Genomic DNA, 72089 nt, shown 5'->3' on the forward strand with positions numbered 1-72089 from the left:
AAGAAAACACATTATATTGAAAAGAACACTGAACCAGGGTTGGCATTATGGCAGGTAAAGCCATTGCCTGCAACATTAATATTACTTATGGCTGCCAGTTCAAATCCCAGCTGCTCTACTTCCAATCCAACACTCTGCTAAAGTGCCTACGAAAGTAGCAGGAGATGGCCCAAGTCCTTGGATCCTCGAATTCATGTTGGAAACCTGGAAAATCTTGGCTTCTGGCTTTACACTGGCCCAGTTCGCACTGTTCTGGCCATTTAGGAAGGAGATCAGCAGATGGAAGGTCTCTTGTCTCTACCTCTCTTTGTTTGTGAATTGTACTTCTCTAAATAAATAAATATATAAGCAAATCTCTAAAACAACAACAACAACAACAAAAAAAACCTGAACTGAGAGCTAAAAACAAAATCTATAATCTGGATCTTGATTACTAACATTTATTTGAAGTTATTCAGTCTCTCAAAGTCTGTGAACAACAACAGCTGCTGAATTGAAAAAAGATTTCTTTAAAGTGTATTTAAGTCTTCCTTAAACTTATACAACTTCATGTAAACACTATTTTGTGCTGCAAGTGCTAAGCCAATCAACTCATCTCCCTGGTCACCATAGTATCACTTCGTTTGCTTCAAGGACAGTGGTTACACCAATTTTCTTGGACATGAAAACAGTGCCCAGCATGTTCCACATAATTAGAGCTCCCACCCAGCCATTTTTCACTTTGACAGAGGAAAAAAAGGGAAGGGCTATGTTCCGCGTTTAGTCTGTCCTTTGATTGCGATGTGAAATGAAAGCTTTGGGTCTGAGGTGATGGGTCAGTGTTGACTCGGGAAATGAACTGTTTTGTTGCTGTGAGCCTGAAATTGTGCATATCTCAGGGTGTATCAGCAGACAGTGACCATCTGTATTCCATAGAGTAAGGTTTAGAGTGCTGCCACCTGTTCAAGGGAGAAAGCTTTCAAAGTTTTCAAATGTTGAATGGTGGAAAAGCAGATTTTTTGTTTAATATCTATGGTCTGCTCCAATCCTGAAGCTCAATCGGTTTGTGACTCAGCAAACTGCAAAAACAATTAAGAAAACACAGTCTCCTTGACTTCTCTGTCCCCTCTTTCACCATTCTGAGTCACCTCAGAAAATAACCTATATTTTCCACTTACCAGAATTTGTCAGTCTTTCTTAGCCACTTTAAGGCATCCTTGTAATTCTCTGCTCTTTACAGCTCTTTCTCGTTGTACGCTTATTGATGTCTGTGCTTGTATCATTGTCTGATATTCCATCAGCATATGTCCCAATGGCCAGACTGCCAAGTCTTTTACTGCAGGTACACGGTTTCTGGCATTCCATGTCACTTTCTAATATTAATTCTCTGATATTCACATTTGTTCCAGACCCATCTTTTAACATTATTGTTTTCATTTCACTCGTCTTGGAACATTGCTCCCCATGACTGGCAGATACCCCATGTCTTCTTGATGTTTTTTGTTTTATTTTTCTCTTCCTCCTTACTCTACTTTGCATTTCCAGAAACCTAAATAACATTCACTGATTGCATTCACACATGACCAATGGAGAACAAGCCTTGAGACACTATCCATGGTGGGTTATGTACTAAAGGAAGACTAGACATTGCTCCTTGGCCTTTGGCTAAGTGTAGACTAGAAATATTCTCATAGCAGGGAAAAAAAATTTTGCAGTAATCAGAGAATGGTTAAAAAGGAAATATATTAAAATAGATGTGAATAGAGAGGAAGAAAAGAGAAACATTTTTCAATTAAAAAACTGACTATAATGTGCAATTTATTATTTCAGTAGTGGAGTAAGAAAACAAAACACAGAACTTCTAGGAGCTTGAATTTTATCTTTGTCCACACCAATGTCTATGTTCACTCTATCTTTTCAGAGTAAGCAAGATCCCCTGTATTAAAAAAAAAAAAATTAGTAATAGAAGACAGTGTGAAAAAAATGATGCATAGTACAGAAGATAACTTGATGAATTCTGACCCACTCCAAACTGTCGGTTTACCTTCTTTTCCAAACACACTAGAAAATGTTTCTGAAATACTATAAGAAACCAATAATTTCCACTCCTTCAATGAAACATGCTGGATTATTTGCTCAGCTTTGTGTACAATTTACTGAATAAACAATGTTGGTACTCAGGGCTAAAGATTAAATCAGGATGAGCTTATGGCAGACTGATAGTAGTAAATATTTTTTTGTTTTTTGTTAAATTTTTATTTTGAATTTTTGAATTTTAGGTACAATTTTGTAGAAACTAGGATACCCCCTATCCAACTCTTACCCCTCAACAGGTTTTCGCCATGTAGTAGCAAATTTCATCACTCTCTGTATCAATACCTTGGTAATATGCCTTTACAGATCTTCCCTTAACTAGACAACATTTATTTTTCCACCTCTCGAATCTGGGCTGGCTTTGTGACTTATTCGTGCTATAGAATGGTGTAGAAGTGGTGGCATAGCAATCAAGAGGACTTTCATGCTGGAAGTCCTTGGAACTCATCTAGCACAGAACGCCTTCTTCCACATCACACAAACTTCCAAACCATGTTGGGGAGACCAACCTAGATGATACTGTCCTTCAAAACTCAGCAGCAAAACTAAAATGCTTCAGTGAACTCAGCAGAAATCAGTAGAAAACAATTAAACAGGACTGCCTAGGAAGCTCACCAACAAATAAAACAATGATAAATATAGCAAGAAAGAACTGATATAGTCATTAAGTCAAATCACATTATTTATTACCTGAGACACATAAATAAATCTGAGCCAGCACTTTTCAGAGTTCATATATTTAACTGGATTGTTTGGAATCTACAGTGAGTTATAACGAAAATAAATTCAAAGTTCCAGAGTATATTATAACAATAATCTTAGCAACTGATATATATGAAATGCATGGTGCAAGACCACCATCTCATCTAATTTCCACAAACAAGAATTATTCTGGCTTTATAGATGAAAAACTGAGAATAAGAGAAGTTAGGAGGGCCCGGCGCGGTGGCCTAGCAGCCTAAGTCCTAGCCTTGAACGCACCAGGATCCCATTTGGGTCCCAGTTCTAATCCCGGCTGCCCCACTTCCCATCCAGCTTCCTGCTTGTGGCCTGGGAAACCAGTCAAGGATGGCCCAAAGCCTGGGGACCCTGCACCCGCGTGGGAAACCTGGAAGAATTTCCTGGCTTTGGATCGGCGCAGCACCAGCCGTTGCACTCACTTGGGGAGTGAATCATCAGACAGAAGATCTTCCTCTCGGTCTCTCCTCCTCTCTGTATATCTGACTTTCCAATAAAAATAAAATAAATCTTTAAAAAAGAGAGAGAGAGAGAGAGAAGTTAGGAAAGGGGCCCAGCACGCTAGCACAGTGGTTAAAGTCCTCGCCTTGAACGGGCCGCAATCCCATATGGGCACCAGTTCTAATCCCGGCAGCCCCGCTTCCCATTCAGCTTCCTGCTTGTGGCTGGGAAAGCAGTCGAGGATGACCCAAAGCCTTGGGACCCTGCACCCACATGGAAGACCCGGTAGAGGCTCCTGGCTCCCTGCTTTGAATTGGCTCAGCTCCAGCCTTTGCGGGTGCTTGGGCACTAAACCATTGGACTGAAGATCTTCATCTCTAGGTTTCCTCCTCTCTGTATATCTAACCCTGCAGGAAAAAAGAAAATAAATCCTTAAAAAAAAAAAAAGGTAGGTAGGTATCAAGAGTTGAGATAGAAACCTTGATTGAGTCTGATGCCAAAGACCAGGTAATAACATCAAACAAGAGAGTCTCACTGGAGATATGTCAAACAATGGCCAGCTTTGGAGGGAATTTCTTTCCAGAGTATAAATACTGTTTGGGGGCTGGAATTGTCTAGATTTATTCCAAGGAACTGGAGATAAGAGGGCAGCTGCAGAGGAGGTACCTGTACAACACCTGTCACATGTTATTGCAGCAATAAACAAACCCAACAAGTCCTGCTTCCCTTCTGAGACCATTTGTCTCCATGGTGAAACAATACAAAGCCGGGCAGGAGTCAGTCATCACCTGGAAAGAGGAAGGCTTGGCAGATTTCTCTCTGCTCTCTGCCCGCTCTGATTCATCAATCCCAGAGGAGTTAAGCACTTACTTGTTAATAGGCTCTCCTGGTCATCTTCACAGGTAACGAGAGAGGGAGACAAAGCTTTCAGGCAGGAAGCTCAAATCATTGTAAAGACTTCAGATTTTCTGTCTGAAATTCAGTCTCCCATGTGAATGTGGCAGAATAATTTTATTCTCACGCGGATAGTTAATGTACACAATTCTCATGAAAATGATCACGTTGAGTGTTCAAAAACATTGTTTTGAAGAATCAAGTTAAACATATATCTTTGTATAAAATAATAAAAACCGACAATTTTCACAGCAAGTGTACAATAGAGAATTAGGAATTTGGGGGCCATGATCATGGCATAGCAAACTAATCCTCTACCCATGGTGCTAGCATCCCATAATGACACCAATTTGTATCCGAGCTGCTCCACTTCAAGTTTCCCGCTTATGAACTGGAAAAGCAATGGAGGATGGCCCAAGTCCTTGGGACCCTGCACAAATGTGGGTGACCTACAAGAAGATCTTGCTTTCAGCTTTATATCAGTTCAGCTCTGGATATTGTGGCCATTTGGATAGTGAACTAGAAGAGATGGAAAATTTCTCCTTAGCCCTCCTTCCTTCTCTGTAAAATCTGCCTTTCAAATAAAAATACAAAAATATGTTTAAAAAGAAATTATGAATCCCATTTTATAGATGAAGTTGAAGTTTGGAGAGGGGATTAACAACTTTCAAAATCCAGAAAGCTGGATCTCAATCAACAATAGGTTGACAGTCACCAGAATCAAACTTTTAGTAAGTCAGTGCTGTTTATTTCTACTAGTACAATGATAGATCTTTTTACCCCCCTCAGGGGTGTGCTTTATTTTTTAAAATATATTCTTTTAGTTTTGATAATCCTACATATTTGATTAGGGCACAAAGGATCAAGGGTTACAGGAAATTGAGTAAGACCATTGTTTCTACACTAATATCATTTTTTTTTCTGCATCTGGGGTAAGGGGAGAAACAAAGGGAGAAGCCCTACCAAGCCTCCCACCCATCCCAGGCCCCCTATCTGGGGCTTGCTCCAAGGGTCCTGCTCAAGCAGTATTGATAGTTCAGCAGTTCTGAATTGCTGTCAATCTCACTGTTCCAAGCACGATGAAGTCTATTCAGAATCAATGGCTGACACACTCTTCATGGTTGGGGTTCTGAGATCAGCAGTTCAGTTGAAGGAATCTCCAAAGAAACTTAGTCTGAGGTGATCCCAGATCTGATTCTTGCATGTGCTTGCCATTACAGGGTCCGGCACAGTCTGTCACCCCAAGCAACTTATGCACATGCTGGTTGTTGCAATTGCTGTGTAGGTTCTATTTCCAGCCCTATCTTCCATTGCGAATCAATGGTTGTTGCAGTCCAGCCCAATCCTGCCCACTTCATACTCTGCCCTCATACAAACCAGTGGGAGCTGCAGCCTAGTAGGGGCGACTCCCCATAACCTCCACCAGGCCTGCTCCCTACCCTGGTTCTCATGCTTACCACTATGTACCGCAGATTTGTTCAGTCTGTCCCACATCCCATTTAGCTCTCATACATGCCAATGGGCATTGAAGCCTAGTGTCCCTAATGTTTTAATCAACCTCTACTAGAAGTTTAAATTATATTAGAACCAACTAACCTACTTTTGTTGGAGACACTGAAAGGGCACATTCCAGGGCAGGGATTGGATTCTAAAACTGGAGGATACAGAGAACAGAACTGAATGAGAAATGCAGTATGCTCTACAGATAATTATTTAACATTGTTATGTTATGGTGGGATTTTTGTATCAGATCCCTGAATGACAGAAGAATATGAATGCCAGATCTCTACAAAATGCTGTTTCTTCTCTTCCCCTTTATTCCTTTACACAGAGTGTTTTTAAGTTCAACTTTCTAGCCACCAAGAGTCTTCATGCATATGATCACAGCATAGCAGAATAAAAAACTAACATGATGTGGCTTCCAATCTTCTCCCAGAGATGGAATAGTCTAACACACTTTTTACTGGGGGTACAAAACCCTGTTCAAATATTTCCAATGACACTCAGCACATGAGTTATTTAATTATATCAACAGCTCAATTTACCTTATACAGTGTTCATGATTCCAGATCTTTCAAACTGTAACATTGCGTACAGCTTCATGTGCATCCTAATGGCTTTCCTCACACTCTACCCAAAGTCAATAGTCTTTCTAAAATCAGAAGCTAAATATTTAAATAAACACTTAATGATGCTGGAAGCTTAGACTTTCCAATTCTATGATTGCCAACTCAGATTAAAGCCAAAATTGCAATTTTAGATTTGTATCTTGGAAAGGTATGAGCCCCATGAAATCCTACTAGGAGGAACATAATTTGAAGTCCTATCAACTAAATACACCTTCCTGACATAAGTTGTAAGCTCTTTCCTTTCCTTGAAAGAAAATAGAATTGTTTCCAGCCAAATAGGAAAGAAAGCTCACTAGAGCTGAAAAAATTTTGTATCTTAATTGATTCAGTAACAATGTTTACTTTGACAAAGGATACGAGAAGAATGTGCTAGTGATGGGCAATTACTTTTCCATTATTTCTACCAGACCCTTTCTACATCATAAAACTTGATTTGCTTCTGTGATAACCAATTTTCAACTATCTTCTTCACTTTATCCTGTTTTAATTCTATAAGATTTAGTGTTATTTTGCAACCAACTGTTATTCCCACCTTTTCTTACACCATCAGTTCCTTCATGAGATTCTTTTGTGCCTCCACCAGAATTGAAAGCTTACAGATCATATATTATGTACCTTCTGCTCTGATTTCCTGGGTTCACAGCTATGCTGTCCTTTTCCAAAATCCACCGAGTTATCTTTTGCCCATCAAATTAATTATTCTCTTCTCCTCATGTGCTTCCTAACCTGTGTGATTTACCTCTATTCATTTTGTTAAAACCTTTATCACAAGAATTCCACCAAATCCTTCCCGTTCTTCTTCGAGACTATTCCCTTATTTCAGTTCTTTCTGTTGACTCCAAATGGCTTGTTTCTTGGCACCTGACTCTTTCCCGTTTAATCTATCTTCTTTACTGCTTCCATAATTGCACCCTAAAATAAATGAGTAAACATGTAAGCAAACAAGATCAACAAAACAATAATATTTTTAGTCATAATCATTTTGCCTAAACCTATGCACAATTACTCCGATTCCCTCCCACACATACCAACTCTAATCCAGCCACCATGATCTCATTTGATCTTTTCCTGTCTCTGAATGTGCTGAGTTATTTTTTTGTATACTTGTTCCCTTTTCAATGTGGCAAACTCGTATTTGTCCTTCAAAATCCATTCCAAATTATCTCTTTAGGAAGACATCATCTGACTCATCCACAGAGTTATAAATATATTCCTATGCATTGAAGAATTGTCCAAAATATTATTTGCATTAGATACCAGACAACTATAGGTAGTGCTTACAATTTAGGTAATTCAACTGAAGAAAAGTCCATATATTAAATTTTAATTAATTTAAAGAGCCTGCTGGTGTAGTTCTTGCTGTTGAGAAGGTCTTCTCTGAGATAGTGAGAGGTGTACTTACAACCGAAGGCTAAATACATGTAAACAGCAGGTAGAAAGATGGAACTCATTAAGGTATCATATCATGCCAAGTCCAAATTCACAAATTAATTTTCTTCTGTTATCACTATACCTGCTGGAGCTCTGTGAACCTAACATGTAGGATATAGCAAGTGCTCAATTCATATTCAGAACTACTATATTTTTTAATTTATACACCTCACAAGTTTTATTAAGCCATTTATAAATGTTAATGTACATTTATTTGCCATTGATTTCATAAACATTGGAGCTGCCACATTCTTTTCTGTTCTGAGAAGTATCTCAAGGAGTGCTTTACAGGCCAATCTCCCTCTGAAACATTCTACATTTTAAGGAAATTACAAATCAGTGAGTACATAAGCAGCCAAGTGATGATCATCCCAGCACATGGTTCTGTATGTTACAAATCCCAAGGTCACAGCATAGAGCTAATCTAATTTATTCTGAGAATTCTCAGTTTACTCCCTAATATAAGTCATATGCGTTACTTCTTTAATTTTGGATTCATCTACAGTCACTTTTCAGGAGGATTTTGTCAGTTCGATGAAGCATAATCCGACTTGAAATCAAGGTTCACAATGCCACGATGAAAATGTATTCCCACTATTTTTAAGTCATATAGTTTTATCTTCTTGCATTATGCTTTTATGTACCACATGGGGAAAGTTGGAGTTGGGGTGAAGGAAATTCTATTTTGGCATGAATGTTTGTCAACGTGTAGCAGGTGTGCAAAAAAGACTGCATGAAGCTGTTTTAAAATGCCATTGTAAATCCCTGAGAGCATCTGGCAGATCTGACAGTGCAGGTGGCTTGGCAATCTGAGAAGCTAACTTCACAACCTTACTTAAAGATCCAACAAGATATTTGTATAAAGTATGAAGAACTATGTATACATGGGAAGAAACTGGATGCATAGAAATGAGAAACAACTGACAGTTAATTGAAAGTTCACCACCACGACCATCCAACCAAAAGCAAAGAAACTAACAAGAACAAAGAAAATTCTTTCTCACTGTCAAATGGATTCTGCCAAGTCACAGTCAATAAAAAACTTTCTTTCCAGATTCTATCCAGCACTCAGAGCTTAGTTCAAATTCTACTTCATCCTTAGGGCTGTGATGACTTGTTACTGCTGGAATAAAATTTGTCTTTAATTTGCAGACTGGCACATGATTCTAACATCATATGTTGTTCATTAATATTTCATGTACTCAAATGTTATCTCTCCAACCGGGATGAAGCAGCTGTCTTACAACTGCCCTGAATTCCCAGGGTCCTAGCACAGACCTAGGGTAATTCTCAGAACCCTTAACCAATATCCTCTGATTTATTCCACAATGTGCCAAAGGACAAACTCCTGCCAAGTAGCAAGATGATGAGAAACAAGGGAAAGAGAATAGCAGGATGCAGGTCTATGCCCCAATGAAAGCAGATCTATTTCCTACAGTGACTCATACAATAGCAACACCAGCAGCAGAAGAGGAATCCAATGTCTTGTACACTTTAACGCTAATGTTCTTCTATTATTAGCTCACTATGAATTACATCCTCCTCTGTGACTGTATAGGACAAAAGAAATATTTTATGTTAAGAAAAAGTCCACATAAAAGGGTTTCCCATTCCGGAGACCAGAGAAAGTTACTAATCAAATTATTTACCTGACTTGTTGTCTCAGAATATCAGAAATGGAATCTGAGGCGGGTCCCCCAAAAAACTGAGGCATTTGGCCTACTGGTTAAGACCACACATTAGGTATGTACATCTCATATCAGTGTGTCTAATTTCAAATCTTGGCTCTGCTTCTGTCAGTTACACTCTGAGGAACAGCAGAGAATGGTCCAAGCTTTTGCATCCCTGCCATCCACTTGCAAGTCAGACCTTGGGGTTCTGGGATTTGAGTTTCTAACTTGTCCATTCCTGGTTATGGTGTGCATTCGTGGACTGAACCAATAAGTGGGAAATCTGTAAATCTCTGGCTTTTAAATACAGTAAATTATAAGTAACCCTTAAAGTGGGGTTCTCTTTCCCTCACCCTCCACACTGAGCAACATTTGTTTTGCTTACTCTGGGTTAATGCTATCTCCAAATTCTTTGTAGATGTTCTTAACCTTCAGCCCTTCCTCCACTTCACATGACTCATTCCCTTGCATTGCTTCATCTGAAAATAAATTCTTTAGTGTAAATTTCATCAACCTTCTATTCAATCTGCTAAATTATACTCCCTTCCACTGAAGCTTGCTTCCTGCCATCCTTTTTTTCCTGTTGGTCTTAGCAAGCCCTTTTTTGTTCTACAACCAATTCTTCCCTTTTTACACTTGGCTTCTCTTCATCACAATGTGGATTCACATATTTCCATACAGCTCCCACAAACTGCCATTCTCTTCATAAACAGACTTCTTTTATGGAGGCTAAATTATTATGTTTCCTTGTTTCCCATTTTCCCCACAGCAGACTATAAAACAATTGTTCCAGCTCTCACACCTTGAAATCACTGAGAAAAAGTCACTTAAGACATCTTAATATACAATGATATTTTTGCATAAAATGCATTTTGTATTTTTTAAATGCATTTATTATGCAATATGCATAGTGGTTATGGTACTGCTTGGGATGCCCACATGCTATATTGGAGTGATTGTACATGTAATCATATATGCACTTATATTATCAGTGTAATCATTTTAACTGAGCGTGTCTGTGGAATAAAATGCTGTCACAACGTTGTGCATCATCACCACTCTCCTTTGCCAGAACTTTTCTATCATCACAAGCAGAAACTGTAGTCGTATTGGATAATGACTCTCCAATCACATCTCCATTCAGCCACTAGTAACCTCTATTCCATTTTCTGCCCCAAATCTTACTACTGTAGGTCTCCTATGTAAGTGAAGATAAACAACATTTAGCCTTTTGTGTATGTCTTACTTTACTTAGAATAATACTATCTTTCATCTTCAATGTTTATTTACCTATTTTGCTTATTTGTGAAGAAAAGAAACAAACAGGGCTTCTATCTACTGCTACCAACAATTGTTGGGATCAGAATGAGTTAAAACAGGAATCAGAAACTCATTCCAGGACTCCCACTTGGTAGCAGGGTGGCCATTGTTGTCTTTCAGGATCTTCATTGGTAGGAAGCAAGACTTGAACTCGGGCATTCCAATACAGGGTTTCAAGTGGTGTCTTAACTCTGTACTAAATGCACACTCCATAATGACATTGTCAGTGTACCTTTCAAAAGACACAAACATGCACTTCTCAAAAGATGAAATCCAAATGGGTAACAGACTATGAAAAATGCTCAGATTCTCTAGCTACCAGTGAAGTTCAGATAAAAACTGCAATGAGGTTCCATCTAACTCCAATTACAGCAACCACATAGCAGCTAGGATATGGATCTAACCCAGATGTTTAGTGACTGATGACTTAATAAAGAAAATGTGAAAACAAATGCACTATGGAATACTACTGAGCCGTAAAAAAGAATGGAATCTTACCATTTACAACAAAATGGACACAGCTAGGTGCCATTGTGTTTGAAGAAATAAGTCAGTTCCCCAAAAACAAATATGTTTCTTACCTGATCCATTACAACTAATACACAAATCAGCATAAACATAATCTCAATGAGTGAGATTAGCATACTGGGAATTAACTGCTGTGTGTGGCAAGATTGCCATTTTCATTTTAATTTACTTTTTCTTTTCTGCCCTCTTATTTTTTTCTCTTATTCTTCTACTTGCTATGTCATGATACGTTTGAATATTGGAAACTTAAGTTGTTGCTCTAAAGTGGATGAATATGCTTTTATAATAATTTGGGGAAAATAACAAGGGGAAAGCAGGGAATGAAGAAGGGAGGGGGAAAGAGTGGAACCCTATGCTTCCAAATCCATATCGTGAAAAAGGTGAAATCTGCTCATTTTGTGTAAGTTAAAAATAATAATAAAATATTTTTAAATGCACACTTATACTGTAGCATCTATTGAGAAATCATTACTTTTAAAGACTAAAAAATAATTCATTATATGTATTCAATGTATTCTGTTCATCTAGCCAATTATTGATGGAATGTTAGGTCATTTTTATGTTTTGGCTTTTGTTGTTAGTGCTGCTGTGAACACCAGTGCACAAGTATCTGTTTGAATCTCTCTTTTGACACAGATATGATAATTCTATATGTAATGCCATAAGAATACCATACGTCTTTCACATCAGCTGTTGCATTTTAAATTCTGACTAGAAAGCACATGAATTCTAATTTTTCCAATGTGAATTACTTTCTACTTTGGGGATAATACTTATTTATGGGTGTAAATAATATTACCTTTTAGTTTTGAGTTGTATTTCATTAATGACTAGTGATGCTGAGTGTTTTATATGCTTATTGTGCATTTGTATGTCTTCTTTGAAAAAAAATCTACTCAGTAGCTTTCCCAATTTTGAAAGCTAGGCAGAGAGACTCCCCTTTGTGCTGATTCTCTCCTGAAATGACCACAAGAGCAGATGGTAGGTATGCTGAGGTCAGGAACTGGACACCCAATCCAGGTTTCCCATGTGTATAACAGAGACCCAAATATTTGAGCCATCATTTACTGTCCCACCAGGATGTGCAAAGTAGATCTAGGATTCCGATCCAGGCACTCTGATATGGAAAACAAACAGCCCAAACAGCATCTTAACCACTGCACCAAGGGCCTATTACTTCTATGAATTTTGTATGTGTTCTCTCCATCTGATTTTAAAAACACATATTATGGCAATATTATAAAATATTAGAAAAGTCTCAGGCCTGGGACTCATGCCAGGGGCTAACAGTGAGCTAGGGAATCCCACATACACTTGGGTCCTGGGCAGGTGGGTGGGAGAGCACAGGGTGCATCAGGCCCCAGGCTGGCATGCTGGTGTGATGTGCTGGTGGACTTAGGGACTCATGTACATGCTTGGGTCCTGTGTGGGCAGAAGGGTAGGGGGCCCAGGCCAGCATGTGTGCAGAGGATAAGGTGTGGGGACCCAAACATGAACTTGGGCCCTGGGTGAGTGGACTAGGCTCCAGGCCAGCACAACAGATGAAGGGACACCAGCCTGGGAAATCCATGCACTTGTGGGCACAGAGGCTATGGGTTGCTCAGGGAAGAGGTTGAGGAATGTGTGGTAACAGGTACTGTTGAGAGCATCTACCTGGCAGGGCTAAACCATAGTATCTACCAATGCATGTTGGAACAGGGGAAAGGTAATGTTAGGCTGGGCCCTGACACTAACCAACACATGAAAGAGCTGGATCTGGGGGCAGATTCTGTGAGGGATATGTGGGTATTATCCCTGTGGAACTGTAATATCTAATAGTCTGCTCTTCTGGGTAGGATTACACCACCTGTTGGCCTGCAGGTGAGCTGAGCTGCAGGAGAGCAAGACTGGGCTAAGTGACAACATCCAGTGGTGAATGCATGAGCCAGAGTAAATGCAGACTGATTGGGCTTTGCTTCAGTGTTAGCTGGAAAAAGCTGGGACTGGGACAGGACTTGTCCGGCTAGACCACAGTACAAACTGGAAGGTTTAAGACCCAGGGCCAGGAGTGAGTGTGGTAGGGAATCTATGGCTACTACTCTGATAGGCTGTAACTCCCACTGGTAAGCATAAGAACCAGAGATAGGGATGGACCTGACTGCACAAGCAGTAGCACCTGCCAGCATGAGTGTGGGCTGGATAAAGAGGTTGGTCTGGCTGAATAGACTACAGTACCCACTGATGTGTGTGACAGCCAAATGGGATGTGGGATGGATTGAATCAGTCTGCTGCACATACCAGCATGCTCAGGAACCAGGGCTGGAGGTTCCTGTCCAGGGTTATTGGGAGTCTACCTAACTGGGCTGTAGTTCCCGGTGGTATACAGGAGGGCCAAGTGTGTGGTGATCAGGGTTGGGCTAAGCCATAGCATCCATTGGTTCACATATGAGATAGGACTGGGGACAGAACAGACCCAGTAATGGCAACCATCACTGTGTGTGTGGGCTGATGTAGGTTGACGGATGGAACTGGATCCCACATTTGTTGGCACACACAGGAGTCAGTTCTTTGACAAACCCCCAACTGGACCACTGAAATAAAAAAAACTCCCAACTATTGGGAAAATTACAGGATCTTTGGTCTGACTGTGGAGTGCATGTGTCTGAACCTCACTTGCTGAAGGTGGTGCAGTGATGCACTTGGGAGGCCTGTCAGATCATTGAGGCCTGCAGAGCATGTCTAGTACCATGGAGGGCAGAACGAATTAGACAGCTCTCCCAGCCAAGCATTGACAGCAAGTGGAGACTCTAAGGTGGACTATGTCAGCCAATGGATCTTGGAACAACTTCTTAACCTTGTGTCAACCATTCAACAGTATCTCAGAACTATCAAGACCATTTAAGCAATACCCTCCAAACATGTTCAACATTGGGAGCCCTAGGATGACATCAAGTCATCAAGTGACTGTCCCCCATCCCTGGGTACTGGTGTGGTTAGGCTGCCGGGGACACCACCCTCCCCTTTCCTCTCCCTCTCTCCCTTCAGATACAGGAAGAAAAAAGATAGAAGCGATTGTCTCATTCACTTTCCCCCATTCCTTGATCCCTCCCACCCTAATTGGTGATCCATATGGGCACACATCCTTCTCAACTATGTAAACATCATCAAAAACAAAATAAATTTATTATAGCAAAAATTGAAGACATAGGTCTATGGTGCCTGATGTTTCTTGGACTACATCTATAATTTATCATGATTCTGATAACAACAGTATAGGAAGGAGATCAAAAAACCTATAATGGTTAGAAACTGCCTAAATGGGAAATAAAAGTTGAAAGAGAAGGTTTCATCATTTAGATTATTTAAGAAATCCAAGGGGAAAAAAGCAAGATTATTCTCTGTTAATGGCTAAGTAGCAAATTCATCTTCAAAGAGTTCTTTATAAATAAAATACTCTGCTTTACAACATGATAAGACCTCTGATATTGAAAATAGAATTAGATTAGCATACCTTAACATATTTGTTTGAGTGTTTCCTTAACAGTTTAATACACTCACACGATTCAGTCTCATAAATTTGAATTGTTTATGAACAAAGCAGCAATATATCTATATGAATGAAGTAAGTTTGTCACAGGAATTAGAGATTGTGTGACTGACTACCTGAAGGCATTGGTGCATACTGCTTGTGAAACTGTGATAGTCAAATAGAATAAACCTGAAAACAGGATTTTATACATGGACATCGTCCATTGTTTTTCCCAGGCCATTAGTAGGGAGTTGGATGGGAACTGAATCAGCCAGGACTCAAATTTGCATGCATTTGGTATATCGGAATTGGAGGCTTAGGCATTACCTGCTATATCACAACCCCAGCCCTTCTATTGGGTCTTAATTCTTCAATTTTCACATTTTTCAGTAAGCAAAAACTAGGCCTAGCTTATAGTTTCCAGAATCTGGCAAGAAAAAGAAAATCTAAGTCTAATGCCTGTTATAGGTGCCTCAATAGTTCAGAAACCTATTTTGAATTTTATTTCCCAGTTCACTTAAATTTTAAATTTTATCTTTTAAACAACTAAGTCCTAGGTTTTTGATAATAAATTATTTTGCCTAATATGGTATTGTGGAGTCCCACAGTGAATATATCTATCTTATATGTTGGTATGGACTTAGATTTTACCATCTTCTAAAATGCTTTAGTAAAATGTGGCAGATTATTCCAAGACATTCTGAAATATATCAAAATCATAAACCTTTATTTCTTGTCAATGGAAATTATAGTCAACCCTTAAGCAAAAAATGCTCAGAGGAATATTCAGTAGTTGACCTCTGTGTCAAGTAACATTTTAAAAGAAGAAAGGTGTATGTGACAGCAAAGCTCCCCATCTGACAGCATGTTTGAGAAATGCTGTAATGCTGTTACAATTTTGCAATGTAAAAGCTTTAGCATGTAATTATTATCAGTTATACACGTGTGTTGGAGGCTTTAGTTTAACTCATCCTTCCATCTGCTTGATCAGAAAGAATATTTCATCCTGAAATGATTAGAAGAAATAAGGATTAAATGAAACCAAAGCCCAAGATAAGCAGACACTGTAAGAAGGCTTCTAAAAGAGTCAAAGCCTCACAGTCTGGGAAAAAAAGAACACACACATGAGTTTTTCAGGATGAAGGGGGAGTTCTCTGAAATGAATCTTTGAGGATCCAGAGAAAACAGAAAATGTGCCATTGTGGTTCATATTTCCATAGGAGAGACAGATTCCTCGAATTATAAACCAGAAGATTCAATATGTGTTTTGGATTGGATTCTTGACTGAACTATTAAAACTTTGGTTTGTAATGCATGAAAAGAAATAGATAATGAAGAACATATCATTGAAGATTAAAAAAACTGTAAGGTTACTAAATTGGCAAAAAAAAAAAAGTGTTGGCATAAACAGGATGTATCATGACTACAGCAAGATAGAGACTTTTAAAAAAATTTTTATTGGAAACGCAGATATATAGAGAGGAGAAGAGACAGAGAGGAAGTTCTTCCATCCAATGATTCACTCCCTAAGTGAGCGCAACAGCCGGTGCTGTGCCACTCGGAAGCCAGGAGCCAGGAACTTCTTTCCAGGTCTCCCACATGGGTTCAGGGTCCCAAGGCTTTGAGCCATCCTCGACTGCTTTCCCAGGCCCAAAGCAGCAAGCTGGATGGGAAGAGGGGCTGCTGGGATTAGAACTGGTGCCCATATGGGATCCCGGTGTGTTCAAGACAAGGACCTTAACCATTACACTATAGTGCCGGGCCCAAGACAGAGACTTTTTAGCATTCTGTCTATATTCAACATAGAGGATCATAAACTGGGTCATGGCTATTAGTTCAGGTAAAATGGGTTCAACACCTGCAGTGAAAAAATAGTGTCACCATAAGGAAATCCTAAGAGAATCTATCCTATCCACTTAACACTCAAATCTACATTTTAGAGGAATATTTTCATCACGTCTGAGAGAGAGCTAAGGTGAAACAGATAGCAAGTAACCACAGGATGGAAACAGGACATAAGTAATCCCAATTGGCTTCAGTAATGAGCCAAGTCAAACAAAAATGAAACTTGAAAGAAAGAAATAGAGCCTTTCACATGGGTTGGTAGAACCAGATCACTGTTACGAAAGGGGAAAGATTAGAGAAAGTGGGATTTTGGTGAAAGAACAATATATTGGTTCCCAGGGCTTCCATAACAAAGCACCAAAAATGTGGTGTCTTGAAACAACAGAAATTTATTATTGCACGCAGTTCTGGAAGCCAGAGTTTAAAGTTAAAGTGTCATCAAGAACATGCTCTCTCTTCTCTCTGGTAGTTCCAAGGGAGAATCTCGTCCCTTTGTTTTCATAGCTTCTGGTGTTTGCCAGTAATGCTTGCATTCCTTGCAGATGCCTCGCTTCAGCGACATGACCATCTTCTCCCTGTGTGTTCGTGCCATCTCCCTCTGTTCGGTCACGTGACCATCTTCTCCCTGTGTGTTCATGCCATCTCCCTCTGTTCGGTCACGTGACCATCTTCTCCCTGTGTGTTCATACCATCTCCCTCTGTGCATGACTGCAACTTGTCCTGATTTCACCTCTTCTTAAAATCACAAGCAATATCAATTAGAGCTCACCCTAATGACCTCATTTTCCTTGATTACTCTATAAAGACCCTGATTTAAATAGTCACATTGAGATCATGGGAGTTAGATTTCAACATACTATTTTAGAAAGACATAATTCAACCTGTTATAAAGAGCTCAATGTGGATCAACAGTTATGAATCTCTATCATAAAAAACAGCACAATGCAGACTAGGAGTAAGGGTTGAGCCTTACCGTCCTAGAAAGAATACATCTGGGGAACTGAATCCCGCTCTGACTCTGTGATAGGCACATCCAGAAAGAGACCAGGATGAGGAGGGAAATTAAAACCAAATTGTCAGTGCAGGTTTGGAGGAAATAAGAAAGTTTTGCCTGAGGAACAGTAGACACAAAGGGAAATAAAAGCTATCTCAAATACATGACCAGTTGGCTGAAAGTTAGAACTACAGTTTTGGTTTTCATTTTTATGAGTCTGAGGTCAGGATTATAGTAGTAAGAAGTTGACTGAATGAAAAAAAAAAGATTAAAAAAGACAGAGTATCCAGAGGTAATTGGAAGTGCACACAAAATACTGAATTTCCTGTCTTCGGATTTCTTAAGCAAAGATCAACAGGGAGAAATGTAAGCATTGGAAAATAGCTGGGATCATGAGCCCTCTGACCACGACATTCAACAATTCTGTTACAGCAGTTCCTTCTTCTTAAGAGTAAAGCATATTGACACTCACACAAAGTAGGCAACAACATCTTATAAGGAATTTGAATGTTCTAACTAGAATTATGGATTTTTCCCTTTAAAGAAAGTATGGGGTCAAGAAAAAAAGAATAATCACATAGTTTAACCCTTAAAAATAGATTGCCTAGATGAACATGAAACATTTTCAAAAATGGAATAGAAAACCACAAAATTATGCAACAAACTTATCAAGGCATGGAAATTTTGAAATAAAAAGAACATTGTAGCTGTTATAGAGGAAATATGAGAAATAAAACCTAGAAAATGAAATAGGATTTTCAGTAAAGACTAACAGTTGACCAATCCCAATACTCAGAAACAAAGAGGCAATAGGAGGAATAGTTGCTAATCTGGTGAAATGAGCTGATTTCTCTGAGAGGAATGGAGACAGGAAAAGATCTAACAGAGATGGACAAATACAAGATCACATGGGTAGTGGAAAGGACATCTGGTTTGGAGTAGGTCAGACGATAAGGCTTGACTTAGTGCACCTACTGAAGGAATTTCACAAAACTCTCTGCTTCTGTTTTTTTTTAAATTATTAAATTAGAAAAAGGATAAAATGCTGCATCAACAAGTTCTCCCAGTTGTAAAATTGTGATTCTAATAACCATCCTTAGTTAGTGAGGAAATACTCTAATGCCATGAAGTTATTATAATATTCAAATTTACAAGGAAAGAAGCGGGATTGATTTTTGTGGCAGGTTACATGGCCACATGTAATACTGCCTTTCTGTATTAGAGTGCTAGTTTAAGTCCCAGCTGCTCTTTTTCCAATGCAGCCTCCTGCTAAGGTGCCTGGAAAGTCAGCAGGAGGTGTCCCAAGTGCTTGGTCCCTGATACCCAAAAGGAGACTCAATCTGAGTTCCAGCTCCTGGCTTCAGCTTTGCCCAGACCTACTCTTGTAGTCATTTGGGGAATGAACCAGAGGAGGGAAGATCACTATCCCTTTGTCTCTCACTCTTGTCACTTGGCTTTTCAAATAACTAAATGCTAAACAACAACAAAAATAAATAAACAAATAAATAAATAAGTAAAACAGACAAAAGCAATAGTCAGTGTAATTATTTAAACCAGCAGAACCAAACAGTGAAATAAATATTAATAGAGAGAGTGGGGATCCATGACCATCAGGGTTGTGCCAGAGCCCTTCCCCCAAAAATTAGGTCAGATAGACAAAGACCAAAAAGGAAAACTTAGAATCAGGGAATGGTCAGCTTGGACTCACATATACCTTACTAGGTAGGATGCAAAGATTAATTACTCCTCACTAACGTATTGAAGATTTGAGGACTTTGGAAGGAGAAGTGGTGGCATTGTTAATCAATAAAGCATTTCAGATGTGCTGTAGAGCCACTCAGAGGAGCCACATAAAATGTAAAAGTCATTTGCGGCCCCAGTTTGGAACACTGTCAAATTTGAGCTGCCCAAGAAGGCATGAAACCCACCTTTATATCATTGTATTCCTTTGTAATCCCTGCATGCTCGAAAAGCTTATTTGTAGAGAATTTTTAAAAAGCAATACCTGTGTTTTAATTCATTAAACATACCTTTAACGTGATGAAAGGGAATTATGTTTTCCTTAGAATAAAATCAGGCACCATCTGGTGTTCTGAAGACCTATTGTTTACTATAGCATTTTAGACTTGCTTACAATGCTGTAAAAGGTATCATCTAATCAGACACCAGTTATCCAAATGTTTGTGTGTGAATGAGGTTCAAAGAATAGGAGCATAAAAGACAAACTCAGCACCAAAACAGAAAAGGTTTTATCTTCCGTGAGTCAGACTCAGTGTTTCTTGCATATAGTCTTGTACTTCATATAAAATTGTGCATGCATGCATAGGACTTCTCTTCCATTCTGTGGAATGCCAGGTCCTCCACACTGCTGTTCATTCCCATCTGTACTTAGTTTGGATAAAGTACTCTGAAAGGTGATAGCAACTGCAAAATCATGTCTGAGGACATAGAAACACTGACTACCATGACCATTACACATTATTGCATTACTATCTCGCCAAAATACATCAAATACATCTTGCCAAAATTGCATCAAATTGCATTACTATCTTGCCAAAATAAGTAAAAGTATACTTTAGTCCAAAAAGTAAAATAAGAAGCAGGCATCTGGTCTACTTGTTAAGACACCTGTATCAATCTGTGTCAGAATGTCAGGGTTTGATTCTTGACATTGTCTACTGACTCCAGCTTCTCTCTCTCTCATATAAACAAACAAATAAATATTTTAAGATTTTTAAGTAAAATAAAATGTGAATTAAAAAATAGCGGGTCAGACTAAAAGGAATGTGGCGCAGACATAGCATTAAGTTTGACTAATGTTTAACATGCCCTAGTTCAGAAGGCCACAGAGTTGCCATAGTGTATGTCAACAAGCCTGATGAGAAGAAAAACAGACTATGTAAGCAGTATTTGCAAAAGTCACACATTGGCAGGCTAACAATTTTGGGTAGCAATAACCAATCCAAAGTTGCCTTGCATTATTATTAGATTTGCTAATCTTGAGAAAGAACTTTTCCATGAGCCACTTGTTTGAAGACAGACTTTTACTGCCAAGTCTCCCGGGAGGCTGCTTTATACCAGCTCTCACTATCCCTATCTCTGACTCATCTCTTGATGTTAGAGAGAAAGTAGTTTTATAAAGGTGGGTGACACATGGAGAACACAGTGGAAATTTTTAAGTGTCTCAAAAATGCCTTCTATGATTAGAACTTCATACGACCTTTTTAAAACATAGATTTGATGACCAGTTTGGAGTATGCAGTACAGATGAGTTGTCAGTATAGCCTGTTGTTTACAGAAAATGCTTCTCAGGATCCGTTGGTGGTATGTGAGGTCAAAAAGTTCGGTATCTTTTGAGAGAAGTAGGTTTTGCTCCAGACCAAGAAAGCACAGAAAAAGATTTGAGTGATGTGGCACAAGGAGTCAGGAATGAGAGGAGAAAGGAAAGATAGTCTGGACAGCTTAAGAAATGACTAGAAAACAACAAAAAAAGCTTGGGTGGCCTTTCTAAGACCCTGCAAAAATAACCTCCACTAAATTGGTTAATGATGGAAATAAATACTTTCCAGAAGAACAGGCTTTTATTGGCTCTAAGTCTTGGATGAATTACATTTAGGGGAAACAGACTCCCCAGTGATACAGTGATAAAATATGTCATTATCTTTTGACTAGTTGCACTTGGGTATTTTAACACCAGATTCTTTTTAGCCCCTTCTCATCACCTCAGGATTGAGGTGATCAAATCATGCATAGGTAGAATGGGAGATGTGGGTAATGGCATTCATTTACTGTTTGTGTGGCTTGTAGCCCACTCTTCTAACCACTAGACTTCATAACACTTGCAGTGGCAAGTTCCTGGAATCCCAGTTCAATCTCCCATGGCCTCAGCTAAGAATGATTCTCTTTACCAAACAGCAAGGAGAAATAAAGCTGTCTCACAGGTGAGACTACCAAAGGCAGGCTGGGAACAGAGCAGCATGCCTGAGCATTGGCTAGGTAGCTTAGTTCTGCCTCTGGATGCTCTAAGGTCAGAGTGACACAACTTTGGCATTGAATAAATCATATGCAAAAAAATAAGCAACTTATCCTTTAGGGGATAAGATTTTCTGATTTTTTTTCTTTTTTCTGTAAAAACGTTTTAGTGTTCTAAAAATGGTCTCCTGTGGCCCTAGTTTTATTTTAATTACATGTATCCACCTTTATTTTTTCTTTTCTTCTACTAAACCTAAGCAGTAAAGTACTGTATATTTAAAAAAAAAAAAAAAGAAAGAAAGAATCTCGCAACCACACATGGAAAGAAACCGAATTTTTTTTTAATCACTCTGAAATAGCATCTACACGTTTCTTTGGAGTGAGGTTCACAGCTTCCAAATACTTGAGTTTAGAATTACACTTGGCCTTTGTGCAGCTGGGAGAGGACTGGGAGCAGAGCCCATCTTTGTTTTATAGGGTCTCGTGAGTTTTTGACCCACTTACTGCCCTTGAATGAGGCAGGTATGAAAAATACTTTCTTTGTGTTTAGGCTTACTTATAATAAAATATGGAAGACTCTGATATCATATTTTAAGTTCTGAGTAGATAAATTATTCAAAATCGAGACAGACTGATTGGAATGAAAAATTCTGTCCCCTTGCATTTTACTTTAATCATGGATATTTCCAAAAGTTCATGATAAAGCACAATTATTTTGGTGTAAAAAATGAAAAAATGTTTTTTGTAATACACAGTTTCATGGATTTTTGAAATAGTCTTGTATATGAAAATATCATATATATGCACATAATGTACACAATATAAAGGCATAGTTATTTTAACTTCTGAAGTCCTCAAAAGCACCTACAAGAAAGACTTGAGAAATACATTATTCTCAGGTAATCAAAAGAATCTCCTAGTGAAACTACTGAAGAGGATAGCAGTTGTATGGAAAGACCTTCATTGATAGCCTATTGTTGGGACAGAATCCATGAAGAACACACCGCACAATACTGCAGCAAGCAATGATGGGACTCTTAATGAACGTGCCAGTACAGAACACAAAGTCAGTGATACAGGTTAGTGTTCCCACATGACTTTGGAAGAATGTGTAGCTTTGAACTGGGATAGTGTTGTTCTTCTGGAGAGATGCCACTTGTGGCCCTCCCACAAGAGACAGCCTTTGTCTCCCAGACCACCGCAATTACACCTCGCCTCTCCTGGCCTCTTCCCACAGCAGCATGCATCAGCATGCCATTGCCCACTTAAGACATCCTCTTATTTCAAGTCCCAAGGGTATGTCCAAGACCACAGTTGCGAGTTTTGGGAAAATGCACAGAAGGACATATGCAGCATAATTCATGCATAGTAAAGCAATAAAGCTCTAAGTATACACAGAACTTTTCAGGAGCTCCATATAAATGAATGTTTCAAAGAAACAAAGCTAACACATTTACCAAAAAAACTTTTAGATGTGATTAAGATGTGATAAGAAAAATCTCACATACTCTTGTATTCCTTTTTACATTAATTCTTACACATAACTACATAATATAACTAAAAAATTGACACCACTGTATTCTAATATTTACTAAGAACATTATCTGGGACCATGTATAATTTCTGGGGAATTTTCACTCCTCTATTTATCCAAATTCAGACAAACAGACCAGTCCCTGGTGCCCTTCACAACTTTCTTCTTTGGCACTTGTAGTCCCTATTCAGCCAGATTTGTTCGTTGAATAACTGATTCTTTGTCACTCATTTCAGCAGCCTGAAGTTTTCCCCATCTTTCTTGAGTCAGCTACACTGGGAGGCCACTTTGAATCCTTTAGACTCTGGAAATAATATTCTCATAAATAAATGTTAATTTTTATTTTAAAAACTTTTTTCAAACATTTATTGAACAAGTTTGTAGTAAGTGTCTTGGATGACTAAAATTGAAATTCGATGTGACTATCACATAAAGCTAATCGAACTTACCCATATTCACAACCCAGAAACAGATGCATTTGTAAGACACTAATGTCCTATATGAGAAAAATGCCATAAGTTGGCAAATTTTGTGTTACTATTTTATTTGACACCATTTAACCCAAAAGCTGGTTTGGAATATTCAGTCTGCTTCTGCAGCTACAACAAAATACCCAAGACTAAGTAATATAGAGAAACAAAAAGTTACTTCTCATAATTCTAGAGGTTATGCTTTCTCAGATGAAGACATCTGAAACTGTGATGTGTGTGAGAGGCTGCTCCATCAGGGTATCTTCTATTGGCATTCTCACATGGCGGAAGACCAAATGGGAAAAAAAGAAACAATGAGTTTCATCCAGTCCTTAAATCAGATCCCTCCACCTTCATGACTCAATCATTTTCTAAAATCCTCCAGCAAGAATCATTTGGGTAATGAATAAACTTGTGCAATAAAACTGAATTCCTTTTTAAAAAATATTTATGTGTTTGTTTATTTATTTATTTACTTATTTTAAGTGTATTTATTTCACTTAAAACACAGAATTTTACAGAAAACAAAGAAAAGAGCAGAAGAGAGGTTTTCCATCTGCTACTTCACTTCTCAAATGCCCTCAATAGCCAGAGCTGAGCTGTTCTGAAGCCAGGAACTGCTTGGTCTTCCACATGGATTCAGGGTCCCAAGGACTTCAGCCATCCTCCATGTGGGAGATCGCCCCTGAATCTCATCCTGCTACCTGGTGGGTATGACTCACAGCTTACCTACCTATGACCTGAGGCACAGCTTCCAGCTGTGTGTCCAAAATGTGACCTATGACATTACTGCAGGGTCTAAAGGGATAGACATGCCTGTATCAATTACAGTGTCATTGTTGGGTGGGAGATTGTTGGGGACCACCCTTTTGCCTAGTCTGTATAAGTTTATATTCATTTTACAATAAATAGATCCTCCACAAGACTGTCATTGGTGGTTCTGCAGCCAAAGAGCACCATCCCCTCACCCCTCGGTGGTCTCAGGGACTGAAGGCAAGAAATACGCCCAAGGCTCCATTGCTCTCCAGGCCGTAAGTTGGATTGGAAGTGGAGCAGCCAGGACTCCAAAGGGTGCCCATTTGGGATCCTGACATTGCAGGCTGAGGAGTAGCCTGCTATGACCACCTCACTAGCCCTAAAATTGAATTCTTAGAAAATAGTTTTTCTCCTATAATATGTTAAATATTTTGTAAATACAAATGTTTTTAAAGCATTTTAAATTAGAGGACTTCAGAATCAGGAATAATGATCAATTTTACTCAATGACTAAAGTACTTCCTGTGCTTTTAAGGCCTGTGGTTAGTTGTTGCCTATACTGTGAAGAGTAACCAAGCCTGATGATGGCCGGGACTGTAGGACTGTTGTTTTCTCTGTGCTGGAATAGATGCTGTTTAAGAAACGAAGTGGAAGATAGTTTCACTCAGATGAGCTGGGGCAATGAGTGACATCCATTGTGAAGAGAATGTGCTCCGGACTTGACACTCAAATCAAGCCCATCAATATTAAAGGCTCCTATTAATAAACAAGTAAACTCTAAGCCATTTCCATGCAGAGTATTTTATCAATGCAAAAAAAAAGTGTCCCAAAAATTGGTCTTTATTAAAAGAGCAAAAAGCATACTCCTTCTGAATCATCATGTCTCAGAGCAAAATAACTTTGAAAGGCCTGAACTCTGACAGGGCTTTATTTTCATAAGTGTTTAATTCAGGAGCAAAAAGCAAAGGAAATTCATGGGTAGCAATAGAGCAAACAGGATGGATGTAATCAGACATTTTTACTTGGTAACTGAAACACTGCTTAGGAGGCAGAGGACACATACGCTGTTTTGGTTATAATAGAAGCTGTGTTACAGTGGTACTCAAACTTCCGCCCATACAACAAAAATCCCTTAAAGGTTGACATCCTTCCAGAAACTGTGCAGTGACAGAACAATCCACAGAACCTGACTAGAAGTCACCCTGAGTATACGGGCATGCACGGCATGAAAGGCTGCCCCAAGGAATCCCAACAGCGGTTGACCATGAGAGGCCTGAATGATATGTTACAAACAGAGGCAAGACAGAAGACAGCATGTCAGTGCACTTGGGGCACTAAGTGTGTGAATAGTGGAAGAGAAAAAGAAGGCTGGAGGTCAGGAGATCCCCCAGCCGAGAGTTCCTGAAAGTACCAAGGAAGTATTACACAATCACTTTCATATTTTTAAATTAATCAATCTTAAATGTCTGTTTAAAAGCATAAACCCATAAGAAAAGATGCTTAGTTCACAATTCAGATATTAGATTCATAAAATATTTGAGTAAGTTAGAGAAACAGTCATCTGTCTGCATTTCTGGAAGGAATAGTAACATTTGGCAAAATATACCAAAATTAGAAACACATGCCTTTGACTTATTAATTTCAATTCTACCTGGCAATTAGGTTCACAATTACATGAAGTGACATGTGAGCAACTGTATTCCATACAACGTTGTTTATAACAATATATCAGAAACAAATGTCAATGTAAAGAAATTTGCCTAAATGTACTTCGTTAGCTCTGTATGATAAAATACATTGTAATTTAAAAAGAGACTTCCTTACATGAACATTTCACCAGGATACCCCAATACACACACACACACACACACACACACACACACACACACACACACACACACACAAATAGGTACACACATATCTTTACAGAAAGGAATAATAAGATCCATTGGTATTGTATAGGCACAAAACATGTCCACAATAATACACACACAAACTGTCCACATCAGTAATTATGCTGAGCGTACTCAATGGCTGGAAGCTAGAGCTTTACAACCTTGGTGCAATGTGTTTCACACAAGCAAATCTGAGTCCCACTGGGTGAGCTCTGGGTTCAAGGAGCCTGGTGTGGCATGGGGGATGATACTCTGGGCACAGAGCGCAGGTGAGAGAGCAAGGTCAAATTCAGAAAAGTCTCTTAAATCAAGAAACAGATGTGAATGTTTTTCAATACAGAAAAGCAGAGAGAATAAAAGAGATACAGGACACAAAAACAGACACTGATGAAGTAAGGCAAAGGAAAACATGGAAAGAGTATACGTTTTCAAATGTGATTTAAAAGAATTAATCTATGAATTATAGCTTTCTTTTCTTTATAAAAATTAATCATGGTTGGTATCCAATATAGCACCACTTCGTGTCCCTGCTGTCACACTTCCAATGCAGCAGAAGATGTTCTAAGTATTTGGACTTCCTGCACCCACATGGAAGGTGGACGATCAGGATAAAGGGCCTGGCTCCTGGCTTTGACTTGGCCCAGTCTTGGCTGTTGTGACTGCCTGGAGGGTGAACCAGTAATAGAAAATCTCTCTGTGTGTCTCTGTGTCTCGTTTTGTAAAATTTTCAAACTAAATAAATAAATATTTTTTAAAGTGTTCATCCATTTGGGAGGGAAGGAGAGTGAGAAAGTTGAAAGGGAGAGAGGGTTTTCCCAATCCAACTGTTCAGTTCCCAAATACCTGTGACAGCCAGGGCTCATCTAGGCCAAAGACAGGAGCCGAGAACACAGTCTGGGTCTCTGCCATGAGGGACAGTACTTGAACCACCACCTCTTGTTCCCACATCTGCACGTTAGCAGGAATCTGGAAGCTGAAGAGAAACAGGGATTCAAATCTAGATGAGAGCATCTCAAACAGCATCATAACCACTAGGCTAAACATCCACCAATTTTTTTCCCTTGTCACTACTATATTTTAATATTGTATTCATTGTTTTTGGAATAATAGGTTGTACCCAAAAAAAGCCTGACTTTCTGATATTATGGTGCCTGTACTCATGTTTTGGGTATCTTCCTTTCCTGACCAAATGGCACATGGGGTTTAAAAAAAAGGTGCAATGGCATTAATTGTGTCAAAGCAAGATCAGCACGGTAAGCACATACCAAAAGTATTTATGTGAGATCCTTCCACCCATTTGAGCCACATGCCCTTCAGATAGCAAGGAGTTTTGCCGTCCCCTCTATTTCCTTGGCCTCTACTCTCAGGCCCTGTCCAGATCACTGGCTGCAGATTTATCCTCTGCCCAGAGTTATGCTTCTAGCAGGTCCAGAACCACATTTGATATAAAAGAAAGGACACAACTCCACCAATTCTACTCTAATGTTAATGTTTTCTATGACCGATTTTCCAGAACCACTTTCAGTATCTTCTAAGTGAAAAATTTGTCTTACGCTCCCCCTAGTGGCAGCCCTAGGAATGCTAGTCAATAATCTAAACAGTCAATTCCGAACATTCTGAATGTCATCTTTACTTTCCTTGCGTCCCGCATGACATATATGCTGATGCTGCTTTCTGCGATTAGAAAGAAACATTTGGCAAACTGAACGTCTTAGAATTGATTCAAGGCAATAAGTGTCCATCATGGTGTAATGAATATGTCATCCGACCTTCCTTGATTTGCAAAGACAAATTCAGAAGCAGGGAGAGTTTAAATGCAAATAAATAAATAAAAATAAATAAAAGTGTACCGTGAACTCTTTAGATGTATGCTAGTCTTTGCTGTAGGTTCCCAGGCTGCGGCAGTACGGTTCCAGTCACACTTAAGAAGGTTAGCTCCAGACAGCCACCACAAGGTTTGGTGAACTGCCACCATATAAGCTATGAAAGAGATGGCATAAAGGCATTGTGGTAGCGAAATTTAACTATTTGAAGTTTTGTGTGTGAACAAATAAAACAAGCTAAATTTATCTTAATGTTGCTCAGCTATTGGAGGGTCAATTTGAAAACTGATGAGTCAATGAAGATTCTGAAAAAAAAAAAAAAGTTCCTTCACATTACCCTGAGTCAAAGAAAAAAATCTAACACTTTATAGATAGATATGCTCAATCACACTTTTAAAAAAAAACATGCCAATGGAATAGCAATGTAATACACTGCATCTGTCAGTTTTGAAAAGGTAAAGAACTTCAGTGATGCCAAGTGTTGCCCAGGTCTACAGAAATAGGTGCTCTTCCATCGCTGACTCCAAATGAACTGGTGTCACCTTCCTAGACGCTGCTCCGTATCTGAGGCCATCTCCCCCATACTGCAGCTTGGGTTTCCATGTCTCAGCCTAAATACTGCAATGTATGTAATCCACCTGGCTTCCACCTCCCTTTGAGCTTTAAGGGCATGCTAGCTTGACATTCTCAGAAGTTCTGCAAATCCAATGTCTTCAAAACAGAACTCAAAAATGTGTAGAAATGTTGTCACATAACGGTGTTCCTGCCTTGTGCGCAGCACCTCAGCCATTTAGTGGTGTTTGTTTAAACTCTCCATGGCACATTTGGCATTTCCCTTTGGCTACTTCTCCCTGATGTCTCCCTCATGTCACACCTGTACAAACAATCATTTCTCACCTGGATCATTGCAATGATCTTCTTACACACTCTTTCTTCCTCCGAGGCTTATCTTCAATGTAAAGTAAACAAGAAGTTTTAGATTTAAGCTAACCTAAGCATGTCAGTTCTCCTGCTTACAGTCTTGCCATTTCTTTTAAGACAAAATCCTAAATGCAGCCTTTAGATCCTAGAGAACTCCCTTTCCAGACTCATCTAGGACACACCCATCTTCATTCTCACATTCTTTTTTTTTTAAAGATTTATTTTTTATTTTTATTGGAAAGGCAGATATACAGAGAGGAGAGACAGAGAGGAAGATCTTCCGTCCGATGATTCACTCCCCAGGCGGCCGCAACGGCCGATGCTATGCCGATCCAGGAGTCAGGAGCCTCTTCCGGGTCTCCCACGTGGGTGCAGGTTCCCAAAGCTTTGGGCTGTCCTCGACTGCTTTCCCAGGCCACTGGCAGGGAGCTGGATGGGAAGTGGGGCCGCCAGGATTAGAACCGGTGCCCATATGGGATCCTGGGCATGCAAGGTGAGGACCTTAACCACTTGCGCCACTGCGCCAGGCCCCATTCTCACATTCTTTGTGCTGCTTTCCATCTCTTTTTTAAAAGCTATTCTTTTCCCTCGCCACAGTCCTTTTTATATGTTTCATTTTTCTATTAACTTAAATCCTACACAGAATGTAATCTGAATACCCCAGGGCAGGTACCCTTATAACCCAATTTTACTTTGTATATGTTTTTTTTCTTCATCACACAACAGTTTATAACTATGTTCTAGTCTGATGCTGTCATTGATCCTTTCTTGCACCTGGACCGTGATTGTCTTGACAGTAAAGACCTTGTCTTTCTCAGTATACGCTTGTGTGTGTTGAACAGTGAAATGTCATTTGTGTGTGTTGAAGAGCAGGAAGGAGAGGGAGGAGGAAAAGGAAGAAGAGTGGGGGCGGGGAGCAGAATAAGAGTCAGCATTGTGCTGCATCACATTAAGCCACTGCTTGTAATTCCAGCATCACATCAGAGTGCTGGAGTGAGACCTGACTCCTCTCCTTCCAACCAAGCTCACGACTGATGTGTTCGGGAAGCCAATGAAAGCTGTCCCAAGGAGTTGGCTTTCTGCCACACATGTCATAGGCCAAGATGGGGTTTCTAAGTGATGTGTGTTGCTTTTCCTCCTAATGTTTTTCTGTATTTTATATTACAACCATATAAAATTGTTATGGTATTAAAACTCTAATCCACTAAATTTCAGAGAACATTCCAGAGATAATCCATCCAGGGGTAAACCCCTAAAATGTCCACAACTGGCCAAGGCCAGATACAGTGAAAACTGAGAGCCCCAAACTCTATTCAGCTCTCCCATGTGCGTGGCATGGTTCCAAGTCACTAGCTGTAAACTAAGACAATGCCCATGCTAGGGAGTAGTATCCTTAGAGCAAACTATAACCAAAGATAGCAATCATAGAATAAGAAAGAGATTCATATAATTAAAAGTTACCTGTGAAAAGGCAATTAATGAACTGCACAATAAAGTATATGCAGCTGAAGTTAGAAAACGCTCAATCAAGACAGTCTTTTAGAACAAGAGACTGAAAAAAATGGGAACCAGAATAAATAAAGTAAAAGATATGGAATATGAGGGTGGAGACGGCATGATGGTATATGGGTTAATCCTCCACCTGCAAGCATCAGCAACCTATATGGGCACCAGTTTTTGTGTTCCAGCAATCCATTTCCAGCTCTCTACTTATGGCCTGGAAAAACAGTGGAGGATGACCAAAGGTCTTAAGCCCCTGCAACCCACTTGGGAGGCCAAGAAGAAGCCTCTGGCTCTCAGATTTGGATCAGCTCAACTCTGGCCATTGTGGCCATTTAGGAAGTGAACTAACAAATGGAAGATCTCTCTCTGTCCCCTTCTGTCTTTGTAAAAATCTGCCCTTCAACTAAAAATAAATAAATCTTCAAAAAAAAGGGAGGGGGTTGGGAGAATAGTTAAGGTGAGTTAATCTGTATCAAAGATGTTTAAAAGAGACATCTCAGGGACTGTGTGGAAGGACAGGAAGGGAGAAAGCAATGAAAGGAAGAGACTCTGAGCTGAGACCAGAAGTGTCTCCACCAGCAGCCAAGCAGGCTGGGGGGAAGGGTCCAAGACACAACCCTAGACAACACAGAGCGCCAATTAAGCAAAGATGTTAGGAAAATGCAAATGCTTCCCAATAGAAATACAGATTATTGAACAGAGTAAGAATTATCTGCAGTTTGAACGGATAATCATGAACTTTAAACAGTACCTCTTGAATCTAAAAGTTCTCTGACCACACATACCATCAGTCTATATTTCAGAACAAAACAGATACCTTTGAAATGTCACCACTCATGAATCTCATATGAAAGTAATTTTCAGGCTGTGACTCAACAACATGAAGAAGAATGCAACATAATTGACTCATAGAGAAACTTTCTTGGCTTTACTTTTATCATAATTCTCCCTTTTACAATTATGAAATGATAAAATTTACCTAGACTCACTTTCTATATTGTTATTGTCTTATTTATTGCTGCATACACAACCACAAAAAGATTTATTTATTTTTATTGGAAAGGCAGATATACAGAGAGGAGGAGAGACAGAGAGGAAGATCTTCCATCCGATGGTTCACTCCCCAAGCGGCCACAACGGCTGGAGCTGAGCCATCTGAAGCAGGGAGCCAGAAGCCTCTTTCCGGGTCTCCCATGCGGGTGCAGGGTCCCAAAGCTTTGGGCCGTCTTCGATTGCCTTCCCAGGCCACAAGCGGGGAGCTGGATGGGAAGTGGGGCTGCCGGGATTAGAACCGGCGCCCATATGGGATCCAGGTATGTTCATGCGAGGACTTTAACTGCTACACTATTGCGCCAGACCCTAAAGTATTTTTTTTCATATTATATATTTTTCTTGAATTTTCTGAAGACCCTCATGCACATGGATTTCAAAATACCACTGTCCCATAATAAAAATTCCTTTTTAATAAACTTCTTGAAATATCCTCACTGAGTTCTTGAGTAAATCTTTTTATACTCACGGCTAAATAAAGCTGTACTTCTGCTGAAGCACTCTAATTAAGACAACTGCTAAAATTACAGCACAATGGGTTAAGCCCATGCTTGATATGCTAGCAAATCATCTTCAGCACTGGTTCAAGTCGCTGCTCCACTTCCAGTCCAGCTACAAATCAATGCACCTGAGAAGTGAAAGATAAATTAAGTACTTGACCCCTGAACCCACATGTGAGACCTAGAAGTTTTTGGCTCCTGGCTTTGACCTGGCCTGGCTGCAGCCAAATTTTGGGCAGTGAATCAGCAGATAGAAGAGCTCTCTCTGTCTTTCCTTCTCTCTCAGTCACCATGCCTATCTTTTCAAAATATCAATTTATTTTTATTTGAAGCACAGATTAACAGAGAGTATGATAGAGATGTTCCATCTGCTAATTCAAACCCAAATGGCCACAACAGCAGGAGCTGAGATGATGTGAAGCCAGGAGCCTGGAGCTTCTTCTGGGTCTCTTAGTGGCCAAAGGACTTGGACCATTCTCTGCTGCTTTCCTAGGCCGTAAGCAGGGAGCTAGATCAAAAGTGGAGCAGCAGGGACTTGAATCAGAACCCATAAGGAATGTCAGTACTGCAGGTGAAGGCTTAGCCTATAGTGCCAGCCCCATCAAATACACAATTTTTAAGAGAACTTTCAACTGTTTGTGTTCGCCTTTTTGATCCATAATCAAACTTGAATCCCTGTCCCAAAAGTTGTGTTACCTTACATGGTGTTTTTCTTACCCTTGGTCCTGGCTTTGTGACTCATATTTTAACATTTAATTTAACCTATTTGTCATATAAGCTAAATGACATAAAATCATATGTAAATTGAGGTAGAGTATAAATAAGGAATATTTGTTATATGATAAAAGATATTTTGTATGCTAACAAAATGAGAAATCTTCTAACTTACATGTGTCACTAAGTCTTAAGAGTTCATTTTTCTGTTTTGTTGAATATTATAGTAGCTAATTTTGGTTCAGTTTTATAACATACAAAGCAAAATGTCCTCTATGTTTTACAAATTAGCTGGACAAAAGTCCCAAGCAGAATACACCTGGAAATCTTGAGCACAATAAATATGAAGGTCAAATGGAAAGGACCATTTGCCCAAGTTAGAGCAATCCAAAGATGGGAATGGACAAGCTCATCTCCAGCACCCAGTCCTATCATGAATACCAGACTACCTTTGGATACAAGTGGAAAAGCAGAACACATGTGTAGTTACACCTCAATAACAGACACCATCATCCCAGCATAATTGCCTCTAGCATCTCAGTGTTTGTAAACTTCACAGGCTTCTATGGCAGTTGCTTGGAGCAGGACACTTAATTCTCCCTCACAATTTTCTTCCTTATTAACTGAAGATAATCCCTAGCCCCATTGGTCAAGTGCTGTCAAGTCTCTAAAACCACAGTGGAATCTGTTCTCAATCTATATTTTCCATTTTTCCTTAGTTCTGCAGAGATATCTCACGGTGAAAATTATAAAAATTATAGATGCAACATAGATGGTGAATCCAGGTTGTTATTTATTTATATTTATTGGAAAGGCAGATCTACAGAGAGGAGAGACGGAGAGAAAGATCTTCCATCACTCCCCAAGTGACCACAACATCATAGATGAGCTGATCCGAAGCCAGAAGCCAGAAGTCAGAAGCTTCTTCTGATCTCACATGTGAGTGCAAGGTCCCAAGACTTTGGGCCATCCTCTGTGCTTTTCCAGGCCACAAGAAGGGAGCTGGACGGGAAGTGGGGGAGACAGAACATGAGCTGGCACCTGTATAAGATCTCAGAGCATGCACGGTGAAGATTCAGCCAATGAGCCATCACGCTACACCCAGTAAAATTGTCTTTAAAACCTGTTTTTAAAAAGTATTCTTAGTTGCATAGAAAAAAAAGGTCATCGAATTTTTAAAATGACGGCATCTCTTCATGCATCTATGTAAAATATTACATCATGTTGTTTCATCAGAGTTCAACAGAAAATACTGCACACCACTTATCATGCAAAGTCTCTATACCCAAGGTTAATTCATCACCAACTAAAATATTTACCTGGAGCATGGTCAATGCCATGCTAGATGCCTGTGAGATTCAACAGTGTAAGACACTTCTTTTCTTCATCCTTCATCGAACCTTAAAGTTTCATTAGAAAGATAGGATTGTTTACAAAGTAGCAACAGGCACTAAAAAGATGTGAGGTTGGCCTTGATGTTTATTCTGCAAGGGGTTCAGGCGACTTGTCAACAAAGAAAGCTGAAATTATCTAAACAGGCTTCCTGGGAAAGTCTGGAGGGGAAAAGGCAGAACAGAAAAAATTCCCCAGATGAGGAGAAAACATGGAAGGAATAGAGACGAGAGGTGGGGATGGAAGCAGACTAAAGCGCATTGAGAATAGCAGGTAGAGCTCAATAGTCATGCCTCTTTTTAGATGATGTGCCACAATGCAGACTGCAGATAGACTTCAGTGATTTGGAATGGCAACACCATCTACTCCTGCTCCTTCAATAGTTCTGAAGATATATGAGCAGAAAGCCAGATTTATAAAGAAGTCAACAGATAACTTCTGGTAGAGACTAGGATAGGCCTTCAACTATTGACTGGGCAGATCGGAACAACAGCCTCCAGCCTCATTTCTTCCTTAGCAGTTACATGATGTGTTCCTTTGCCTCCACTAGCAACCTTGACAGCACTTCAGAGAAAGCTTGCCAGGATGATTTATAAAGTTTAACTTCAGAGATTTGTTTTGTTTTTAAATCTTGAGTGGGTTGAACAGACACTGGGTTTGAAAATCCATAAAATTGTTTTTCTACTACATAGGACAAAATCCTCTGCCTCTTGACCTTGGTGCTCTAGGTAAAAAACGAGAACACTCGGACCCGAAAAACAGTTCAAAGCCTGTTTTGCGTAGACAATGATCAAATGACCAGGTAACCCTGTCACTCTGTCTTTCCGTCTCTCTTACTCTACACTCTCTCTACCCTCTCGCACACACTTGTACAGGTTTTTTGTTTGTATGTGGCTAGGCCATTGCAATAAATGAAGAATGTCCTGGAAGTCATTTTGTGAAATCCCCAGTTACTGACTTCCTTGAGAAATACTTGAGTATAACAGATTCTTAAAACCACACCTTATCCTAAAATCATTTAGTCCTCCCCAAAACTAGAGTTTTGGTGATTCACCAGGGGTGGTACAAACCTCCATGTTCCTTTCTGTAGCAGATGTAGTCAAATAGAGCTAAGTGTGCAGAAAGGGTAAAAATTTTGATATTTCATAGAGCTAAATAAGGTACTGAATGTTAATGAATCTATGTTCTATTCTTTCTATCCTGAAATATGTCCCCCATTTTTGATTGCTGCTCAGTTCTCAACATGGTTATATCAAAATATCATCAAGGAAACTCTTGCAAACACAAACGTCTGTACCCTGTACCTCACCCTAAACTATTTGACATAGGACCTCAGATACTGTCAGGTGCACAAATCTCCAGGTGATCCCTAGGTGTAAACTGTGTTCATCACCAGTGGTCAGAGATGCTCATGTAACCTTAATGGGAATAACCTGGGCTGGGATGGAGGATGAAAATTCGTGTCCTGGTTTTGCAGTTGGGGCAGAGATTGAAACAGAAGATGTAGTGAGGCTGTGGCTGATCCTAGGGGAAAGTGGAGACTCATTCACTCCTGGTCACAGTGTCTCAATAGTCAGGCATTCCGAAGCTGACTGTGCCACCATCCCATGTGAACTTATTAGTCGGCATTCAGCTCCTACAAAGAGCTTTTCCCTATTTCTGGTTCACTTCTTACCTATTTTGCTTTCAGGATGGTCTCCTGGATCCTTGCCTTCTTTAATGATTTAAAATCGTCAGATGCTCACATTGTTACAGATTTGGTTCATGCTGGGCCTTGTGTATCTTTTTGACATGACCCATCATTTTATTCTCGGCACTGTCTTGCTACAAAATGTTCTGGACTTAGATGGAACCATTTACCTGGAGTAAAGTACAAGACAGATCACTTTTTTTTTTTTTTTGAGACAAATAAACTGAAAGACAAGTAAATCAGAAAGACAGTCTTGACACTGAGCTGATTCTGTGCTTTGCTAATACTATTGAAAATAATTAATTGCACACAAGGACAACATTTTGAGCAATTGTTACGATTTCTATGCTTGTACTGCAATACTATCAAGAAAAGTGTTAAGAGAGGGAAATGGGCTTTAGACTCCATGAAATAGGGCTTAAGTGACTCTGTTTCCATCAAATTTTTAAGTCAGTAAATAAGCACAGACCAGTATTTCCTGAAAGCTGAATATCATATTGCTAAGATGCCACCAGGAGACTCATTTTCTAACAATAAATATTTAAGAATATATACATTAATAAAGTGAATATTGTCACACATATTCTTGGAAGTAGAAAGTAAAACATTAAATGATACAAACTTATTCCTAATCCACATACAAATACTCTAATTTCTATTTAGACAGTTTGAGTTAATTCCTCAATTTGGTATTTAAAGGTCACTCCAGAATAATGTTCAGAAAAGGCTTTGTGCTATCTCTCATCTTTTATTCTTACCTCTTTTCCATTCACCAAGGAAAAAATAAAGGGCTTGAATGTGACAGTGTGATTCTGATTAGATCATGAAAACAATAAACCTTCTCCACTCATTTTCTACTTTTGTATTCATATGGACCACTTATAAACCTGCTGTAAATACAATAATAAAAGGGGCCAGCATTGTGGCATAGCAAGTAAAACGCTCACCTGAAATGACAGCATCGCATATGATCACGTGTTACAGTCCTAACTGCTCCACTTCCAATCCAGGTCCCTGGTGACAGCTAGAGAAAGCAGTGCAAGATGATCTAAACACTTGAACCCCTGCTGCTCATGTGGGATGCCTGAAGTTCCTGGCTCCTGTTTTAAGCCTACCTCATCCCTAGCTGTTGTGGACTTCTGGAAAATGAACCATCACAATAAAGATCTGTCTGTTTTTCCTTCCCTCTTTGTAATTCTGACTTTCATATAAATAAGCTGATCTTTCAAAAACATAAATTCAAGTAAATTGAAGAATATATTATTGCATATTTTAAGAGTCTCCTTGTTATTACCAAATTTCAGTGTATTTTTACTTTCATAGTACTGTTAAGGGCACATTAAACAATAACAAACAATAACTCTATCCCTAATCATAATTACTGCTAACATTTTAGCATATATCTTACAATGAAGTAATACAAGGGTTACGTGTGTGTGTGTGTGTGTGTGTGTGTGTGTGTGCGTGTGTGTTTTCAAATGTCCTTGGCAGTATTACTGCCTAAATACCCTAGGCTTGTGCTGCCCTTTTTGGAGCCAACTCTGATGACTTGACAATAGGGTCTAGAACTCATTTTGCTATTATGTTCTGTGGTGGCCAGGTCAAGCATTGGGTTAAATATCTGGGACTATAACCTTCCCAGCCATGCTAAATTTGTGCAATCCACAACACTGGAAGGCTGTCTCAGGTTTCAGATTTGTGCCTTTGATTTTTATTCAAGACCTGAAACCCTGCTCAACCCAACTCCTCACCTAAAACCTAATACCCAGCAAAGCTCTTATTGATGGCCCCTCTTTAGCCACTAACTCTATGCCCCAGTCCCTAGGCTGCTGTGCCCATCTGTTCATGAGCATCTTCTGGACACTTGAACAAATCCATCAGATCAAAACTCCCCATAAGCAACTTTTTAGACCAAAGGTATTTTTGAAGGGCAGAGAAATGCAAAAGGTACTCCACTTGCTGGTTCCCTTCCCAAATGCCTGTATTTGCCAATATTGATTCCTAAAAGCCCTAGCCTTGTGCTGATAGCCAGGAGTATACCAAGACAGGCCAGGAGCCCGCAACTCTAGTTTTCTACATAATTGGATGGAACCTCGGTGCCTAAGTTATTATCCGTTGTCTTCCTAGGTACATATATTGGAAGTTGGATTAGAAGTAGAGTAACTGAGACCCCAACTGTGACTCTTACATGGAATGTGGGCATCCTAAGCAAAGGCTTAACTTGTCCTTAGGGCCCATCCTTTAAAAGGTATGTTTGGCGCTATGAATGTCAATGACATTTTCCTCTAACTTTGATGCAGCCTGGTCCTAGGACTCTTGTTTCCCTAACAAACTACAGTACTCATCCCAGCAATTGGCTTACTGCATAGTTGTGTGTTCTTTATTGTTGTCCAATATTTTGAGAAATTTGTTTTCCACTTAAACTGCTACCCTTTACTGAGCACTGAGTTATTTAAACCGTAATGAAGGAATTACTGGCAAGAGTTTAATTAATCACTTAGAAATGTTGTTTCAGATCAATGAAAATTTAGTTACACCCACACATTTTTACAAATGGCTCAGTACCACCTCACACAATTTAACCATCATTTGCAGCTTTATGTTTAAAAGGAATATGAAAGAAAAGCAAAAGAACGGGGTGAGGGGAAGGAGAGGGGAAAAGCAGTGATATTTTCCCCTCTACTATCATTGAGGTGTCTGCTTTCCCTGAAAATGTTTGTACTTGGTTCTGAGCAAGGATGCTGGCTACATCTTGTGGCCCTCAGCTATCAGATAAAAACCCCTCCTTGTGATAAAAGAAGAGGGAGACCTGCAGTGTTACTTTGCCCAAAGTGACATATCTAGGGATTAGTTCAAAGAAAGACATACTTATACAGTAGATAAGCATGGACAAGCTCAAGTGATAAGCTTGTCTTTCAAAACAGAAAATCCCTCAGGAAGGTGTTTGATAACATGCTGGGCTTCTATTTGCTAATATCACATTTTTCTTCAAAAAAATTAATAAGACTCTGAGATTATTTAGCTAAGGAGCAGATTGCATGGAGTGGTAGGTAAGGGACTGCAAAGTTTGCTTTTAATGCTACCTATCAGTCCCCATGGAAAAGAAGTTATTTATTTACATATGAGTTGAACCCTAAATGTAAAGTGTATGGGTAGCTATGGATCAGTATTGTCATGTTATCTACCCTTCATGTGATCTATTTACCTCTTCCCAGTAGCTTACATCAATATCAAATTCCTGCCTCCAGAGATGCAAAGGGGAGGGGAAGGGGCAGTCTCAAATAAAAGCAGGAGCTGCAAATCTGTAAACTCTTCCCATCTGGAGTCTAGCAGAAAAGGGAATGGGCAAGACAAGCCCAGTGGCACTGCTGGTGACCAAGACGGCAGGTGTTTCATCCGCCCATCTAGTGATTCAGCTCCTGCCCCAGACTATCAAAACCACACGGGGATATCAATCTAATGTTGAAAATAGTGTGCGATTTTGCAACAGAAGGTGAAACAAAAGTTAGTTACCTAGGAAAATTCTCCAGATTTTTAAATGTTGATAACTGACTGAAATAATTTTCACCCGTAACAAGCTCAACAATACACATATATGGACCACATACAGGCTTCAGATTTCTGGCTGTGAACTCTGATCTAGAGCATAAGGTGAAATGCCAAGAACATGAAGTATGGGGATGAGGCCCTGCAAAGATGAGGTGCAAAACCCAGAGCATATTCTGTACAAAAGGGTTGGAATTCCGTGGAACAAATATACTCTGATAAATCTAAAACTGTGGATGAATTGAGCTCAGTCACACAGTTTAAATATGTGTTTGTGTCTATACAAGTTTAGGTGTTTAATATCTTACCATCAAATACATCTTTACATATAAAATATAAGAGCTGCTTGTATCAATGAATATATAGACATTCACACATCCCTAGGAAACTAATACCAGCTCAGTATAATCTTTGTTTCTCAAAATGGGAACCACTGTAGGATCACAAAGAGAAGTGACATGACCTAACTCACACATTTTATGTGTGTATGTATGTATGTATGCGTGAATGTATGTATTTATTTATTTACTTATTTGTTGGAAAGTGAGATTTAAAGATAGGAGAGACAAAGATCTTCTGTTCGCTGCTTCACTCAAGTGATCACAACAGCTGAACGCAATCCAAAGCCAGGAACCAAGAGTTGGGTCTCTTGTGTGGGTACAGGGTCCCAAGGCTTTGGGCTGTTCTCTATTGCTTTTCCAGGACCCAAGTAAGGATCTGGATGTGAATTGGAGCAGATGGCACCCATATGAAATCCTGATGCATGCAATGTGAGGACTTCAGCCAGTAGGCACTATGCTGCTCCCTTCAACTTACATTTTTAAAAGATGATTGCCTATCAGGTTATTAACTTATAAGGGCACAAAGGTAGCAGCCAGTAGGCTAATTGGAAAGCCAATGCCAGCGAAAAGAACTATTAGCCCTTACTGTGGTAAATTGAGGGGCAAAGGGATAATTCATTCCCAGTTACATTTACAAGATGGAGAGAACAGAATTTCTTCATAGACTGAACTTAAAGTGTAAAATAAAGAAGAATCAAGTATGATTTCATGGTTTGTGATGTCAGAAGATGAAGACAATGGAGTTGTCACTGAACAAAACAAGAAAAGTTGAAGGAAAATAATTTGGAGGAAAAAAAAACAAGGAAAATCCTTTGGGGACATATTGAATTTGGTATTTCGGTGAAATATCCTAGTACAGCTACATATAAAAATCTGAAGATCAGGAGATAATGCCATAAAAGTATTAATGAGGCTATTTCATCACACAGACGATACTTAAGATCACTGAATTGCTGATATGAAAAGAAAATGAGTAAAATAAAGAATGATCTATTAGAAATCTGAAAACCCTAACATTAGGATGGATGGTGAGCAAGCAAAGAAAACAGAAATAAATAAATATATAAATGTAATTCATGGGACCTGCATCATGGGCATAGCACACTAATCTTCCACCTGTAGTGCCAGCATCCCACTTGGGTGCCAAATCAAATCCTGGCAACTCCACTTCCAATCTATCTCCCTGCCAATGTCCTGGAAAGGGTAGCAGAGGAAGCACAATGGGTCCCTGTACTCATGTAGGAGACCTGGAAGGAACCCTGGCTTCCTATTGGCACAGCTCCAGCCATTTGGAGAGTGAACTCAGCAGATGGAAACCCCTTCTCTCTCTCCCTTTCTGCTCTCTCTTTCTCTGTCTGTCTGTCTCTCTCAGTCTTCTCTCTCTCCCTGAAGCTATGCCTTTCAAATAAAAATAAATCTTTTTTAAAAATGTAACTCATGCGATATGAAGAAAACCAAGAAAATGAGATAAACTAGAAGCAAAGCAAGTATGTCAAGAGGAAAACAGAGCTTCTACCATGTGAAATACACAGATATAACAAGGAAGGTGAGAATTGTTGAAGGATCTGAGACACAAGGGGTCACTGGCAACTATGAGAAAAACCATCCTAATGAAGTTTTGGGTTATATGACTGTGTGGAGTGAGTTTAAGAGGAAATGAGAAAGAAGACTTGGAGACTAAGAACTTAGAAATGCCATCAAGGGCATTTTGACACCAAGGTGAGAAAAAATGTGAGTTAGCAGCCGGCAGAGGAAAAGGCTCCAAAACAATGATTGCTGAAATTAAAAGGAAGTGCAGTACATATGTGCGCTGATGGTGGCATCAAAACACACAATGACAAAATAGAAGAGAGAAAAGAACTGAACCCAAAACACTGTGTAAGAAAAATGGGACGAGGGCCCGGCGCGGTGGCGCAAGTGGTAAAGGTCCTCGCCTTGCACGCCCGGGATCCCTTATGGGCACCAGTTCTAATCCCGGCAGCCCCTCTTCCCATCCAGCTTCCTGCCTGTGGCCCGGGAAAGCAGTCGAGGACGGCCCAAAGCTTTGGGACCCTGCACCCACGTGGGAGACCCGGAAGAGGCTCCTGGCTTTGGATTGGCATAGCATCGGCCATTGAGGCTCACTTGGGGAGTGAATCATTGGACGGAAGATCTTCCTCTCTGTCTCTCTTCTCTGTATATCCGCCTTTTCAATAAAATAAATTTTTTAAAAATGGGATGAAATCTAGGTAAGAGGAAAGGATTGGTACAAAGAGTTTCCTACAATGCACACAGAAGGTAGATGATGTGGACACTGGTATGCAGGTAGGCAGGTAGGTGGGAGACAGTAATGTGTTAAAATCCTTTTCTGTTTGCCATAATATGATCTAGGAAGTAGGAAGAACTGTCTTTTACAAGTCTAAAGATGGATGAGGAAATGTCGGAGGTCAAAGTAGAAAGACGGTGTGAAACAGATATCCAGAACAGTGGGAATATTCAAATATCTGGGAAAGTATGGAATGATTATCAAGCATCACTCAAAGCACATTTGATTTTTGCTGGTGGTAATACATTTGAAATGATCATAGTCAACGCAATTCAGTACTTCCCCCAATAAATTCTATATTTGTTAATAGTTCCACAAAATGACAGAGGTAAAAGGTGTGTAAATTGTAGCCATGAACCCTGGAATAGAAGTTGGTAAGAAGAGAGGAGCACCAGGGGATGAAGGAAAGTTGTTGAATGGTGGGACCAATATGGAAAACTTTAGGTGTGGGAAGAGCAAACCACTGGTGGGACTCCCAGAGGGCAAACTAGAAATGTGGAAGAAATTCAACAGAAATGTTAATTTTGTATTATCAAAAACCTGAGGGACAGAAGACTACCCACTGATATTCAAGTCACCCCCATAGAAAAAAGAATATTTGAGACGGACCAAAAATACAATCCCATTCTTTATTTCCTATACTAAAAATACCTTTCACTTTTAAATTTGCCTTATTTGTTCAAGTTTTCAAGAAAATAGAAGTTCTTTAATTTTTTTTATTGATGTCTCTTGTCCTTGAATATGATTCCCATCTGATTCAGAGTCTCTTTTCATTCCAAGTTTACTGCTGTAAGTGTACATGATCTTCCTGGATCCACTTACTGTGCTTTTTAATTTGCCATCGTATAAAAGCTTTGATTATTTTCATTCTCTTATTCTTCCCTATCACTAATCTCTTAAAACTGGAATAGGATATAAGAGCCTCACCAAGGTCAAGAGTAGCAGGAAGATCATCCTGTAATTCTCATACATCATTTAGTTTCTCAGTGTCACGTCAGCATTGAGTTCAGTGTTTTTCAGGAAGCCGACACCCACCCTCTAGCTGAGGCAATTCTGAGGGTAAAATGTGGTTTCATTGAACCATCCCTGCACCTGGACACCCCTCCTGGGGAAGATATGCAAAAATAAAGAGCAACTCCAGGGAACTTGTCCTCATTATATTTTTATTAACACAGTAACTCTTTTAACCAAGCAATATCCCAAATTAGATAATTACCACCCACATTGCTTTCCCCTCGGCTTAGGAGGCAAACACCAAGCTCTTTCTCAATTAGTGTGCTAAGATTTTGAGTCGGGTTCCTTGTGTGCCATTACCCAGCTGCTACTACCCAGATGTTACATGACAACCTTCCTAAAAATAGATATTTAAGAACTTTCTGAATCCTCTAGGGAAAAATAGCTAACTTTTGCATAACATTTCACTGACAAGAATCAATCTTTTTCAAGCCAACCACAAGCAAATCAAATAGGAAAGTGTTATTCTCATTGCTAAGTTTAAAACTACTGACCTGACCAGGGTTGAAAGATCATCGTGTAATAAAGTATTATCCAAGTTCATCAAGCAGCCTCTTTATCCAATTACATGTGACTACTGAGTAAAGTCAGTTAAGCAGCAAATGGCTAAGTATCACTTTAAGTATTTTGGAAAAAATCTGCTTGTGTTTTTCATTTAAATATTTCAGTATTTAAATGGAAGCCAAAAAACAGAAATACTCTGAAGCAAAAACAGAACTGGAATTTCCATTTCCCATGCACATCATAAATGAGATCATTCCACAGCCATGACTCCTTGCACACTATGTTAAAATTAGTGCAGTGCACTCAGAATCTGTGACCCAGGCCCATGGCACTGACAACACACACACACGACAGAGAGAGAATATACAGCTCTACCAGAGACATAAAGCTTATAAATAAGCAACTAAAGCAGTCTTAGGTAAAATTAGTAGCAAACATTGCTCCTTGCAAATCGATTTGGAAATAAACTCATTCGGTTGAAAAGTCAACAATAAATGAAGGTTGAAAGCAATAAAAACAGCATTTAAGAATTTAGAAACCCTCTGACATTTGGAGTAGCATCTAAATCAGTTCTTTCCATCTGTGTTCAGAGGACGTTTGAGCTATCTGTGTAGTTTCTGTCTTAGCTAGGGGCTCTATTTGCACAGCTGTGTCGGAACAAGTCACCAACCTGCAGCAGCTGTCCTGTAAGTCATTTCTCTTGCAAGAGAAGTATCAATGAAAGTCTGCAACAGGATTTTCCTATTTTGGGGCCACAGAGCCAATTACAGAAGAATTAGCAGAGAAGAAGTAAGTTAGGTATGGAAGAGGATAAAACTGTTGTGCAAGTAAAAATACCACAGGAAAACTCACAATTTAATGGAAAAAATAAAGAACTGATTATTTGAGTATAGTGGATAAGATTCATCATGATTTTCCCTGATACAATGTGCCCTGTGGGAGGTAAGTGGGATCACTACAGAAGCAGTGCCCTCCTACCGGCATACCCACTCTACCATCCACTATTGGTTGGAGGTGCTGGTTAAACTTTCCAGGCTCCTTGGCAATCATCCGGCTGTAGTCCATCACCATCGGCAGAACTAAAATAGCGTATAGATTACAGTTCTTTCATTGTCTCCCAAACTCATTTGATGTTTGAAAGAAATCTTTCCATGGCATCTATACTACACAGAGTATGTGCTTGTTTCCTTCTCAGCAAGAGAAATAAAGTATTAAGCATAAACTAAAAATATGAGTCTAAAAGAGACTGAATAAAAAAAATGAGAAGACATCTCACATCACAAGTCTTAAATTGAAAGAGGAAGGAACAGAGAGGGAAAGAGTGGAAAAGACAGAGAGAGAAAAGGAGAAGGAATTACTAAGAGAAAAAGTGAATTAAGTGAATGACATGGTAGGTTACTTGGAAAAGTATTTCTTCAGATTCTTAGATTTCCTTCTAGCATTTCCTGTCAGCTGTCTGGCTATATACCAGAGAAAAGGAAAACCTCTTAATATCATTCCTCTGGGAATTTGAATGCTAAGTATGAAAAATAACAATGATTCTCAGGCCAGTGAAGGAAATGGTAAAATTCCTAAATAACTGGAGTTGAAAGATGAATGTAAAAGGTTTTCCTTTTTCCAATTTCTTGTGCAATAATCAGAAGTGGCATCTGTTTGCCCTGAATCAATACTAATAAATTGCTATGAAGTAGCATCACACCTTGGGAAAATTACCTGTTTTTTAAATATTGCTGCTGTATCAATGCATGTGCAATAATATGTGAGAGTGCAGGAACTGGTTCTCCAACCAGTCAAGACTATTCAAATGCAAGTTTACCTTTGCCGATGTCACCATGGCATGTAGCTTAACCATTGTAAGACTCAGTTTCCTCATCTAGAAAATACTCAGGGAAGAATACCTCTCTCTTAATGTTGCACAAATTGTGTTAATTAATCCATTTGATGAATTTAGAGAAAGATGAAACAAGTTGGTTAATGAGTACAAAGCTACAGGTAAATAGAAGTAATGAGTTGTGCCATTTTATTGCATAATAAAATCGCCATAGATATGCACTGGACAATTTTAAAAAACTAGTAGAAAGCAATGGGACTGTTTTGACCACACAAAAAAAATAGTTAGACATACTTATCCTGATTTGAACATTTATACATTAAATGTCAAATGGTACTGACAAATATGTATTTTATGTATATTTATATATATAATCTGTGTTTTTAAAAAAGTATTTTCAGTAATTTCTGAATACAGCAAGTGCATAATATGGGTTAGCTACCATTATTAATATCAATATATGAGTAATGGGTATGTTACACACAGATACAGATACAAACCTTCTGTTTTTTAAAAATATATTTCCTAATCTTATAGTAAATTAATCATCAGACATATGTGTGACATAGAAAACGTCATGAAAAGAATTGGATGTTTTGCTTTGTTTCTTACTACACATATAAATTTAATTTTGTTTAATTACATATTATTTATTACAAATATGAAGCAATACCATAATTTATCTCTTTAATCACATACATTGTTTTAAATATTTTCTGCCAACCTGCAGATTTTATGGGACTTGACTCAAACAGGGGGTGTAAATAAGCCAAGGAATGGCAACAAATTGGTAACTGTAAAACTGAGGCTAAGTATCCTCACAGCCCTCATTTCTTACTGAAAAAAAAGAACATAGCAAGCAGAGTATCATTTTGCCTGGAAAACATTAGGCAATCACATGAATGAATGAATGAATGAATGGGTGAATGAAAATTACTCATTCTAATTTGTTTCCAAGCTATTTCCTTTAATTGATGCTCTTTTCTGTTCTGTCCATTTTTTTTTCAAACATTGGCTTACATGTGAAAAGCCTTTAAATTATTTACAGAACAAATATAAGTATATATTAACATCAATAAAATAACCCTGCCTCATTCTTCCTGAACTCTTGTTTTCTCATTCCATTCCCTGTGCTTCACGGAATTCTCCTATGCCTCTCTTTCATCCAAAGCCATCTCAACTCTCTCATGAAATTTACTCTGCTTGAGTTAAAAGCAGCAATATTTTCCCATCCACTGTAATCATAACCAATAAAACCCTCCACCTCAGAAAAAAAGGATTAAGATCAATGGGGAAAGACCTCGTCTCTGAGACCAGATTTTCTGCAGTTATGAATGTCCAGCAAGCATTATTCAACCCACCCTTGCTGGGAGGGCTGGCTTCTCGACTCTCCTTATTCTTGCTTACCACTGTCTGAATGGTGCTCGCTTCTCATTAGAGCTCCACTTGCTTCTGTTTCTCTGTTTCCTTCCAGACCACACTCAGGGCCAGAAAGCTCCTCAGACTGCCAGTCACATAGCTGAGGCAGTCCCTCCACACTGCCTGCTACTAAACAGAGCTTTCCATATACTGTGGGTATGTCAGCCTTCTCAGAGGAATTATTTTTTTAAAGAAAGGAAAAAAAAAAAGAAATGATTCATGAACTTGACCCTTGGGGCTGGAAATTAGTGTCTCATTGAGTGAAAAAGCAGCACAAAACTCTAGAGAGACTGCAGTTTATATTTCAGCTCGTAACTGTTAACATTCCAGCAGTTGGTGGAAACTCTTATAAAGGAACAAGAAATAATTTGGCCATCGTGTATGGAAATAACAATACAGAAAAACTATTCTGAATATTTAAATGTCAGAAAATCAATTATTACTAGTCCAACTACTAGTAACACTGACTGTTCATTTACTCATTCAGAATACAATGATCTCTTTGGGAAAAGCTTATTCCAAAACATTGCTCCTAATGCCATTTTCACATCTTATTTACAAAAGAGGCTTACTAATCCTCACATCAAAGACAAAATTGTGAAATAAAAATAGGTTAAAGCAAAATAGATTAAAGCAGAGTGTAGGAATGAGGTCAGCTTTATCAATTTGAATATCAAAATACTGAAAGATCAATTAAATGGGGCACAAGAAAAATGAAAGATTGAGTCCTGTCCCAATTCTGATGTTCTTGGAATTTAAAAATACGTATTTGAGAGACAGAGAGACAAAGAATGCCCAACCACCAGCTTGCTCCCCCAAAGGCTTTTATTAGCTAGGATCAGGCCAAGACTGCACCAAACTGAGGTTGAAATCAGGAATACAGTCTAAAGCTTCTACACGAGAGGCAAGAATCCACTCGCTTAAACCATCACTGCTGCCACCCAGGATGTACAATAACAGGAAATTGGGATTAGGAGCCTGAGCTGTGTGTACAACTCAAATGCTCTGATTTGCTACATGGACTTTCTAAAACAAAAAGTATTAATATGCATTCCGTAGTATAGTTTTAAGATGGCAACCATAATTACCTTTCCACATTGTTCTTTACCCCTAATCATCCTTCCTCTATCTCCTCTCTTCATCAGTTTTTGTAAAAAGATAATTTTAATCCACTCCGTAGTCTCAGGCTTGGCTTGCTGTTAATCATATTGCACAAGCAAGAAATAGGAAAATCATAGTTCCACAGGAGTATAAACATGGACTAAAAATGATAATCGTATCTGAAAAATGTCCATTTCATTTCTGTTATTTTTATATTCTATGAAACCAGCATCTAAACCCTTAGGCTAAATGTCCACCCTAGCACTTACTTTTTAAATACATCATGCATATTTCACTTTAAAATATTTTTGCATTTATTGTCAAAAATATAGCTGAAATTCCTCCTTGTTGTAGCTTCAAAATCACTCTATGCTAATAACAAGTAAATACTTTAATAAATACAATTTCATAAAATGAAGTTATATAAATAAAGCACAAGCCCTAGATGCAAGAAATTGCATCGTAGAAGAAAAGACAAATTAACAAAATGACAAGAAAATACGTAAAGTAGAATAATAGAAATGTCACAAGGTAAGAGATGATTCAAAAATGAATACATCATTTTTCAAAGAAGCTAGTGAACAAGAAAAAAATAAACAAAACAGGTGCTGAAAATATTTTTTAAAATGATCCATACACAAATGATCCATACACATGAGCCACACAAAGTGCCTTGGGGATTGCAATCAAATAGTAAAGACAGAGCATATGGAAAGGAGCTAGTTGTTGAGGCTCCATAGTTGGCCAGGACTACTGTCTCAAAGGCTCAAATGCACTCTGAGACACAAAGCTGGCTCCGTGTGCATGAAATCCACACAGCTGCACAGGTTCTATTTTTACAAGCGCTTCATCCTTGGTTTCATGTTCTATAATAAAATCTGAAATTTTTAATTTGTAAACAATGGACCTTGCATTGTGACTTTTGTGCTGGCTCCACAGTGAAAGTCCCTCTCGTATTAACGAGTTTAAACAAAATGTATTTCTGAAATAAAAGCAAAGACAGAACCAAATCTTAGATTATTTGTGTCAGAGTTCAGCAAGTGTCAATCACTACAAATGAATTCCAGCAATTTTCAAAAAAAAGAAAAAAAAAAAAGGAAAAGATTGACTGCTCCTGCTAAACTACTAATTGAGGAAACCAACTGATTAACTGTGATACTTGGCCTTTTCTGGTTATTCCTGCTAACACTTGGGTTTTAAAATATCCTCCAGTTCAGTACTCCACAAGCTTTTAAAGATTTCTCTTGGATTACCTTTATAGAAACAAATTCTTTCAACAGCACACATAAAACCATTTGCCAACCATTTGCCAAAATACATAGTGTTTTATTCTCAGCCTCCTAGCCCAGCCTATTTTTCACTTTGAATCTTAAACAGCAATGTGTAAAGATATGGATGCTATTGTTTCTATACATTTAAACTAGAATGGTTGTACAATGGCTTACATTATTGCTTATCTCTCAAACAAAAAAATTAATTGTGATCATGTCAAAATTATTCATAATTAATTGGAAAGCAGGAAATGATGGCTCAAGTACAGGAGCCCCTGACACCATGTAGGAGAGCCTCAGGGCATCCTGACTTCCCAGCTTTGTCAGAGATATGGGGAAAGTAAAGAATGGATAGATGATCTCTCTCTCTCTCTCTCTCTGGGTGTGTGTGTGTGTGTGTGTGTGTGTGTGTGTGTGTGTCTGTGTCTGTCTGTCTGTCTTTCAAGAACATAAAAATAAACATTTCTTAAAGTGAGAGTCCTTGAAAAAGAAGTTACACCTAGTTCATCTCTGGGAGTTGTTTTGAAATTAGCTCATTTCCATATCTTCCGTTTATACAAAGCATCACATACATTTAACATGCCCTTAGTTTTCAGTAAGAACACATTTTGTTCTCAGTTGTTTGCCCACCACATGCATTCAACATAGACAATATATTTTTAGTTTTCATTTTTATTGATCCATCCAGATCAAGATTTGGAATATTTCTAACTCCCAATAAAGATGTCTCATTCCCCTTCATCCTCAATATTCCCCCAAAACAAACTAATATCCGACTTCTATCATAATAATCTCGGCTACCCTTGAGCTGTGTGGAAAGAGAATTTGGGGTAAATTTTACTCATTATACATGTACAGGTCAGTATCATATATAGCATGGTTTGTATTTTTATTGTCATATTAATGTACCAAAATTAATTGCATTCATTCCCCTACTAATGAAGGATCTTTTCCTTATGTTCGATTGAAGAGAGCTTGATGATCATGTGTCATGGTGAAGATCATTTTTTATCAACCCTGTTGGGAGTTCTGTGCCCCTCCTGGATCTTGTTTCCCAATTTTTTCCTCTAGATTAGGGAAATTTTCCCTTATTATTTCATCAAATACATTTGTAAACCCAGCTTCTCTTTCTGCACTTTTTGAGACTCCCATAACTCTCATATTTGGCCTTCTCATAGTGTCTTTCAATTCTTGAATACTTTTTTTAGCCTGATCCAGCTCTACTTCCATCTTTTTATTTGTTGCCTCCTGGTGACAGGAAATATCTTCCAATTCTGAGATTCTTTCTTCTGCTTCATTCATTCTATTTTGGTGACTCTCCACTGTACTTTTAAGTTGTTCCACTGTGTTCTTCATTTCTGATATATCAGCTTTCATTTGATTCTTTTCTAGTGTGGCATATTCCTTGAATTCCTTGCCTGCTTTACGTGCTTCTCATTATTGATAAGAAGCTTTATAGCAAGTGTTTTGAATTCTGCATCCCCCATTTTCTTAATGTCTTTCTCAGTTAACTCTGAAGTTGGCATAGGGTTTCGCTCCTTTGCAGGGGAGTCTTCAGTAATATTCATTGTGCCTCTGTCTCTTCTTTGGCTCTTGGTCATTGTACTTCTGGTTATCAGATTCTTCTCCTTGGGGCAGGTTTCTAAGCTGTGTCACCCACAGATCCACAGTTCAATTTTACTTATTGCAGCTGGTACATGAATCTTTGTTTGCAGTCAGTTGTGCCATTCCCTCCAGCAAGTTCCAGGTCTGGGTTCTGATGTCTGATTTCCACTATGGTCTCTGTAGCCCCACCTCCTATGATACCATGCTGAAGCTGCACCATTGTCTATACAACCTTTCTCCCACTTCCAGTTCAAGCAGGTTCCAGGATTAGAGAGATACCAGATGTTCTATATAGCTAGCTTGTTGATGATACTGAGCTTGCTGGAACATGTTGGCCATTAGGTCTGAGGGCCACATGGACCTATTTTGACCCATATGATGCCATAGTAGAAATTGTTTTCCTGTGGGACCAGTGCAATGCACTGAGCTCAGTGGGTTCTCGCCAAGCTCAGTGCATGAACAGCACACTGTTGTCCTTGCAGTCTTGGATTCTTTGCCACACTGTAAGAAATGGTACCACTAAGAAATGTAAGAAATGTAGGAAATGATATGCCACTACTAGAGTTCTTGATCTACTGACAGTCAAGTCTGAGGGCTACCCGGACCTGTAGGATGCCACGTTAAAACTTGCTCAGCAAATGAGTTCACCCCCAGCTCAGTGCATGCACAGTACTGTCCATAGCCCTTGCCTCCTTAAACAAAATGGCACATGATATGGCCCTGGGGGTGGACTTGGTTGTGAAATCCTCCCTGTTCCCACACTGCTCATCTGGAATCTGCTGCTTTGTCTCTGCTCCTGGTCAAATCAAACAGACCAACAGTACTGGAAGTTCTTTGTCTGGGTTCATCTCTTCAGCTCACAGTAGAGGTCCCTTCCCACCTGGTTGCTGGTGTAGTTCCAGCTGCTGGTGCCACTCGGATCACCACTAGCTGAACGCCACTGAGGATTAAGTCACTGTAACACCACACTGTTGGGTCCAGTGCTTTGTTATGTCTGTCAGTCTCCAAGTATCTCTCTGCTGTCGTTCTGTCCTCTTCTATTTCCTGGAATATGCCCTCTCTGCTTCACAATCGATAATATTTCTCCATCTGTTAAAATGTGTCCTTACTCTATTCTGCCATCTTGATTCTTCTCAAGAGTGTCTAACCTTTACTGTATTAATACACAAGGTGTCTTGGGGCCATATGATGGCTCAACTGGCTAGTCCTCCACCTCAAGCACCAGCATCCCATATGGGCACTGATTTGGGTTCCTGGTTTGTCCACTTCCAATACAGTTCCCTACTTGTGGTTTGGGAAAGCAGCAGAGGATGATCCAAGTCCTTGGGGTCCTGACCTTCATGGAGACTTGGGAAAAGTTCCTGACTCCTGGCTTCTGCTCAGCTCAGTTCCAACCATTGTGGCCATTTGGGGAGTGAATCAGCAGATGGAGGATTTTTCTGTCTCTCCTTCTCTCTGTAAATCTCCCTTTCAAATAAAAATAATGCAACTAAAAAACAATATGGGTATCTTCAAATGTAGATGTTATTGTTTAGGTGTGACACAGAAGACAGATTAGATGGCATCCACTGAAAAGAATGATTATTTTTTTTTGAAAGATTTATTTTTATTTTTATTGGAAAGGCAGATACACAGAGAGGAGAGACAGAGAGGAAGATCCTCCATCCGATGATTCACTCCCCAAGTGAGCACAACGGCCGATGCTATGCCGGTCCGAAGCCAGGAGCCTCCTCCAGGTCTCCCATGCAGGTGCAGGGTCCTAAAGCTTTGGGCCGTCCTCGACTGCTTTCCCAGGCCACAGGCAGAGAGCTGGATGGGAAGCGGGGCTGCTGGGATTAGAACTGGCGCCCATATGGGATCCTGGGCATGCAAGGTGAGGACTTTAACCACTTGCGCCACCACGCTGGGCCCAAAAAGACTGATGATTATGCTCAGTGCTCCTGGGAGAAGAGGCATGAGATACCTGGGCTGAGGGACTGAGGGACTCTAACCAGGAAGTGTCAGGATCATTCAGAAGTTTAAGGAGAGAGGGAGATACAGGGGCAAAGACCTTTATGTGGCCTCCATGGGAAGGGATGGGCAAGGCCAACTTAACACTGCTCTCATGATATCCAGCAGCCTCTGGTGCCTGGCCACTTGACACCTGGTTCTAGGGTGATTAGGGCCAGTGAATGGTGGTGCAGGGTGTTATAAGAGTCCCCAGAAGAAGATGCTTCATGATATGGGTTCTAGATTAGGCAGCCTGTGTTTGAAAGGTGTGCTCAGTGGGTGAGTTGGTCATGATTTGTAAGAGGTAGTTATCCATGCAAGGTAGGTTCTTTCAGGGCCAACAAAATCCCAACATGTGAAAACATCAGCTGGCTGTATCAGAGAGCTTGGAAGACCTTAATGGTGTAGAATAAAGTGAGTAACTAGAAAACAACATCTTTCAATTAAGATTTCTAGTCATAGAGTTTCTAGGTGCATTGAGTAAACAAATATGTACGTACATTCTGGGTAAAAGCAATAGGACTTACAGAGTATTTTACCTTGCACAGTGCTGGGAAGAGCTGTTTTTTCCTGAGAAAAAAATGAATCTCATAACAAACTTTGAAGTTGAGATAGCATTACACCAGATTCTGGGTGAGCATCGGCCTGTGAATGGTATTCCCATTCTGACTCTGTTTAACTAAAACTAGCCAGAGGAACATGGCAGTAAAGAGATTTGCCAGCACTTGAATAACACAAAATCATTTAACTTCCTGAGTCATATTTCTCAACTACAAAAATATGAACAATAATAGAAACATTCTGTACATATTAGGAGAGTTTAGCCTGGCATGTGGTACATACCTAATCAATGCCAATTCTATAAAGTCATATCATAGAAATGCACAAACATTCACACAACTGCACATAGACTGTATACATATATTCCTATCACCTCTACACATTTCATCTCACCTGTGAAATGTGAAAAATCTTAACTAGTCACAAAAGTGCTACATTTGTCTAAGGCCAATATATAGGAAGGGCAGTATCATTTGTTATTAACGTTCCAACTTACATTCTATCTCAGTTAACCTATTCTAGCTGTTCATGGCAATGCCATTTACCCATGCTAGTTGCTTGTTCCAAAATGTGCACATGACTCAAGATACTAGGATGTCAACACAAAAACCAATATTTGTACTTCTTTTCAACTTATACTTTAATTATTTCATCATAATATAATCAATCTACAATGAAAGCATAGCAAAATAAATGACTCCAATAAATTATTCATTTCCTTTCCAGTCTAGAATTCCAAAACAGCTCTTATTGAACTTAAAATATTCAGATAAGAATTTCTAAAGGAATAATTATTCAGAGTATGGTGTAATATCATTTATCTAATCTGAACACTAAAATTGTTTTTGAAATGTTAATAATCTAATGCAAGATGTTTTTGCCTTACTAAATATGACAGTCTCCTGATTTTTTTCATTTCCCTAAGAAGGGAAATGAAAGAGAGCTGAGGAGGAAAACCAATGGATTAAGTAGAGAGGAGATACAAGGACAAAAGAAGGAAAGAAGGGAAGGCCGGAAGGGAAAGGAAAAGAGAAAAAAACTGCTTCAATTCTATAAGGCAAGTTTATCAAATTTTTTCTATCTTCATTAATGTTAATAAAATCCAAAATCTTGGTCTTGGAGATTCATTGTCAAGATGGTAACCTAATATTTGATTGTTGAATACTTAATTTGAGGCTAAAGTTTAATATATTTACAAAAGCTTTTTTATTGCTCTATTAATAGCTTAATTCTAATACATCTATCTTGTGCAACTGATTCATTTTTAATTAAGCAAGATCAAAATAAATATTGATTTCTATCTCTAGAAATTAAGATGTGATTATAGTATTGAAAGGAAAGCTAAGGCAAAAGAAAATGTATTACATCTTTTGTTTACCTTTACCATTGAGAAATTGTTTTGAAGATATTCTGCACAAAACATTTCTCTGACACAGGTGTTTGATGCTGCTGATAGGATGCCTCAAGTGATGCCATCCCATATTAGAGTGCCTGGCTTGAAGTCTGCTTAATCCCAGTTGCAAGTTCCTGCTAATACACACCATGGGATGCAATGAATGATCTATAAATTCGTGAGTCCCTGCCACCTTGTGCACAGCCTGGATTGAATTCCTGACTCCCGTCTTGGAGTCAGCATGCCTCAGTCCTGACTGCCACAGGCATCTGAGAAGTGAACCAATGGCTTCCTCATTCTCATTCTCTCTTTCTCTCTCTCTCACACACACACACACACACTTTCCCCCTCTTTGTTTTTTTACCTTATACATAAATAAAAATTTTATTAAAAATAAAATCAATCCTGAGTTCATGGTATAATTTAGTAATACTGCAGATCACAATAGAACATTCAAAAGGTTTTTTTTTTTTAGAAATCCAGCCTTTCATGAATTGTCAGTCCTAATCATATTCAATTCACAAAATAAAATCCTTTCTTTAAAACTATGCTGTAGTTTGAGCTTCAGAAAACTAACTTTAAGGCTAAGTTCTAAGAAAAGAACTCTCAGATTAGAGCTAAGTCCAAATAAATTACTTTATGCATAAACAGTATGGGAAGATCTGGTGTCATCTTTTCTCAACTTCAACAAACTTTCTACATGTTACAGACATGGATAAGCACTGTTCCAGAAACTATGCAGGTAAAGGAAATGTCAGGCAAAGTTCTCAGGTTCAGAAACTTTTAATGTAGGAAAATCGCAACAAACATGGCTATGAGCCTGGCTACTGCTGCACAACTCACACAGTCAGTGGTCTTTGGTCTCTTGAATCTTTACCTCTAATGTGTATGTGTCTTGTCTACATTCTAATATAAAAGTTTGCAAGTTTCTTGGCACAGCACCATGGCATGGTAGGTTAAGCCTTCACCTGCAGTGCCAGCATGCCATACAGATGGATGTCAAAAGCAGAAAAAGATGATCCAAATCCAGGAGAAACTTCAGGTTCCTGGCTTTGGATCAGCCATGCCCCAGCCATTAATGCCATTTGAGGCCTGAATCAATGGTTGAAAGATCCTTCTGTCTCTATTTCTCACTCTCTGTCTTTCTCTCTCCATGTCTCTGTCCCTGTCTTCTTTTCTCTGTAGCTCTGCCTTCCAAATAAAAATAAAATAATTTTTTAAAAAAAAATCACTAGTTTCTACAGCAGTTACAGAAATATCCCAGTTTTCTATGGCCACTCCGCCTCCTTTCTCTACAATATTGCTTTCTGGTTCACAGAATTTCACAGTATTACTTTGTGAATCACTTTGTTGTCGTTCTTCTTTCTACTCACTTCTCCTTTTTCCCTTCTCCCAATGCACACTCCTCCAAATATAAAATATATTTTGAAATAACAACAGATCATTTTCAGGAGAGTACAGTATATTCTCTAAAATATACTGTATGTCTCAAATTTAGCTAATAATAGCTAAATAGAGAATAATGAACCAATTTTTTAAATTATTGTATTTTCTTCTTCCTCTTAAACATAAAATGTAAATAGTTTGTGATTTAATAAATTAAAAGAACTGTAAACAGAAATCAGCAGAAACCTAGACGCTTAAAGGCTTGGACATAAAGGATGTAAAGTAAGTACTTTCTAAATAGGTAATATCCATAATTTACACATACCAGCCTATGCTCTGTGGCCTAAAGTGCATAAACCTTAAACAGAGATTATGTTAATAGTCCATTGCAAAGTGGATGAGAATGGTCTCTTCACTTCAGGAAGCTCATAACTCAAAAGGGTATTATAAGAGATCTACTTTGCTAATGTGCACATCAATATCAAAAATGATCTATTAATGAATTAGTGGTTTGTTAACTAGCATGATGATATGGGAGGCCTCAGTGTAGACCCCCAGACAGACCCTAGCTTTGGCCTGACCCAGTCCTGGCTATTATCAGCATTTGGGAAGTGAAACTGTGAATGAAAGATCTCTATTCTTTCTCATCCTTCCTCTATTTCACCCTCTGCTCTCTCTCTGTCTCTGTCTCTCTCTCTCATCCTTCTCCCTTCTCTATCTCCTTCTTCCTCTTTCTCTGTATTACTCTGGTTTCCAAAAGAGTTAAATATTTTAAAATAAGCACATATGTGATTAACTATAATTGTTTTAGAAGTATTCTTGAATCTTCAGTGAGTGACAAAGAGAATCCACAGAAGCTTGTATTATTTGTCCTTTAAGAATGAAACAAATTCTACTATAACCAGATGTGAACACTACAAGATACTGTACGCCAGGAAAACCAAAGGCAAAAACCCACAGAGATCATTGAGAAAATGTTTAGTAAGTAGGAAACCAAAAAGGAGAGCAGGATCTTGTCCCTAGAACCTGGGTCCTAATTTTGAAGGAACTCTCACATAACTGTAGTGTCAAACAAGCTTTTGAAAGATTGAGGATTAAGTTGCTCTTGAGCCTATGTTACATACTTGGTGAAATTTTTATTTTATGCCCAGATTTTCTCTTAGCTTCATCAACTAATTCACATGGTCATAAGCAGATGCTTTGGTATGTCAGATAATATTGCTAACTGCAACCTATACTTTAAAAATATTCAACCTTGTGGCAGGCAGTGTTTTATGCCAAAGGTCAGCAAATTTATTATTTTTGCTTTAAAGATTTATTTTTATTTGATAGGCAGATTTAATAAAGAGAGAAGGAGAAACAGAGAGAGTCATTCATCTGCTAATTCATTCCCCAACAGGCCACAACAGACAGAGGTGAACTGATCTAAAGCTGGGAATCAAGAACCTCTTCTCAACCTACCTGTAGGTAGGTGCTGATGCTCAAGACTTTGTGCCATTCTCTACTGCCTTCCCAGAACATAAGCGGAGAGCTGGATCAGAAACGGAATAACCTGGACCCAGCTCAATGGCTCAGTGGCTAAATCTTTACCTTGCACACACTGGGATCCCATAAGGGCTCTAGTTCATGTTTTGGCTGCTTCACCTCCCATCTAGCTCCCTGCTGTGGCCTGGAAAGCAATCGAGGATGGCCCAAAGCCTTGGTACCTGCACCTGCATGGGAGACCTGTAAGAACTTCCTGGATCCTGGCTTCAGATTGGCTCAGCTCCAGCCACTGCTCCCACTTGGGGAGTAAACTAGAGATTTAACTTTCTCTTTGTATCTCCTTCTCACTATAAATCTGTCTCTCAAGTAAAATTTTAAAATCTTTAAAGAAGTGACACACACATGTACACACACATTCTTAACTCATGGATAGTAAAAAGTAGGACATTGGTTATATTTGTGCCATGAACCACAGTCCGCTGATCCCTGTTCTAAGTAATTTATGTTTATTAGGTCACTTAATATTTTAAACCACCTGTAAGTACTATGAATTGCAGCTAAGAGAAAACAGGTTACTTTCTGAGATCAGACAACATATAGTAAAGCAGTGTAAATAATGGAGATTTGGTTTACATGCATTTTCTCCCTTTGAAAGCTTACATACCACTTTTCTGTCTACACTAAAACATACATTGATTACAGGGTTCATCTCTTTCCATAATTAAAGTGCTGGAGCACTGGAAGCGTGCTGGGGCTAATGGGACAGCCTATTCTCAACCTCTGATACCAATATTTTACAGTCCCATTCAGCTGCCTCTTCCTTCTTGATTTCCTCAACCAAAGCACAAAAGTCAGACATTTTGTGACAACTAGGTAATTCAAAGAGTAAAGAGGATGCTGTTCCCTTTAGAGCTGGCAGACAGGAACTCTCATCTCCTCCGTAAAATAACGAAGCTTTGATCCATGGCCTCTCAGTGCTAATAACAATGTCACATTCATGCTTCCAGATGGCACATCACAGTCTTTCGTCTTTACCTAACTCGATGATTAGTGCAGGACAACAACTGAAACTAAATCCTCTGTCAGTTTGTCTTTAGACCTTGCTGACAAAATCAGCTCGATATTTGAACTGATGACATGTTCCTCTGCATGGAAAAGATTCCGCTTCACTTTCTATAAAAGGAAACATCAGCAACAGAAAATACAAAGACAACAAAGTCTGTGGCATCAGTGAAAGACCCTAACTGGCCCACATCTTGAAGACAGAAGATGCTTTTTCTGGCCGGCAGTGTGATGAAGCTAAGATGAGAGTCATCTTCCATGACTCCTCAGTCAGTAGCAGAATGAGAAGTGGAAATAGCTCTATTATGTGGAACCACAAATCATATGGCCTTTGACTGGGTAATAATTACTTAGAGAGCATTTCAAAACATTAAAGACTTGGAACTTTCTAGTATTCTGAACACCCCTTATTTGGCAAAGCCAAGCAATGGGAGTTCTGGTCAAATTACAGATGGCATTCTGTGTATAACAGTGACTTACCACAGATTCCATATAAGGATTTCAAATTATAAATCATCTGAGTTAATCAATAACTACTCCGACTTGAGTGCCTCCTTTGGGGGAACAACACTTAAGAGTAGTGGCATAGTATAAACCTCAGTGACACACTTCCTGCCCCCAAATATAACTAATCCTAAAATTTTACCAGAACAATGTACACTTTTGGGATTCCAGTGATACACAAGATTAGCAAAACAAATTGCTATATTATATATGTGTGCGACTATTGCACTCATTTAAATCGGTTTCTTCATAGAAGCAACAGATCTCAATGATTTCATGCTGTCCAAGCTACTTGCAGTTGACAAAAATGGCTCACTCACTGTGTGGAGTGCCTCCTGTGCTATCTGTAAAATTAATTTGTTAGGAGCTTTTTGTTACTTTGATGATGTATAGTCATCTTGGATTTTGAAACCTCGAACATCTGGAATAAAAGAAGCCACAACTGATTTTCCTGAGACAGTTCTGAGACAGTTCTGTGGTTTCCTTGATGATCAATGGCAGTTTGCTCTCTAAGTTTACAGGGGAAAAAGACTGTAACTGGTTAGCAGTCAGCTGCATTTCCCAGAAGCCACATAGATCCTGAGGAGTGAGGTCCTGAGATGCACTGAAGACCAGATCTCACCAGTGGGAAACATCAATCTCCATGGTTGCTTCTGAGGAAATTTGTTCAAAACATGCCAAACTGGGTTTACTTAAGTAATTATCCTAAATATAGTATTACTCCTATTATAAAGTAATGGATCAGCTTCTTCACTTCTGGAAGATAATGGGAATCCAGCATGTTTAAGCAGATGAAATAAAAGTTTTGTCATCAAAAAGGCAAACATCCCATGATCTCATTCATATGTGATTCTCAAAATGTCTAATTCAAATAAGTAAAGGATAGACTAATAATATCTAAGTAAAGGATAGAATGGTGGTTCCCAGAGGCTGGAAGGTGGGAGTGTCGGTTTAATGAGATGTTGGTCAAAGGAGACAAAATAAGTTCAAAGAGTATAGTTAACAGCAATGTATTGTATGTTTGAAAAATCACAGAAAACAGACTTTGATTTTGCCACACAGAAAAATTCAGGATGTGAGGGTAAGTCCTATATTAACCAGCTAATCTGTGTACATATTTCAGGACACCATGTTGCACACCAAGAACATATACAATCCTTACTTGTCGATTTAAAATGTAATAAAATAATTAGGCTATCTTCATACACGTTAACTTTTTAAAGACCTACCCCGCATCAGGCTCTGCCAAGTCCTTCCTCAAATAACATCTCTTTTTTTTTTCCACAACTCATCAGTAACAGATTCTGACCCAGATACAGGGATTGACTTTGTGACCTTATTTGGAAATCTTTCTTCTTGGGATGTGTGGTAGACATTATGTAATGTTCTGTAAGACACACCAATTTGGTAGCATTGTGAATGAGAAGAGTTTGCTTTTTGATTCCTTTCAGAAGAATTGTGAGGAATCGAAAGAACCTACATTGAACAAGAAGAGACACTGGGCAGTGAGCATAAAATGACCTCAATCTGGACTGTCTCAAGTGACTATTTTCTTAAGAAGGAGAAACACTGAAGTTCATGATAACTCTCTCCGCACGGAGCCAAACTGAACCAATAAGCTAAACTTCCCTAAAGAGAACCTGGCATCAAGTTGAACACAAATGTTTACCTGGCAGGACTTGAGAAGGAACCACAAGACTCGTTTTGGGGGTGGATTACCAATCTAGTCTAAAGAGCTGGGAAATCACAACGCAGACATAATGATCATGCTGAAGCCCAACTGAAATGACAAGTTGCTGGTCTGATACAGTACTAGTTTGATTTGGTAAAAATAATCATATGCAATAGAAAACATGGGGGAAATATACCCAGAAACAAGTCAGCGAGAAGTTTGCTGACTGTTCCCTCCTTTATTGTATTATTGGAAATTCTTGTGGAATTTGACTTGTCAGTAAACGCTGCAAAGACCTGTTTGTTTCCTTGCTGTAGTTAGCACGAGAAACAGTCATAGACGCTATGCTGACACCACATGATGTATTCTCATTATCAGTATGATGGAGTGAAGGAGGCAAAGAGAAGCCTGATCACATGACCCTTAAGAGCATCAAAACTGATGGGGTGCCTCATTGCAGAGCAGTTGGAGATGTGACCATTCAGAGCCTTCAGAAGTCATGAAACCCCTGTCACACTCAGGTTTTGTTTATTAGTACAAAGATACTGGCAGTCTACGCTCACGGTAAGATTCTAAATAAAAACCTACACATTCTGAGAGTATTTATAGGATTGGCCAAGTGAAAAATGAAAATGGGAGCTTCTTATTCAAACTGCAAGAATGAGGCAAGCACAGCAGCACAGAAGGCTAATTCTCTGCCTGTGGCATCAGCATCCCATGTAAACGCCAGTTCATGTCCCAGCTGCTCCACTTCTAATTCAGCTCCTTCTTGGTGTCCTGGGAAGAGCAGCCACGGATGGCCTAAGAACTTGGACCCCTCTACCTACGTGGGAGACCTAGAGAAGTTCCTGGATGCTGGCTTCTGACCTGTCCAGCTCCAGCCATGGCAGTCATCTGAGGAGTGGGCCAGCAGACAGATGATCTCTCTCTGTATCTCCACCTGTCTGTAATTCCAACTCTCAAGTAAAATAAATGAATCTTTAAAAAATAAAAGGCAAGGACTTTTTTCAGAGATCTGGCATCCTATCAACATGTTTTTGTTCTGTGTTGATTTGCTACTTGGATGTATATGAATGAAAGGGGCATCATGATATTTGATTATTGTTTACGAGCTATGTCTATACTCTTGAGGAATGATATGGGATATTTTTTCTTCCACTTGTTATTTCTTGAAAGCTTACTCAATGGGGTGCTAAGTCTGTAACTGAAAAGTGAAATAAAAATGCACTATTAGGGCCCAGCGCGATGACGCAGTGGTTAAGGTCCTTGACTTGAACGTGCTGGGATCCCATATGGGCACCAGTTCTAATCCTGGTGGCCTCGCTTCCCATCCAGCTCCCTGCCCGCAGCCTGGGAAAGCAGTCGAGGACGGCCCATAGCTTTGGGATCCTGCACCTGCGTGGGAGACCCAGAAGAGGCTCCTGGCTCCGGATTGGCTCAGCTCCAGCCGTTGCAGCTTGGGGAGTGAATCATCGGATGGAAGGTCTTCCTCTCTGTCTCTCCTCTCTGTATGTCCGCCTTTCCAATAAAAAATAAATAAATCCTTAAAAAATATGCTATTATAAAAAATTTTTAATAAGAAATAAGGAAGGAGGAGGGTGAGTGGGGAACAAAAGTAGGAGGAAGGGTAGAGTAAGAAGTGTATTACTATACTCCTAAATCTGTATAGTAGAATACATAAATTTTGTTCATTTTATCTAAATAAAAAAGTTTTTAACCAAAAACAGCAACAACAAAGTATTCTATTATCTGATGCTCATGGTTTAGACACCAGGATATTCAGCAGGCAAGCACAGGCACAGGGCGTCTATCTTCTCAACTCTCAACTTGGCACATGGGACTCAGGGTTTACTCGAGGGGACAGTGGTCTCCAAGCAGAGGCAAGGAAATGAGCTTCATGATATGTGAAGAAAATCCCAGCCCCCCAGAGCATGTATAGTTCTACTGGACTACACTTACACAAACAAGTATAAAATTAACAAGAATTTTAAGACAATGATTACACTGCATCAAGCCCTGCATATGGAGCTCTCTGATAACACAGCCCACTGCAACAGCTCCAGCCCCTCTCAACAAGCTCATTTTGAGACCTGACTACACCTGAAGTTTGCTCAGAGCACTACATGCTGAAAGCCAGGTATTCTAATGAGCAACAAACTGTTCACTGAGAGTGCTCCAACTAAATAAGGAGTAGAAACACCACTCAAGAAAACACAGAGAAGAAATACCACCAGGTCCTGGCACTGAGGGCCTTTTCCTTTTAGTTTAGAAATGCATGAAAAGAGTTGAGGCATTTAAAGCTTTCATATCAGGGTCTGTGATTTCCACATGATCATCAGGATAAACTTGTAAATGAAAAATCTCTGAGGTGGTTGAAAAGCTTAATCAGAAGATCAGCTCATGAAAACCCAAACAAAAAAGCCAAACACGTTATCAGCTGGGCCAAGAAAGCACATGCTCCTCTAGAGAAGCTATTCTGGTGCCTGGAAAATAAGATCACAGGAGAGCAAAAAAGACAGCAAAAAAAAGTGATGCACCCTAACAGCGAGCTTTAAATTCAGAAAAGGGACAAAAACCAAGTTGTCTTGAAAAGAATCATTCTGTATCTGCATCTTTCAAAACTGTTAACATATCATGTGTAGTAAGTTCTACACATCAAAATGACCCAAGAAGAGCATTTGGCCCAGTGGTTAAGACAACTTCTTAGAGTCCCACATCCAACATCCAAGTACTTGTTTGGATCCCAGCTCCATTGTGACCCAGTTTCTTGTTAATGCATACCCTTGGAGTCGGGAAATGATGGCTCAGGTGTCTAGGTACCTGTCACCCATGTATAGAGGGAGTTTTGGCTCCTGGATTTGACCCAGTTCAATTATAAGTTCTAGGACCTAGATCAATCCTGACTGTTGCAGACATTTGGGGAGTGAACCACATAGAAAACTTTTCTTTTTCTCTATCTTTCAAATAAAGTGAGATAAACTGATTAATAATTTAAAAAAATTAACCAGAATCCTTTTGGCACTGAAACATCTAAGTAAAGTGTTTTGCATCTGAAATCATGCTTACTGGTCATCAGTCCCATGTTACAGATAGAAAATAAAGGGTTAGAACCCCTTGCCCAGAATAACAGGATGGCACATGATGATAAAATCACAGTGTGAATAAGACGCCTGCCTCTTGGCTTGCATTTCCTCATATTCACAGCAAGAGTGCCTCAGATTCCTTCAAGGAGAACAAAAAACAACGGACAGGCCATGTGTCTTGATTTTTTATTTGGAAATTGTAATTGCTAAAGCAGAATAACTCAAGCAATTCAATTAGTGAGAAGCAGCTACAAATACAAAAGAGTTTGTAATTCTCTCTTCTCTCCTCTGGTTTTAATCATTCTTTTCTACATTTGTAAACCTCTGTGTCTTTGTAAATTAGGCAACAATACAATTTTCCTCATAGTATTGTTGTCAGGATTACAATAAGTTTCTATATTGATTGCTAAGCACAGTTCTCAATAAAATTTTATATGTTCAATGAACTGCTAGCATAATTAATATTAGTATTAGCATTGCCTTTGGCATAAGAAAAATGTTGAAACTGCGTGGCTCCTATACTCTTATTAGTAAAACCAAAATTATGATAAATCAAGAATACGTTGAAACATGTCAGAAAGAATAACAAATATTTGGCTTAGACCCTGCATTTCTCTTAGAAGAAGGGCCTGGAGCTTGAAGTCCATCAGTCAGGTTTGCTCACGCAGCTCTGCCATTGCCCAGCCTGGCTGAGAGATGGCCTTGCAACTGAACCACTGGTCACAGAGCCCAACTGGAAGAGGGCCAGAACCAGGGTGTTGCTGCCTGTGCTCCCTTGATATCCTGCAGGCCAGCAACCTGAGTCTTTCAGGAACCTCATCCTTATCAGAGCTGTTCTTTGGCCCACTGATGGTCTAACACCAACACGTGACCTGTGATTTCAAATCCTGTTGACTTCAGATGCCTCAGGAGCTCTGATCTCAGCAACCAGAGCCCATGAGCATGTGCCTGACCTCAGCATGCGTGTTGTTTGTTGAGCCACCGTCTTTGCTGACATGTGTGCAAAAGAGAGGAACACATCCAGGTGCAAATGAAAGAAAAAAGACTGCCCACTCTGGTGAGCCAGTTGAACATCTCAAACACCTCTTTAAAAGACAAAACGGTAAGTAAAGCCTGTACTTTTTCCATATTAAGGCTGCTAAATTTTAAGGCAGACATGCTTTGTTGACTTTTTCTCTTAATCCTCTCTAGAAGGGTTGTTGGTAGGAAGACTGAATGAGTTCTAATATAGTACTAGAAGTTCTCAGTAAGTCACATGAGGCTAACTAAAAAAAAATCTATCACTTTAGGTAATTTGGCCTACACTTTAGGACAACTTTTACAGCAAGTACTTCAGTAGTCTACATGCACTCTGCTTTAAGTAATCATGGACAACTGACGATCTTCATAATAAATACTTATAGAACAAGGAGGAGCCTCTGCAGTGATTAATGGAGTTTCTCACCTCTATTATAGTTAAAGTATGTTTGCAAATAGGAAGATTCAGTCTTTACACACAAGCTAGATGGCTTTAAAATCAACACCCACTATTTAGGAAGTAATAAAATATAATTTCTTTCTAATATCTCTCATACTGACTGACAAAATTGTTTTAGAATCCATCAACTTCTCGGAGTAAAGAAGACCGTTGACACTGATAAGAAATTCTCCAGCTCATGACATGGATGCACTAGATGAGAGCGGGAAGGATTTCTGATCGTGGGATAGGCAATGTCCACAGCCTTGATTAGAAGGAGGTAGCTAAAGAAGGTGAGATGAATCTATTTTTTTTTTTTTGGCAATTCCTAAGTTTAAGGATTTAATGACATTCAATAATCAATGGCCCAATGGTCCCTTCCCTAAGATGTACTTCCTCTTACCTGGAATATGGAAATTATTCTCCTTTCCAGGCTCATCAGAGGCCTGTCAATGGGGATGGGAGCTTTCTCTCTTCCCCTGGATACAAGGCAGAAGATTTGTACCAGCTGTTGAAGCCAGAATCAAACCAGGATACTTTGGTATAACATTCTGGTCAAATTGATGTTGCTATAGATCCAGAACCTACCTCACCAATCTGTATCAAAGAGTAGCCCAACAAACATGCTAGGGGTTCAGTTGCTCCATTTTAGATCCAGGTCTTTGTTTATGACCTGGGAAAGCAGTAGACAAAGGCCCCCGCACCCACATGGGAGACCTGGAAGCTCCTGGCTCCTAGCTTCAGATTAGTTCTGCTTTGGCTGTTGTGGTTATTTGGAGAATGAACTAGTGGATGGAGGATCTTCTCTGTCTCTCCTTTTGTCTCTGTAAAATCTGCCTTTCAAATACAAATAAATAAATCTTTTTAAAAATATGTATTAAAGGCTAATTAATAATCCTAACATTTCCTGAGAGATTTGTTCTCTAATCCCCACAGGCTTTAACCCTGTGAATTTAGAGCTTTGGGTCCTAAGGAAGGAAAAAATAACAAAGAAAACTAACAAGAATACCAATGAATACTAAGCTTCAACTACTATCCAACCACAATAGGCAACTCAACACAAAGCAAGGGTCAATCAAAAAATTGAGTCACTAATTGGCATGGGTATGAACCATGAGCATGAGCTAGCAGCAGGCAGTGCTGCTGTTACACAGCAAAGGTCAGAAAGGAGTTCGTTTTGCACCTAGGTTGTCCTTGAGTTTCCCTTATTTACTTGATGATGGATATAGCAATAGTTGCTAAGGAAGGTGGTTGGACTCCTCGGGAATGAGAGTCTAGACATCCAAGCAAGTAAGCCCATAGACCACCAAAGGTCTAAGGAAATTGTGAATGGTTAATAGAGGAGGGAATTCTTATGGACTTGAGGTTTACTAAGTGGAAGAAGCAGTGTTGTGTCTCATTGACCAGCATAATGGTCTAGCCTAGAGAAAGAGACCCAGGATAATCCTAAAGGACCCACACTGAGAACTCTTTGGAACCAGCAGATTCAAGCAACACAAGGAAAGCAGTATCATCAACACAGTGCCGTCATAGTCAAACCCCCTCTTCAGCACTGAAAGATGTATGCCCATAGTTTGTTGGAAGGTTGTAGCTTGTCAACCCTCTTTGGGAATTGCATCAGCTGAAAAGTGCTCTTGCCTTCAATCATACCTCCTCTGGACAAACTACAGAGACTCAGAAAACTTGTGCAAGTGCCATTCATGAGAATCAATGTTTCAATGCTCACCACTATTCAGGATAGGCCACCGATGAAACTGATACAATATACCAGTGAAGGTTTAGCTACCTGAAATCAACCAGAGGAGAATGAAGTGCTGTCAGCTTCTTTCCATCACGTCTATAAAGATTTTAAGCTACCAACGTCATGCCACGGGCACTCAATGTAAGACTGAAAAGAGATGTGCAGTAACAACTGTTACAGTATTGTTTGTATTACATGGATATGATAAATGTAGGTAACACTAAGAAGACAGATTATAGTGAATATAATAGAACAGAGAGTGACAAATTTTATTTCTTTGTTACCTCTGTTTTAATATCATTTGATTAGCTTAATAAGATTTTAATAGTAATATTTAATATTTGATATGATTTCACATTTAATATCATTTATAGAACTTCATTTTAATAACATGTTTAATAATTGGCACATAAAATTAATTAGCAATACATGATAGATACCAATTAACTCTTAAACATCATCTGATGCATGACCAATTCTAAACAAAGACTGACTTCCTATCATTTTATTTTTTAATCAATCTCCACTATAAAAAAAATCTTAGAAGCAGAAGAAGGAAAGGGAAAAGAAAAAGAAAAAGTCAGTGTCTCATCTCCCCAGGCCAACAGAGATGGAAGAGGAAATGTTCCTATTATCTGATTTTGTATTAAATTACTCCAAATGTAATGTATCTTCTCTCCTGGGTCTGAGATTATACTGGACTTATCTGAGTGGTTCTTCCACTGCATAAGAAGTTAACTTGGTCTGAAATAGCTGGCTTAACTAGACTCTCTTGCTCGAGATAGTTCATTTACATGCCTGACATCTAGTAAGAGACAGCTGGAAGACTGAACTCACCAGTATAGTGCTTTGGAATAACTGGATCGTTCTAATATGTTGGCCTGCCAGATTTCTTATATGGTATTTTAGCGCTTCCAAGAAGCACAAATAGAGAAATTTTCTGACCTTCTTGTAATGTAGACTCAGAACTGGCAGAGCATCCTTTTCACTGCATTCTATTGCTTAACATGAATTAAAAACTAGTTCAGACTCAATGCAGGAGGAGGCCACAAAGGGCCTGGCTCACTGAGGACTCATCTTTGGAGAGTAAACATAGGGGATGGGAATATATGAGAGATAAGAGACAAAGTTTGCATTATATCTTCAATTGGAGCTTTTCACTTCAGATTGGAACAGACTGAGTTTTTAAACAACTGAAATGACAGGAAAGTATGAATTCCAAATAAAATGTTATTAGAGGAAAGGAATTTTAGACATAAAAGTCTAGAGTTTATTTGAAATAACATGAAATAATTTTGTAAATATACCCCCTACTTATTTAAGTTATTCAGTATGTCAGATAAACAAAGTTATACAAACATTAGTGATGATCATCAGAAATTAAGAAATATAATCAACATGCCAAAATCATGGTAAATAAAAGTGTTTTCTTAATCCAAACCCATATTCATGCTCATTCTTAAAAAATAGCATCTTTAAAAAGAACAAATATCTTCGATTCCTTCTGAGTAATGCAATCTGACCACTGTTTTACATTTATTTCATATTTGTCATAAATTTTGGTTTAAAAATTAACTTGTATCTCTTCCATAAATATTTGCAATATTTCCAGATGCATACATTATGGAAAAATAAAGTGTTTTCTGCTGTCTACCAATAATCGTAAGATATTTACTTAGATCTTTACAGTTTTGAAGCATCTTCAGGTATGCTATTTCATCCCAGCGTTGAACACTAGAGGTAAAATTCATGGCCTCCATCTCGCAGTCTCTTTATCCACCTAGACACAGTAGTTCAATGATCAGAAATATTTCAATGATCAGAAACTGCTGCTAGAGCTTTAGATTTTAAATGCTTAAATAGAAAATAAAGATAAAGGATTATGGGCATTTGGTGCAAGTTTTCAACATCATTAATGTTAACATCTGTTATGGAGTAAGGTTATCTTTTTTATTTTAGCAAGATAAAAGAATGAAAGAAATCCAATCATAACAATCATAAAATGTGTAACAAGTTACAGTCAAAGAATGTCTGAGCCATGATCTCTGGATCATTTCTTTCTTTTTTTTTTTTTTAACTACTCTCTTTACATAATGTCAGGTGAATCTCATACTTGTTTTTCTGGTTCAGTATTTACTGGTTGTTTATGAAACACACAACGTAGTACCTGAAAGTAAGATATCAGGCTTATTTTTTCTTGTTTAAACTCACATTACAAACTCCAGGAGAATGCGAGGTAATGACAAGTCACTGCTGGTGTGAAATCAACTTTGATCTTGGCCTCTCACTAAAGCAAGGCTGGAGCCTTCTATGGCTTGCTCTGCCAGTAGATGGTACAAAAATCAATGAATGTAAGTCAATGGCCCTAGCACTCAAACGGCACCATGGCTGAGAAAGAACTACTAAGAATAAGCAGTCAAAGTCAAAATAAACAAATAAACAATATCAAACTAAGAAGCTTCTGTACAGAAAGGAAATGATCAATAATATGACAGGCAGCAACTAACAGAATGGCAGAACTTCTTTGCATGCTATATAGCAAAGAGAGGTTACATATCCAGGACTTACAAATTACTTCAGAAACGCAACAGAAAAAAATAAACAAACAAAAACTTGTGAGGAAATAGGCAAAAGAAATAAGCAAGCATTTTTCAAAAGAACAAATTTAACTGGCTAACAGACATATAAAAACAAAACTAAGGCCAGTCTCCCTAGCTATTAGAAAAATGCAAGTTAAAAAATATATATACATTGAGATTCTGTCTAATTCCAGTGAGATTGACCTGCATTCAGAAATCGACTAACAATATCTGCTGTTATGGATGTGTAGAAATAGGTACTCTACTCCTCTGTTGGTGGGAATGTACAGCCAGGTTAGTACCAAAAGTCACTATGGAGAGTGCTAAGGAAACTGAAAATTGATCTACCTTACGACCCAGATATACCACTTCTGGGAATATATCCAAAGGAAATAAAATCTGTCTATGAGAAAGTGACCTGCAGCCCTACATTCATAACAGCACAACCCACAATAGTAAAAACATGGGAACAACCCAAATTCCTACTGAAAGAGGAATGGATAAAGAAGCCATGATACATCTACTCCATGAACTACTACTTAGCCATTAAAAAGAATGAAGTTCTACCATTTGCTGCAAAATAGTCCAAACTAGAGATCATTGTGCTCAGTGAAGTAACGCAATGAAGTAAGGCAAAACCATGTAATGGAGACTACAGTACTGGAAACAAAAAGAACTGCAGTAAGCATCTCTAGTCCCAAATAAAACAAGGACCATCAGTGAAACTGTTAAATATACATCATGCACTTTCCTGCATCCCTCAATCTTCTCCACTCTAATTGGTGGTCCACATGAGCATGCATCCCTTTTAACTACATAAATGTCACCAAAAATAAAATGCATTTATTATTTTTTTAATTTTAAGCAATAAATAAATACACCCTGACAAGATACTGAATTCTCTACCATTGACTGTACCTACAATTTCATGACACAAGTAAATAGTGGAATGTTGTAACTGACTGCAGCTAAAGGACTAAGTTATTGTTAAATTCAATAAAAAATGGGAAGAAAGAAGAGAAAGGGAGAGATAGGAGAGAAGCCCTATATCTACAAATCTGTATAATGGAAAATAATAATAATAATGATTCTCTGTCATCAGCCCTCTTTGAGACCAGTCTTAACAGGGGGAAAAAAACTGCCTTGCTTCCAATAACCTCTCTTTCCAGGGATGGCTCATATTCATCAGTGAGGGAACTTAGAGACCTTGCTCCTCCAGTCTGTCTAATGACAACTCTGAAGAACCTTTCCAGCTCAGAGCTCCCCCTGGGGACAGTGCTAGCTTTGATGTGGACTCCTATATAGCTCAACTTCACACTCCATCTCCTTCTGTTTCCTTCCAATCCCTTGGTCAGCCCAATTGCAATCTTTCCTGCATTTTCTTGACTTGTAAGCTATGCACTATGAGAGGACAAGCCAGACATAGCCTGCAGGTTGTAGTTTGCCAACCATTTTTCTGCATCTGCTTTTGTAAATGAGACAATTCTGAGTGTCTCAGTGTGAGTTCGTGTCATGTGATCTACATTTCCAAAGTTAAAATGTTTAATCTCAAATGGTTTATGTTTTAGGATGGTAACAGGCAACACAACAATGTTGTCAGATCAGAAATATTAAGCCAAATTATTCATATAAACTAAACACCTCCCACTCTCTATACAGTATTGCTTTTGTTGAAATGAAGGAAAATATGTTTGAGGGGCAAATATCGTGTGACCAGTATGACAAAGGCGAACAGTACTAACAATTAAATGTGACATTTTGGAGCTATGACAAATTAATTTTCACAGTTTTTTCACTTTGAGTTTCAGGAACTATGGCAGCAGTTATCAGAAAGGAGACATGCAATCACATTCATTTATAATTTCCTATTGAAAATGAGCGACTGAGAATGATTCACTGAACCAGTTCATTAAAAATTTAGTATCAGAGGGAGCATTTTGTGTAATGTTAAGGGGTTGGTTGAGATGCCCTCATCCCAGATAGAATGCATGGCTTTGAGTCCTAACATTGCTCCTGACTCAAGCTTTCTGCTAGTGCCCTGGGTGGCAGCAGGTGATGGCACAAGTAGTTGGGTCCCTGCCACCTACATGGCAGACTAGGACTGAGTCCAGGATCCTGACTTCAGCCTGGCACAACCTTGGCTGTAGCAGGCATTTGGTGAGTGAATCAGTCAATCCCTAATGCTCTCATTCTCTCTCATTTTCAAGCAAATAAAATAAATACTTCTAGTATCTGTTCAAAGGCCAGTCATTGGCCCTAGCCTTGAAATTGTGAATTGCAAGCCTGAAGCCCACCACCTTTCCTCTCAGAATTAAAAAAGCAACAACAGTTTTTTAAGAATTAAGTACATAAGGATGTTTATGGGATGAATTATTGTAAGTGAATGAATAAACAAGGAAACAAAGTATGCATTTAAATGAAATTATCATTATTTTTATTTACTTGATTAA

Source organism: Ochotona curzoniae, unplaced genomic scaffold (assembly GCF_017591425.1).
Source record: "Ochotona curzoniae isolate NIBS_2020 unplaced genomic scaffold, NIBS_Ocur_1.0 contig_3819, whole genome shotgun sequence".
In the NCBI taxonomy this organism is placed as follows: Eukaryota; Metazoa; Chordata; class Mammalia; order Lagomorpha; family Ochotonidae; genus Ochotona; species Ochotona curzoniae.